Consider the following 71937-nt stretch of genomic DNA (forward strand, 5'->3'; position numbering starts at 1 on the left):
TCTTGAATTTCCAGTGCTCTTTCATATTCTGAGTGCTTCTATCTTTTCTAAAGAAAATGATTAGACAATAAGCTTGAAGAAGATCTTTCAGATAATATTCCTGAATATTTTCAAAATTGCGGAAATCAGTTGTAACTCTTAGAGAATACTGGCAATTACAAACACATTAAACAAGTCATACATTATTTAAAATTCCCAAGTCAGATGTATAACACTGTTTCTTTCCATTTCTCAAAAAAAAAAGGACTGTGCTAAGAGAGAGGTTAGACTATAAATATTCTTGGACAAATTTAGAAGCAATATGGTCACATAGGCTCCTTGGCAGTGTGTGTTTCTGTATAAAATTTAACAAATCTAATATAAAGAGGGCAAAGGGGAAGCTGTTGTGTTCTACCTAGAGGACTCTATTGTATCTGAAATAAGAAACCAGGCTCTAGGTTTCATGTGCATACGTGAAAAGTTGACTCTTTGTGTCTCTGTGGTATTTACTGTTGCTGGCAACCAGGAAGCTCCCTAGCGATTGTTGCTAGGTCCCCCGTGCCTCTGTTTGCCTGAAATCTTAATCAATGCCAGAAATACCAGAGATAGAAATCACTGCACAAAATCCAGCACCTATTATCCCCAGTGGTCCTGCTGCAAACAGTCCATCTTGCGTTCGGCGAAAACAGTGTAAAATGGAGACTTCACACAAAGAGTTCATCTTCAGCTTTCTCCTCATGAATGCCAGTTCTCTCAGTGTGGAGCACTAAGAGGACACTTCGGGATGGCTTAATTAAAATAAGGTTTCTGTTCTGGCATCATCAGCTTTAACCAAGTGGACAATAAAGAGTCTGAGACTAGGAACACAGAAAAGAAATATTTTTTTAGATTTAGATGACTTCCTGTTCTGAGGTAGAACGATCCCCTTGATGTTTGCTGACAGCTTTGTGACCACAGAAGCCATGGTACAAATGATGGCACCATTTCACATGGGGTCCAGAAGATTCTGATAGAGATCTATGTCAGCATTATTTCCCAGAAAAAACTGACATTGTCTCTTGAAATGAAATATCAGCTGTTAGATAAACCTCACAATCAATATAACCCACTTACTCAAACCATCCTATACAAATGCATGCTTTAAATTTTGTTTCCTTAGAGTTCCCATTGTGGCTCAGTGCATTAAGAATCTGACTGGTATCCATGAAGATGTGGGTTTGATTCCTGGCGTTGCTCAGTGGGTTAAAGGATCCTGAGTTGCTGTGAGCTTCGGTGTAGGTCACAGATGCAGCTTGGAACTGGTGTTGCTGAGGCTATGGCACAAGCCAGCAGCTGTAGCTCCGATTCTACCCCTAGCCTGGAAACTTCCATATGTCATGGGTGTGGCCCTAAAAAGACCAACAACAACAAAAAAAAATTGTTTCCTGTGTAACTTCTGCCCAGTCATAGACAGTTTTAGCTCTGAATTTACCTGGAAATAATATAACTCTGGGGTGAGAATTAGAAGAAGAAATTGATGTTAAGATGACATAATATCTACTTAACCTCAGGCATCTAGCCTCCAAAAGTGGGACTGAATATAGCAGAAACTGACAGAACATTGTAAATCAACTATAATAAAAATTTTTTAAGTGGGACTGAAGGGTTATTTATGATTGTCCTTATTACTAATTTTCAAGCACTCAATCAAGGCTAAGTACTTTATATGTATTATTTAACTTAATCCTCAAAATAATTCTGGGAAGTATGTACAATTATTTCGCTTTTTTCTTCAGTTGAGGAAACTGAGGTTCAGAGAAGTTAAATAATGTGCCGAAGGTCTCTCACAGCTAACAAGTGGCAAAATGAAAATTCAAACCTGGGCCTATCCTGCTCCAGAATTTTACTTTGAACTGCTACTCCATGTATTCTATATAATAGAGAATGCTTTTTTTTGTGTGTGTGTGTGTGTGTCTTTTTGTCTTTTCTAGGGCCGCACCCGCGGCATATGGAGGTTCCCAGGCTAGGGGTCGAATCAGAGCTGTAGCTGTCAGCCTACACCACAGCCACAGCAATTCGGGATCCTAGCCTTGTCTGCAACCTACACCACAGCTTCGCGGCAATGCCAGTTCCTTAACCCACTGATCAGGGCCAGGGTTCAAACCCGCAACCTCATGGTTCCTAGTCGGATTTGTTAACCACTGTGCCACGACGGGAACTCCGAGAATGCTTTTCATGTGGGAATAATTTGTGTTGTACATCATTGTGTCAAGGTGAAGAGTCTGGGCTCAGGAGTCCCTCTGTCCCCTTATAGGGTAGTTGAAATTCAAGGTGTTCCTTCTGTGGTTGGCTTTTCCTCCAGAACCCTGCAATTCCTCATCCTTGCAGTTCCCCAAATCTAGGTTTTTCAATGTAGCAACACCTAGTGGAGTCTATAGATGGATGGTTCAGATTAGGCTCTGCAAACCCAATCCATTCAACCTGGCAGTTCTTTTTCAGTGTGAGGCAGGCTTGCTGCTAGTCTTCAGATAAAGCATTCATCTAATCTCCTCTTCTCATTTCCTTATCTGATAAGAAGGAGAGATCATTTTTAGGGGCTGTTTGGTCTGAATTCTAATTTAGAAAAGGATGCCTTTTAAAAGAACTATCCATAGAGTATTGATGTTTTACATTTTCCAAAGGGCAGTTAAGTGCCTTAGAGCTACATTGTCTCAAAATCTTCACTCCAGAATAAAAATATTTCCTTTCCCTTTGCATAACAAGTCCACTGAATTGGTATTTGAAAACGAAGAAACATTTGATGATTAAAAATATTTAATTTAAAATGCTTTCATTCTTCCATATACACTGGGCAAAAAACATGAAATGGTTACATGCAGGTGGTGTGCTCTGGTCTGTTTGTAAGGGCTTCTGAGAAGTGATTTTATGCACCTTTTCCCAGCCCTTTATTCAGTGATAATCACATTGGTAGCTTGAAATTAGTCATGAGAGGAGCATTTTCACCATGGAAATTGGCGAATATTATAAATCAGGGCTTTTTCTCTCTCTCTGAGAGATAACTGTTAAACATTTACTAGGAACCCACTAAGAAAGGCGTTCTCAAATAGCAGTGCATCTGCCATTTAATTTCAGTGAAACATAGGCAATCCTCATGCTACTGACATGCTGCTAGACTTCTCATATATTTGTATAAATGAAAGAAGTTATCTCTTCAGTGATGTGTACTAGTACAGGTGTTATTAAATGAGGGCATATAGGCGTTCCTGATGTGGCACAGCAGTAAGGAACCTGACTAGGACATGGGTTTGATCCCTGGCTTCCTCACTCAGTGGGTTAAGGGTCTGGCATTGCTGTGAGCTGTGGTGTAGGTCGCAGACGCGGCTCGGATCTTGAGTTGCTGTGGCTGTGGCATAGGCCAGCAGATGCAGCGCTAATTCAACCCCTATCATGGGAATTTCCATAAGCTTCAAGTGCAGCCCTAAAAAGCAAAAAATTTAAAAAAAAATTGTTTTAATGTGGGCATACAGCATATACCCTCAAACACAAGACTTGGTAGAAATTATGTTCACCATTTGACATAGGACAGCTATGATACCATCCATATCTTAGAATGTTGGGTATATCTAGCAATGTCTAAGAGTGAAGGTACTAAGCAAATTGTGAGGACAGGATAATTTTCTCATAACAACATCTGTAGGTAGCCTTTGGATTCTGAGATGATTATTCATAAATCTTTATTGAAATCTATAGATGATAGGCCGATGTGTGAGAAGCCTATAATCTGACTTAGAATGGTAATTGCTAGAAAAATGGAATTTTAAAATCCTGATTTCTATTACTAAATGATTCAAGAATATTTATAAGAAGAGTTCCCGTCGTGGTACAGCAGAAATGAATCCGACTAGGAACTAGGTTGCAGATTCGATCCGTGGCCTTGCTCAGTGGGTTAAGGATCTGGCATTGCCATGAGCTGTGACGTAGGTCACACAGGCGGCTTGGATCCAGTGCTGTTATGGCTGTAGCATAGGCCAGCAGCTATAGCTCTGATTTGACCCCTAGCCTGGGAACCTCCATATGCCGAGGGTATGGCCCTAAAAAGCAAAATAAATAAATAAATAAATAACATAAATATATATTCCAGGTGCTTTACTTGTACTAACTCCTTTATTTCTCATTGTAACTCTCAGAGATATGTACTGTAAGTATCTCCATTTTATAGATGAAAAAATGAGGCACAAAATAAGTAAGTTGCTGAAAATCACCATGTGAATATTACAGCCAGAGTTCCAAACCAAGAAGTCTGAGTTCTAATACTTTATAGGCTTTCTGGTATATTTTTTCGTGTTAAATATAGATCAAGATTAACATTTAGGTTTAACAGAATACATAGAATACCACTAGTTCAATGTTTGTTTTCAACATCTGACCACTGTAAAAAATACATCTTGGGGAGTTCCCATTGTGGTGCAGTGGTTAACGAATCCGACTAGGAGCCATGAGGTTGCGGGTTCGGTCCCTGCCCTTGCTCAGTGGGTTAAGGATCCGGCGTTGCCGTGAGCTGTGGTGTAGGTTGCAGACGCGGCTTGGATCCCGCGTTGCTGTGGCTCTGGCGTAGGCCGGTGGCTACAGCTCCGATTTGACCCCTAGCCTGGGAATCTCCATATGCCGCGGGAGAGGCCCAAGATATAGCAAAAAAGACAAAAACAAAACAAAACAAAAAACATTTTGCATTCATATTAAATATCCAAAACAGAATAATACTCTTACTCTGCATAGTATCATCTGGTATTTTCTATCTAAAATTCTATTCTATTTTACTTTTATTTTTATTTTTTCCTGTTTATAGCCACACCTGCAGCATATGCAAGTTCCCAGGCCAGGAGCTGAATCAGAGCTGAAGTTATGGCTGATGCCACAGCCACAGCAACAATGGATCTGAGCCGCATTTGCAACCTACTCCCGCCAGGCCAAGGATCAAACCCACATCCTCACAGAGACAACATTGGGTCCTTAACCCAATGAGCTACAATGGGAACTCCTATTTTACTTTTTAAATGCTGCTCACAATTCACTAAATTAATTTCTTTTATTTCTCTTTTTTATTTTTTATTTTTCCGCTGTACAGGATGGGAACCAAGTTACACATACATGTATACATACTTTTTCCTCCCATTGTTGTGTTGCAGTGTAAGTATCTAGACTCTTAACTTGCTAATTCGTGGCACAATTACTCTTTGAAATTCACTGCATTAAATTTTTTGTATGTGTGACTCCATGCCATGGTTCAGTTTACTGCTGGTATCTTATTGTATTTTTCTTATTTTAAAACAGACTTTACAGTATTCTTACTTCTTTTCTAATTACCCTATGGTCTAGCAGCAAAATCACTTAAAGATGGACATTTTATTTTATTTTATTTTATTTTATTGTCTTTTTGCTATTTCTTGGGCCGCTCCCTCGGCATATGGAGGTTCCCAGGCTAGGGGTCGAATCGGAGCTGTAGCCACCGGCCTACGCCAGAGCCACAGCAACGCAGGATCCGAGCCGCGTCTGCAATCTACACCACAGCTCACGGCAACGCCGGATTGTTAACCCACTGAGCAAGGGCAGGGACCGAACCCGCAATCTCATGGTTCCTAGTCGGATTCGTTAACCACTGCGCCACGACGAGAACTCCATAAAGATGGACATTTGATTTTAAATGATCCAAGAGGCTGATGAAATCTAAGCTAGGCTGATGGCAGTGCAAACAGAGAGGAAGAATCCAATGTGTGAGATTTAAAGGCAGATTTTCAGGATTTGGTAACTGATAGGACTTGAGTGTCAAGTGTCCTTTCCCAGATGATACAACTCATTATGTCTTAAGTGTCGAGGCTGGGCAGAGAGGTGAGATACAGCGTATGGATTCATGGGGCAATAGCCAGACACAGTGACCCATCAAGTTTCTAGGCAAGTAGAACTAAGGTCACCACATTCTAAAGCTGTATTGCTAAATCCAAATGAGCGAAATAAGAAGAAAGGCAAGACCTGAAGCAAACAAGTTGGAGACTCAGAAGAGCCCCTATCTTCAGAAATTCTGATGATCTGATAAGACAACAAAAAAGTGGATCTTAAGGGAAAAGCAAGCAAATGATTCCTATCTATGGGCCTGAATGTTCCCTGAGAGTTTAAGGAGAAAGTGATAGGCATAAGCATGTGCTGGGTACTGTCTGGGACTCAAAGATTAATATATGGTTTCATTCCTTTAGGAGCTCAGAGTCTAGTGCAGCATCATGTGAAGGAGCATCTTTTTGTTTTTCAGGTTTTTTGTTTGTTTGTCTTCTCTAGGGCTGCACTTGCAGCATATGGAGGTTCCCAGGCTAGGGGTCTAATCAGAGCTGTAGCTGCTGGCCTACACCACAGCCACAGCAGCACCAGATCTGAGCTGCGTCTTCGACCTATACCACAGCTCACGGCAACGCCGGATCCTTAACCCACTGAGTACCTTGCTCAGGGATCAAACCTGTAACCTCATGGTTCCCAGTAGAATTTTTTAACCACTGAGCCGCAATGGGAAGTCCCCAGGAGCATCGTTTTTTAAAAAAATGGATGGCAGATGGCGGGAGCCAGATTTCTTTCTTAGTGTTGGAGTTGGAGGGTACAAACAGACAAGCAAGAGAAGGAAGCCAAAATGATCCATATGATAATGGATTAAAGTTGGAGACATCAGTGTGAACCCATTTTTACCTTGATATATATGCAATGGTTACATATAGAAATATTAATAAATATGTGTGTATATATGCTCCAATAGTAACAACCACACCTATATTGTATTTCTAATAACATTGTCCTTGGATGGGGGTGTGGGATGGAAATCCTATAAAATTGGATTGTGATGATCATTGTACAACTATAAATGTAATAAATTCATTGAGTAATAAAAAATTAAAAATAATTAAATTAATAATTTAAAAAAAGAACTCTTTGGAGAAATGACTGATTCTAAGGCAGGAAATATATAAGGTGATCCTGAGGCATCTTGCAGTGCCAGAAAGTAATGCAGTGCTCAGTAAACCCCACAAAAATGGAGTTATGTCAAAAGAACACAGGAGCCAGCTGAAAGATCCCAATGGCCAAAGCTGGAACAAATTTGAGCACAAATAAATAAAGTAATATTGGATTAAATCCCAAGATATAAAATCAGTATCTGTGGGTACATAAGGATATGAATAAATAATTGAATGAATGAATGAATGAATGAATGAATGGAGGAGAATAGACAAAGTCCCCATGCAGAAGAATTCCAAATAATTTATGTAGAAATTCTCCCTTTAAGGAGATGGAACATACCTTACCACTCCTTAAGTGTGGGTTGAGCACAGTATGAAGATGGAGGAGAAGAATAATTTCACAGTGGAAAAACCCGACAAACATTACCTGAGCCTTGCGATCAAGGCTACATCATCAGTGATAAGTCATGTTGGTGGCATGAACCTCTGATAGGATGTGATAAGAACTGCATTTTACCTCCATGGTCTTCCTGCCCGAGCCCCACAGTCCCCAGAGCAATCATGAGAAAGACATCAGATGAGCCCCAACTAATGAATAGTGTACAAAATATCTGACCAGCACTCCTCAAAACTTGTCAAGGTCATCACAAAGTCTGAGAGACTGTCATAGAAAAAAAAAAAAAAAAGCCCAAGGAGACATGTTGACTAAATGTAATGTGGTATTATGGATGGGATCCTGGAACAGAAAAAGATGTTATGTAAAAGCTAAGGAAAGCTGAGCCAAGTGTAGATTTCAGCTGATAATAATGCAGCAGAAGTTCCCACTGTGACACAGCAGGTTAAGGATCTGGCATTGTCTCTGCGGTGGTGTGGGTTGGCCCAGTAGAGTGGGTTAAGGATCTGGCATTGCTGCAGCTGTGGCTCAGATTCAGTCACTGGCCCTGGAACTCCCATATGCAGGGGTGTGGCCAGAAAAGAAAAATAATGTAGCAATTATTTATCATTAATTTTGATGGAGAATTTTACAATGGAGGGTCAAGTGGTCACAACCCGAACCAGCTGATGATTCTTTGCATCACAACAGCTGAATAACCAGAAATTTTGTGCTTTCTACTATGGTATGGTCTGAAGCACACAAGTGCTACCTATGATTCTTGAACCTGGATGTAAGTAAGCATTAGAGCTAACTTATGATTTATAGAAAACATGGAGGGTAGGAGTTCCCATCGTGGCTCAATGGTTAACGAATCCAACTAGGAACCATGAGGTTGCGGGTTGGATCCCTGGCCGTGAGCTGTGGTGTAGGTCAAAGACGCGGCTCAGATCCTGCGTTGCTATGGCTTTGGCTTAGGCCGGCGGCTACAGCTCCGATTGGACCCCTAGTCTGGGAACCTCCATATGCCATGGGTACGGCCCTAAAAAGACCAAAAAAAAAAAAAAAAAAAGGCAGCAAATAAGAATGGCCCACATTCTTTTATTTATTCAGCAGGACAAATGGCGAGGAGATAAAAGAGAAAAGGAATGCCTTTAGATTGAAAGAAATGAGACAACCAAAATAATGTGTTCTTTTTGTCTAGATTCTAATTAAAACAAACTGATTATAAAGATAAAATTGGGAGTTCCCTGGTGGCCTAGCAGAGTAAGGATCCAGTGTTGTTACTGCTGTGGCTTAGGTCATTGCTATGGCATGGCTTTGATCCCTGGCCTGGGAACTTCTCTGTGCCACAGACACAGCCAAAAAAATTTTAGATAATTAGATAAATCTAATTATGGACCAAGAAATTGTTGTTAGTTTATTAGGTATGATCATGGTATTGAGGTTATGTAGAGAATGTTCATACTTGTTAGAGATGGATATTAAAGTATGCAGGGGTGAAATGACATGAAATCTACTTTAAAGTAATCAAAAAGAGACAGGAATAGATTAAGCAAGTGTTGCAAAATGTCAATAATTGAAGTATCTAGGGAGTTCCCGTCGTGGTGCGGTGGTTAACGAATCCGCCTAGGAACCATGAGCTTGAGGGTTCGATCCCTGCCCTTGCTCAGTGGGTTAAGGATCCGGCGTTGCCGTGAGCTGTGGTGTAGATTGCAGATGCGGCTCGGATCCTGCGTTGCTGTGGCTCTGGCTGGCGTAGGCCGGCGGCTACAGCTCCGATTGGACCCCTAGCCTGGGAACCTCCACATGCCGTGGGAGTGGCCCTAGAAAAGACAAAAAAAAAAAATGAAGTATCTAGATGATGGCTGTATAGCAGTTAATTATACTGTTCTCTCTACTTTGGAATATGTTTAAAAATATTCATTAAAGTTTTTGAAAAGCAAGTTGCAGAAGACATGCACCGTATTCCATTTTTGTAGCCAGTGAGGTGGGTTCTATGATGCACTGCCCAAATGTCCCTTTACTGAGGGCTTGTTGCCCTGGCTCCTGGGAGTACTGCTGGCAGATGCTGTCAGCTCTCAGCCCCTCAGACTGCCTCAGCTGTAAAGAGCTGCCTTGCCCACGTCATCCCACTTCCTGAGGTGACTAGGTCCAGTGACTGACTGACGTGGCAGTATAAAGCCCTGGCCATCTCAGCCCAATTTTAGTACAACTCGGAAGGACCACTCTTGCTCTGGAGAGCCCTGTGGGGTCGGCTAAGGCAGTTGTGAGGCCTGCAAGACAATTCGACATCCCTCTGCCTAATCCTGCCTGCTTCCTTTTCCTCACTTCCCCAGGAGTGGATCCCAAGGGCAAGTCTTAATAAACACAGAGCATGCTAAATTCCATTCAGAATATTTCCCTGGGAATCCTATTTGTCACACCCCACCCCCCAAAAATTCGTTTGTTGAAGTCCTACCTTCCAGTATCTTAGGTGGTGGTCTTATTTAGAGATAGGGGCTCTAAGTAGGTAATCAAGCTAAAGTGAGTTCATTAGGCTGAGCTATTGGTATTCTTATAAAAAGGGGAAATTTGTACATATCTGAATTATGGGAACGTGTGCGCAATTCTCTTGCAGAGTTTGGCATTACAAGAGAGGGAAGTATAGACAAACACAGAAGTATGTTTCCCTTCATACCCCTATAGATAGGAGACTTTCTTTGGTAATATTCACTTCTGGTCCTTCTGGGTTTCTTTCGTGGCCAGTGGAACCTGACAGAGAAGGGGGGAAAAATCCCTGTTTCCATTTTTAATGCTTCAGGAAATACCTTTGCTCATATGAACTCAGTGATGAATCAGCTGAAATGACTCATTTATATAGGTTTGAGAAGAGTTTCAGATTTCTTTAATTCCAGCACTGACTGCAGTAGGAAATAATGTGCTTAACCTCATTCTGCTTCTTGCCAGAAAACAGGATTAATGTTTACCTCAGAAGAGTAGTATGAGGCTTGATGTTTCAGAGGAGGTTTTGATGAGTAGTGTTTATGAAATCTAACTTGTTTGGGCTGCAACTGAGATTGACTGTTTTCTTGTTTAGCTAAATAGGAACTCTGTTTTGTTCTTCTTTTAATACTAGCCTGGATGCCTAGTGCTCCCGCAGAGGCCAACAGTCCTGGCCCTCTCACCTTCTGAGGATGATTATTAGGGTTCCTGAAGCTGTAGCCTGGTCCCTGCTCCTTGTGTGGTGTTGCCCTACTGAAGGGTATGCCTTCCCTGCCACTCAGGTAATGAGCTCTTCTTCCACAGCTAACACCTTCCTTACCCAGGAGAATTGCTTAGGACTGAGCAGTTTCAAAAGAGCCATTAACATAAAGTGGGAAAGCAATCCAGTCTCAGAAACTTGGCAACTAGAGGGACTGCAACTCCAATTACACATCTAAATGTTGGGAGTCGGGAACAATGAAAAGGAGCAATTGCTTAACGTGCATTTAAAACCTGTTTTCCTAAAGCAACAATCCTGTCTCTCTTTTTTAACCCGAAGTAAAGAACATGGTTAAAGCTCTTCTCAGAAAACAGGTGGGATTGAGATTTGTTTATGACTTACTGGAAGCACAAAGAGAAGCTTTTATTGTTGATAGGCTGGGTGCATGCCAGGAGACACATCCCAGAGGAGCTGGGCTGCCAAGCACTGACACACAAAGAGAGCTGACCTAGTCCTTTTTTATGCTGACTGTCTACTCAGAAATTATATCAGGGGATGGTATTGAAAGACCCAGTGATTTAAAACAATTATGGAGACTTTAGAGCAATCCTAATTCTAAGGAACCATTTGAAAGGAAATAGAGAAGCAGTTATAATCATTAGTTTTACGTGGAACAGCTGTTCAGCTTGTGTAGGGAAATGGCCTTTAGATAGCTCTGCATGGCCAGACATTCAGTGTCCTCATCCTTCCCGTCTCTTTGAAGCTATAAAATTAAATTTTTATAGTTTCAAATGCCTCCTAGACACCTCCGGGGGAAAACATTGTTATATTCTGCAGTGAAAGTCAGAGAGAAAAGAACAGTGTGTGCATGTTGGGAGGTTTGGGGAGAAAGGGAGAGAGAAAGATCAGGCAAATAGTAATCTACAATGCAGTACAATGTATAGATTTTCTCAGACTCAAGAGAATCATAAAGTGGTGGAGAAGGAAAGAGCTTTAGAGATGATTTTCCTGTCCCTCACTGGTCATCTTACTGATGAGGAAATGTAGAGTGATCAGAAAAGTGGAGTAACCTGTCCAAAGAGGCAGAGCTAGGTGGTAAAAGAACTGGGCTGGAAGCTGGGGATACTCACTCTTCTCCTGACACCTTGGCCTCCCATCAGATCTGCATGTGATTCCTACCTTGCTCTGGCCCCTTATCCATCACTTTAAGAGTTTTTGGACAAAGGGAACAGTTAGCAGATGAGATCGTGATTCAGAACAGTTGCCTTCTAGCGTTTGTCTTATCATCACATCCTAAAATAAATAAATCAATTCTGTTTTTCAACCAGCTCTTATCTTTTAATCTTTCATTTGGAAAATATTTACGTCTAAAAGAAGAGGAATAGCCCTGGAGTTCCCATCCGTGGCGCAGTGGTTAATGAATCTGACTAGGAACCATGAGATTGCGGATTCGATCCCTGGCCCTGCTCAGTGGGTTAAGGATCCAGTGTTGCCGTGAGCTGTAGTGTAGGTCGCAGACACGGCTCGGATCTGGCATTGCTGTGGCTCTGGCGTAGGCTGGCAGCTACAGCTCCGATTAGACCCCTAGCCTGGGAACCTCCATATGCTGAGGCAAAAAAAAAAAAAAGAGGAATAGCCCTAAAGAATTTTTTTTTACACAGAAATTCACATTCTACGATCTTTTACAATGGTATGGATCCCACACACCTCCCACAACTGTCTAGGTAGTATTATCTGCGGCAGTCTCGTCCCTTCTTCCCCACACAATAATTTTTTTCTCTGTAGTAACCTGGATTTTACCAGGATGCTGTCCAGGGACCACATGGGACTTAAGAGGTTGGTTCCTCCAAATAAGCTGATTGAAGCCATTTAGTTTGTAAAGTGTTGTGGGGAGGGGCATGCATGGTAATTGGTATAATATAAAATGTAATAATAGTGTGTGTCTAGAGCACAGCCTTGGGTCTTTAATTACTTTCTTCTCACCTTTATTATTGTCTTTTACTCTGCCAGACATACTGTCGCCTCAACTACCAACAGGCCAATATAGTAATTTATGTTTGCTTCCTTGAGGTACACACATTCCAGAACAAAAAACTACATAAATGGGGACTCTTTTTTTTTTTTTTTGTCTTTTTGCCATTTCTTGGGCTGCTCCTGCGGCATATGAAGGTTCCCAGGCTAGGGGTCCAATTGGAGCTATAGCCACCAGCCTAGGTCACAGCCACAGCAACTCGGGGATCCAAGCCGAGTCTGCAGCCTACACCACAGCTCACGGCAACACTGGATCCTTAACCCACTGAGCAAGGGCAGGGATCGAACCCACAACCTCAAGGTTCCTAGTCGGATTTGTTAACCACTGTGCCACGACGGGTACTCCAAATGAGGACTCTTTAGTATGGGTTCTTAGCAGATGGCTGGTACTTGGCACCCATAATTCTCCAGGTATCTGAGTTTTATCTTGTCATCTAATGCTCATCCCCTGTTTCTTTATGAAGTGAAGGAGATAATTCTCTTGCTTTTCTTACCTGGTCCCCAGGACCCAGGTGGGGGAATATATGCAGGCAATAATGAGATGCTCCTTAAAATTGGGGAAGTTGGAGTCTTTGTCGTGGCCTAGCGGAGATGAATCTGACTAGCATCCATGAGGACTCAGGTTCGATCCCTGGCCTCACTCAGTGGGTTAAGGTTCTGGCATTGCTGTGAGCTGTGGTTAAGTCACAGCTGTGGCTTGGATCCCTCATGGCTGTGGCTGTGGTGTAGGCCAGCAGCTGTAGCTCCAATTTGCCCCCTAGCCTGGAAATTTCCATACACTAAGGGTGCAGCCCTAAAAAGCAAAAAAAAAAAAAAAAAAGGATTACTGTATAATAATAAAAGACAATTCATCAGAAAGATACTATAAAAAATAAAATAAAAATAATTATTGCCTGTATAAATACACCCTTTATGCCTCAACACAAGAGTTTCTGATTCTTTTAGGCATCTGAAATTTATATGCAACCTCCTAAATCAGCAAAAATTATTTTTTAGGCATCTACTCAGTTCGTGATGTGCTAAGCAATGTGGAGGGTAATAGCAGTAGCTAGTGTTTATTAAGTTCTCACAGTGTGCCAAGCATCTGCTGAGGAATATTATGAGTTGCCTCGTTTAGCCTTATGGCCATCCCTATGAGACAGGTACTTTTTTTTTTTTTTTGTCTTTTTGCTATTTCTTTGGGCCGCTCCCACGGCATATGGAGGTTCCCAGGCTAGGGGTCCAATTGGAGCTGTAGCCACCGGCCTACGCCAGAGCCACAGCAACGCAGGATCTGAGCCGCGTCTGCAACCTACACCACAGCTCACGGCAACGCCGGATCATTAACCCACTGAGCAAGGGCAGGGACCGAACCTGCAACCTCATGGTTCCTAGTCGGATTCGTTAACCACTGCGCCATGACGGGAACTCCGAGACAGGTACTTTTTTGAGGTGGGGTGGGTGCTGTGCCTGCAGCATGCAGAAGTTCCTGGGCCAGGGATTAAACCCAAGCCACAGCAGTGACAATGCCAAATTCTTAATCACTAGGCTACCAGGGAACTCTGAGATAGGTACTTTTATTATGTCCTTCTTAAATATTAGGAACTATGGCACAGAGAATTTAGCCATTTGCCCAATGTCACATAGCTGGAAAGTAGGACAGCCAGTGTTTGAGCATAGTTTGATTTCAGAACTTATAATCTTAAGGAACTATAAATCTGATTCCTACCCTCAGTAAATTTATAATCTAGTGGGGAGAAACATGACTAACACACACTAAGACAACAGTAAATTATGGTAGATGCACATATATAATTAAGTGCTAAATTGGATGCTATCAACTATGAAGGCTTCAGGAGTTCAAGGGACACAGGGAGGCAGGGTTTCTTGAAGCTGAGCTTTGAATTGTCCCTGAGATGTGCCTAGGGAAAAAGACTGCCCCAGGCAAGGAAGTGGCAAGAGTGCTAAAAGCAGGAGTGAGCAAGACCTGTGCTGGAGGAGGAAGCAGCCAGCCTGACCATGACTGGGTCTCGTTGATGGGAAGGGCTGGACCAGCTATGAAGGCCTTTAAAGCAAAGCAGAGTTTAAACTTGGTGCATCAGCAAGAAGAGAGTTGTTAAAGTCCCTGGATCAATAAAGCAGTATTAGAAAAGGGATGTCTAAGGAAGATGTTTGGCAGGGTATGGAAGATCCATCTTATTAAAATTGCAGATGAGGAGTTCCTGTTGTGGTGCAGTGGTAACAAATCTGACTAGTATCTATGAGGATGTGGGTTTGATCCCTGGCCTCAGTGGATTAAGGATCCAGCGTTACCATGAGATGTGGTGTAGATTGCAGACGCAGCTCGGATCCCAAGTTGCTGTGGATGTGATATAGGCTGGCAGCTGCAGCTCCAATTTGACTCCATCCTGGGAACTTCCATATGCTGCAGGTGCGGCCCTAAAAAAAACCAAAAAGCAAGTAAATAAATAATAAATAAAATAAAATTGCAGATGACATAAAGCTTGGAAAAATATATGTGAAATTACTCCAAATTGTTACCAATTCTTATTCTTAAATTCAGTATTTATTCTGTATTATCTCTGTGATTTATTTTTACCTTTAATTCATATTAGCAAGTTCTACAGATTCTTTCTCCTTAGCACTTTCAAATTGTCCATTTCTCTATACTTCTTCGCTATTGCTTTTGTTTGGCTACCATCCTAAGGGTGAAAGGATGTGTCAGAAAAGCCTTCCTGGAAGAGATGACATTCTTCCAGAATTCTGAATATTTAGCAAGAGTTAACCAGGTATGAAGGGAGGAGGTGGAAATGGGGATAGGAGTGAGGAGGTGGGAACAAGGAGGGAAAGGATAGCATAATGGGCAGAAGAAAGCAAAAAACGAAGTAACAGATACAGAATTTGATGCTGGACCTGGAGAGATGCTGAACCTGCATCCTCATGAATACTCGTCAGATTCGTTTCCGCTTCGCCACAACAGGAACTCCCCCAAGATGTTTCAGAGTGAGTCTGTGGCTTGACAAAGGTTAGGAATTTCAGGGCTTAGATAATTCTTTGGGCTTCCTTCTAGATCTGACGTCCTTTGAGGTAAATTCATTTACCAGTACATTTTGCCTAGAGCTATACCTCTGGCTTTTGGTCAGATGCCTCTGTCTATGGTAAGTAATTACATCAAATGTGAGGCCCTTCTGATGATGTTCTAGATACCATAGTTGCTGGTGGCAGTGATCCTGGGTGCCTGACTTGAACTCACCGTGAGTCATAGAGCAGTTTGCCTTCTCGAATGCTTCCCACTTTACCAGGACAGAAATAACTGAAAATAAGTAATAAGCTGTGTAAGTAAATAGTATATGTATGGTGTATTGCTAAGCACTGAAATCTGTGAGTGTGTATGTGTGTGAGAGAGAGTGAATGCTTGACATTTCTAAAGCTCACTTCCCCATAGACAGCTGGCCAAATTCCTAACTTGTGAGGCTGCTTTGAACAAGATGGGAAGAGATACAGAACACTCTTTACGGGAAGTCTTCAGTTCCTTATGTTCTGTTTCCACGAAAAATGTAGACATTTGACCTTCTCCTTGAGCACCATCAATCCATTATTTCGACTCCTTTTTCTCTCTCTTCAGCTGCAAACTCCTTCTTAAATCAGGAGAATCAGGAGTTCCCGTCATGGTGCAGTGGTTAACGAATCCGACTAGGAACCATGAGGTTGCAGGTTCTATCCCTGGCCTCGATCAGCGGGTTAAGAATCCGGCGTTGCCGTGAGCTGTGGTGTAAGTTGCAGACGCAGCTGTGGCTCTGGCAAAGGCCGGCAGCTACAGCTCTGATTCTACCCCTAGCCTGGGAACCTCCATATGCCACAGGAGCGGCCTTAGAAAAGGCAAAAAAACAAAAAAATAAAAAATAAATAAAAAATAAAAAATCAGGAGAAGCAGAAGCTAAAATTATAAACCTGGCTCCGCCTAAGGAAAAAGAAATCTCACAAATGTAAATGAATTAAAGCTCATTATTACTAATATGCAGTCTCCAGACTAGCAGGGAGAGTTGCTTGCTTCCTTTACTTACAAAATTGACCTTAAGTGCATGTTTTTGTGGCCATCTTATATCCCTGCTCAAAGCTCCTTTTCACTAGGTATAAAATAATTTTATTCTGTAAACTTTAAAACACTTTTCCTTTTTAGTTTACTTTATCTGATGATTTTCATATTCTATTTCCCTTCATCCCATTTACCTCTATGCACAATTTTCTGCCCCTAAACATAGTATATTTGGTCAGTTCTAAGATATATGTTTTTCACATTTTAATATCTCTGAAATCAGGAAGCATCTTATAACCAATGGTATCTGAAATTCAATGGAATATGGTAAATTCTTTGAGTAACCTTTCTTACCTCCTACCAGCTGCTGAATGATGTTCTTCCTTCCAACCATTTGGTTTTAACTCACAAATTTTGCCTTATCTTTGTTAAATCATTTGATATTAATATAATTCAGTATTTCTAGCACTCTGGCACATATGTTCATAAGAAATGGCACATAAATGTACCTAATTTTAATGACTGTGTAATATTCCATTATTTGAATATATCATAATTTTATTAGCCACTCTATTGATATTATAAATAATGTTCAGATAACCATACTTTTTTTTGGCTCTTTGTTTTGTTTTGTTTTTTAAGGGCTGAACCTGTGGCATATGGGAGTTCTCAGGCTAGGGGTCAAATTGGAGCTGCAGCTGCTGGCCACAGCCACAGCCACAGCCACTTGGGATCCGAGCCATGTCTGTGACCTACACCTTAGCTCACAGCAACACTGGTTCCTTAACCCACTGAGTGAGGCCAGGGATTGAAGCCGAATCCTCAAGGTTACTAGTTGGGTTCATTACTGCCAAGCCGCAATGGAAATTTCCAATCCTATATTCCTTTTTTTTTTTTTTTTTTTTGCTATTTTAGGGCTGCACCTGCGGTATATGGAGGTTCCCAGGCTAGGAGCTGAATCTGAGCTGTAGCCATCGGCTTACACTACAGCCACAGCAACACTGGATCCTTAACCCATTGAGCGAGGCCAGGGATCAAACCTACATCTTCATGGATCCTAGTCTGGTTCATTAACTGCTGAGCCACGACGGGAACTCCCCCAATCCTACATTCTTAATCTCTTTCTCTTTGCAGAATGTACCCTTCTCCTCCTTGCCTTAACTAAAACTTATGGGGTTTTTTTCCCCTCCTCTCAAGAATTCTGGAGTTCCTGTCATGGCTCAGTGGCTAACGAATCCAACTAGGAACCATGAGGTTGCGTGTTCCATCCCTGGCCTTGCTCAGTGGGTTGGGGATCTGGCGTTGCCGTGAGCTGTGGTGTAGGCTGTGATGCAGGCCGGTGGCTACAGCTCCGATTAGACCCCTAGCCTGGGAACCTCCATATGCCACGGGAGCAGCCCTAGAAAAGGCAAAAAGACAAAAAAAAAAAAAGAATTCATTTCTACTGAGCCTTCTTGAGCAGAAGTTATTGATCATCCCATTGGACCAGAGCTTGCCCATTTGCCAACCATTTCTAGTCACTTCCCTTCTCCTGTGAGGACCATCCAGCCCTCCCTCACCTTCCAGGCTTCACTTACTCTCCCCTCTTCACATTATACACTACTGGAAGTTCTTTGGCAGTTATCATTTAGACGCTAAATCCAATGAGTTTACTATTTTAAATTGGGGCATTTGATTAGAGCCACAGCAATGACAATGCTAGATGCTTAATGCCCTGGGCCACCAGGGAACTCCCTGACTCTGTTTCTTGACAGATATTCCAGAAATTAACTTTTTCCTGTTTTTTTCCTCATACCCCTCTGGCCATTCTTTTTTTTTTTTTTTTTGGTCTTTTTAGGGCTGCATCAGCAGCATATGAAAGTTCCCAGGCTAGGGGTCTTATCGGAGCTACAGCCTCCGGCCTACACCACAGCTCACAGCAACACCGGATCCTTAACCCACTGAGTGAGGCCAGGGATTGAACCCGAAACCTCATGGTTTCTAGTCAGATTCATTTCTGTGCCACAATGGGAACGCCTCCTCTGACCATTCTTTTCAATATCTTTTGCAGATTCTTCCTATCCCCACTTTTTTTTTTTTTATCTTTTTGCCATTTCTAGGGCCACTCCCATGGCATATGGAGGTTCCCAGGCTAGGGGTCTAATCGGAGCTGTAGCCGCCAACCTACACCAGAGCCACAGCAACGCGGGATCCTAGCTGTGTATGTGACCTACACTACAGCTCACGGCAATGCCAGATCCTTAACCCACTGAGCAAGGCCAGGGATTGAACCCGCAACCTTATGGTTTCTAGTCAGATTCGTTAACCACTGCGCCACGACGGGAACTCCTCTATCCCCACTTTTTAAATGTTAAGTGAGGCTTACGCTTCTTCCTCAGCCATCTTCCCTTTCCACCTGCCATGCTCTTCCAGTGGTATGAATCACCATCCAAGCTCACAAATCCATACCACCAGCCCCTGGCCCTCTCTTGAGCTTTAAACATCTACGGGTCCAATTGCCTACTATACAGCACTAACTCAGTGTTTCACTAAAAGTCTAATTCCACATGCCTGAAATAGTAAACTCTTTCCCATCTACCCAGGCACCCAAGCAAAAGCCTGAAGTCACTTCGATTCTTCAATTTCAATCACCACTTATAACCAGTCACTGAGTATTGTTGTTGTTTTAAATTTCTACAGCTGCACCTGTGGCATGTGGAAATTCCCAGGCCAGGGGTTGAATCAGTGCAGCAGCTGAGGCCTAAGCCACAGCTTTCGGCAATGCCAGATCCTTAACCCCTGGAGTGAGGCCAGGGATCTAACCCACATCCTCACAGAGATAACGTCGGGTCCTTAACCCACTGAGCCACAACAGGAACTCCTGTTGTTGTTTGTTTGTTTATGACCGCACCTGCAGCATATGGAAGTTCCTGGGCCAGGGACTGAATCTGAGCCACAGCTGCAGTTTACATCACAGCTGTGATCACACTGGATCCTTTAACCTACTGCTATGGGCTGGGAATCAAACCCATGCCTCCACAGTGACCCAAGCTGCTGTGGTTGGAGTCTTAACCCTCTGCACCACAGCAGGAACTCCAGTCACTGAGTGTTGTTAATTCTGCCTTTTTTACTATCTCTCATAGCTCTCTTCTCTCTATTTTCACTATAATTTCTTTAATTTAGGATCTCATTATCCTTTGCCTAAAATGCTAGGTTTTTATTTTGAAGATTTCTAAATATACATAAAGTATAACAGACTCCTACATATCCATCATCTGGATTGAATAACAACTTTTTGCCATAGCTACCTCATCTATTATTTCTACAGTGTTTAAGAGTAAATCCAGACATTGTGACATCTCCCCCATAACACTTCAGTATTCCATTTTATTCTGTTACCATGGTAGCATTTTCACACCTAACAAAATTAACAAGAATGCTGTAATGTCATCTAATATTCTGATTGTCTTCCGAATTTTCTCTTTATAGCGGTCTGTTTGAATCAGGATCCAAACAAGGTCCAAACATTGCATGCAGTTAAAGCCTTTTGGAAAGTAAAATAGTTCTCTCTTTGATCATTCCTGCCAACTTTTTCTTGGCTGTGCCTGCCACACATGTGGAAGTTTCTGGTCCAGGGATCAAACCCATGCCACAGCAGTGACAACACCGAATCTTTAAATGCTAGGCCACCAGGAAATGCCTCCACTGCCTTTTTTTTTTTTTTTTTTGCTTCTTTGCTTTGTAGGGCCACACCCACAGCATATGGAGATTCCCAGGCTATGGGTCGAACCGGAGCTACAGCTGCCAGCCACAGCAACTCAGGATCTGAGCCACGACTGCAACCTATGCCACAGCTCATGGCAATGCCAGATCCTTAACCCAATGAGTGAGGCGAGGGATCGAACCTGAAACCTCTTGGTTCCTCATCAGATTTGTTTCTGCTGTGCCGCAACGGGAATTCCTCCACTGACTTTTTGAAGTGACTGAGTCAGCTGTCTTGCATCACCTCAATTTTTGTAGTTGTCTCCTAGAGCCTCTTTGCCTTGAGTCTTGCTTCTTCTCACCTCTTCCCCATTCTATCTTCCATGCTGCCATTAGAGCCATCTTTTAAAAATGCAGTGTAGGAGTTCCCATCGTGGCGCAGTGGTTAACGAATCCGACTAGGAACCATGAGGTTGTGGGTTCGATCTCTGGCCTTGCTCAGTGGGTTAAGGATCCAGTGTTGCTGTGAGCTGTGGTGTGGGTTGTAGACGCGGCTAGGATCCTGAGTTGCTGTGTCTCTGGCCTAGACCGGTAGCTAAGCTCCAACTAAACCCCTAGCCTGGGAACTCCATATGCTGGAGGAGAGGCTCAAGAAAAGGCAAAAAAGACCCCCCCCCCAAAAAAAATGCAGTTTAAATCACGTTACTTCCCTACTGAAACTCCTCAAAGGTTCCAGTGAGCTGCCAAATAAAATTCAAACTTCTTCCTTTGTCACATAATTTTTTTCAATGATCTCTACCTAAATTTCCAGTCTCATCTTTGGTTGATGCTTCCTCATACAATGCAAACCAAAAATTTCCTTTTTTCCCCCAGACATCACGTTCACTTTTTATCTGAAGGCCAGGTACTTGCCTTACTTCCACCTAGTAAATAACCTTCATCTCCCAAAGTTCAGCTCAAGTATCACCTCCTCTATGACATTTTTCTGATTCTTTAAACCCCAACCGAAGCCACTTGGCCATCTCCTCCTCCATTCTAGTCCCCAAGGTGCTCTTCTGTACATGGGTGTTTACACTGCTGTCTCCTTAAGCCTGGGTCCTGCTCATTGTAGTAGTCTTATCAGCTCCCAGCAGCTTAGCAAAAAAAAAAAAGAAGAAAAAAATGAGCTTTTAATAAATGCTTGTAAGTAGGTGAATGAATGATAAATTAATGTGTTTACATTATAATCTGGGAAACACTAGATTTGTTCTGAGAGGAAATTCCTAACAATCTCTCCTGTTCACAGCTCTTAAGGCTGTGGGCACAGCCAGGCTGAGGTCAAAGACAGGGCTACTTCTACCTCCAGCCTGCTAAGCTTCATCCTGTTCCTTTAAGAGAGGCATGTGGTATTGGGTGACTCAGGCTCTATTACAAGACCATTGAATTCTTAGTAAAGGGAAGTATTTCTGAAAACATAGTTCTTGGGTGAGGGGAATTCCTTCCTTGGAGAAAGAAAGTTGCTTTCCTGGCCAATAGGGTTTATTACCAAGCATAGGCTAAACCAAAAAAAGGCATGCTGGCAAACAACAGCAGGCTATTTTTCAGTGCATATGTTTAAAGTCCAGGAGCTAATTTCATGACATTCTGCATTGTCACCTCCCTCTTTTGGCCTGTGTTTTTCAGTCTTCCAATCAAAGATATTGGACTAGAGAATCTAAGATCATTTTCAGCTCTATAATTTTATTATATAATTTTTATTTATTTTATTTTATTTTTTTGTGGCCCTACTCATGCCATGTGGAAGTTTCTGGGCCAAGGATTAATTCCAAGCTGCAGCTGCAGCCTTCACTGTAGCTGTGGCGATGCTGAATCGTTTAGCCCACTGCACTAGCCTGGAGCTCAAACTCACACTTCCGCAGCAGCCCAAGCCATTGCAGTCAGATTTTTAACCCACTGTGCCACAGCGGGAACTCCAGTAATTTTTATATAATATTTTATATAATATTAAAAGTATAACATGCTTTTGATACAGTAAAGGCTCAAGAATTATTGATGGCATTTTACAGATATGGAAAGTGACGGCAGTGGGGCAAGGGATTTGCTTCAGGTGTGGAGGCAACGCCAGGGCCTGAGTCCCCTCTGAAGCTCTGTTTTATTTATTAAAAAACATTTTTATTATATTTGATTTACGAGGACCTCTGTTTTATTAAGCGGTCAATATTTCCTGCTTCTGGGTGGAACTACAGTATCTTTGGCTTTAGAAAAGCTGGTCTGGGGAGTTCCCATAGTGGTTCAGCAGAAAGGAACTTGTCTCGTATCCATCAGGATGCAGGTTTTATCTCCAGCCTTGCTCAGTGGGTTAAGGATCCGGCGTTGCTGTGAGCTGTGGTGTAGGTCACAGACATGGCTCCGATATCGCATTGCTGTGGCTGTGGTTTAAGTGGGCAGCTACAGCTCTGATTCAGCCCCTAGCCTGGAAACCTACACATGCCTCGGGTGTGGCCTTAAAAAGACAAAAAAAAAAAAAAGAAAGAAAAGGTGGTCTGTTTTCATCCCCAGGCCTGCAAAAAATAAATAATAATAATAACCCACAAGAGTTAGAGTATTAATATGAAAAATATTAGCACACAATTATTCCACTCACAGCCTCTGAGAGTTCGAATCTCACAGTATTGAAAGTAACAAAAGACAGTGGTGGTGAGACTGCCAGGGGTTAGTCACATAAGAGGAGGCTAGAGGAGAAGGGGAACAGATTTGAGCTGCTGGGGATGCTTTTCCATGTCTCTGGACTAGGATGGGGGGTGGGGCACCAATCCCAGGCGCATAAAGACAAGGTCAGCCTCATCTCTTCTCTCTGTTCTTGGCAATAGCCAGTCTAGCTAGAAAGAGCAATCTGTCAAGTCTAATTAGAATAGAGAAAGTGAACAATGGGCACCCAGCTCTGAAATGACAGCCCAGTTTAATGGTGTGGAGGAGCTTGGGAGGGATGAAGCTTTCTGCACTTGGAATGGGTTCCTTTAAATGAATCCTTTCTGAACTCAAACTGCAAAACAACTTAAACTGGATTCTTATTTACTTTACCAGAAATCTTCAGGTCCCTGCGCCTTTTAACACAGGCACATCTAGCAAAAGCAGATGAAAACCTGGCTCTGTTTCAAAGGTGAGGCTGGAATTGAGACTAGTGGTATATCATGTAGCATGGACATGGTGCTGTGTGTAGGCAGCTTATATTTATCAATTTGCTCATGTTTCTCTTTTTTATTTAATCCTATTGGTGATAGCATTTCTCTTACTATGCTTGCAACCCTTTTTATTGTAAGGCTTATAATTGGATTCTCGAATTTCAGAACAACCTGAAATTTTATTAGGACCACAAATAAACACATTTTAAGATGCAAAAAAAAATGTAATGCTTTTTTGGCTTATACTTTAAATGTCCTTTCTGATTTGGATATTTTAGTTCTTGTATCAAAAGGAGATTTTAAAAGAAAAGAGTATATTTTACAAGTGGAATCAAATATATGTATTTCTTAAATTAAATACATGAATACTGTTTATTGAAGCTTAAAGACTATGCATGCTCATAATCTAAACCTTCAAATAATGGAGGCCTATCTGTTATCAGCACATATTATACTGAAGACTAATGGTTTGTTAATTTAACTATACCTCATGGTGAGATATTCAGACATGTTTAAGGTGTGTAAAAAAAATAAGTCTCTGAAGTGGGAGAGAAAATGGGAAGAGAGTAAATATGGACACAATTTATAAATCTCAGTCTGCATGATTTTGCTATTCTTTCCTGAGCATTATTTAATTTGATCCTCAAAGCACCCTGTGAAGTATGTCACTATTATCTTTGCAGATAAAGAATCTAAGGAAGGCCCTGAGAAATTAGCCCAAGGTTACAGAGAAATGCAGAGTCAGGCCTTGAATCCATCATTGGGCTCCAAGCCTAGTGTATGTCTCAGTACTGTATTTCTAGTAGAGTCAGGAGCCATTATATTTTTAAAATCATCTAATTCATAATCATAATGCCCACAGGCGAACTCTGTTCTAATCTGTTGGTCTCTTGTGGACATGAACAAGGCATTGGATTTTAGTTTGTAAATTTGTATCACTTCCTTTGCTGCATGCTGCCAAGCTTTAACTTTCTAACAGCATCATTGCTTTTCTGTCCTTTCTCTTTTTTTCTCTTACATGCCCGTTATTTGAATGAATTGTCTTGTAGAGAGATAAAGAAAAAAATCTGCCAATGCTATGCACCTCACCTCAGACCCAGTCCTCTCCCTTGAGAAACCAGCTATCAATTTGGAATATAACTGTTTTCTGTGTGTGTCTGCATAGACATGTGTGTATTTATATTATACTATTTTTATATCTTTCTAAGACATAAATGATACTATGTGCTGTATAGCATAAGGAACTATATCTGGTCACTTGTGATGGAACAGGATGGAGGATAATGTGAGAAAAAGAATATATATATGTATGACTGGGTCACTTTGCTGTATAGTAGAATTTGACAGAAAACTGTAAATCAACTATAATGGAAAAAATAAAATATTTTAAAAATAAAATAAATGAAAATAAAAATAAAATTAAAACGATACCATCTACTTTTTATTCTGCAGCTTGCTTTTCTTTTTTTTAACTTACTATGCATTGTGGAGATCTTTTCATGGCTGCACATTTAAATCTAATTCATTCTTTTTAATTGTTACATTACTTAGCATTCCATGCACTGTCACTTTGACTGTTTCCTCTGTTCCTTGCCTCTGCTTTTGAAATGATTTAGTGGCATGGCAAGTCAACATTTGTATTCACAGAGCAGGTAGAGACAAGCATCTGCTTTATGGCTCATTGGAATGTTATTAAATAAAGGAAGGAAATGTAGGAAGCACTCGTACCAACACTCTGAGCTGAGCTGAGAGGCCTAAGGCAGCACAGTGTTATCAGATTTGTTGCCTCTCGGCTTCTGAATTTTAGCATTTTCCTTTTTAAAAAACCTACTTTTCCCCCCAGAGATATATTCCGTATATATAAGAAAGAGTGATAATATACTTAAACTTGACAGAGTGCTATGAGGATTAAATGAGATAATGTATAGGAAAGAACATCAAAACCATGCAGACTGAGACATGTACATTATGAATCAGGTTTGCTTACCTTCTTCCCTGTCTCCCTCCCGCTTCAGATACTATGTTGTGAGGCAATCCCTCAAAGAAAGATAGTTAGTAAGTGAAACTATGAATATTGTTATTAGATAATCTACAGCAGGAATGTGCCTAAAAGCATGCACCTTGGAGACTGATCTCTGGTTTCACATCTTGATGTGGCTATTTATTAGTTGTGTGACTAGGGTAATGTTTTGTCGTGTGTAAAATCAGGATAGAAATAATAGTAAACTTAGCCTGTGGGGTTATGGTGAGGTTTAAATGAGATAATGTATGTAAAGTACTTACACACAGTTTCTGATATACAGGAAAGTCAGCTGCTGTCATCATTATCAGTCAGAGAAGTTACAATATATCCCCACTTCCATTTTCTATCTATAAAGTATCACTATCTATCTGCCTCAGATAGGACAATAAAGAGAGGCCTAACCTCAGGAATGAATTGTTCCTTTAGAGCGTGTGTGTGTGTGTGTGTGTGTGTGTGTGTGTGTGTGTGTTTATGGTCACACCTGCAGCAAATGGAAGTTCCCAGGATAGGGGTAGAATTGGAGCTGCAGCTGCCGGCCACAGCCACAGCAACACCAGATCCGAGTGTCTGTGAGCTACACCACAGCTCACGGCAATGCCGCATCCTTAACCCCCTGAGGAAAGCCAGGGACCAAATCCGAATCCTCATGGATACTGGTCGGGTTGGGTTGTTACCACTCAGCCACAGCAGGAATTCCCTGTGTGTGTGTGTTTTAAAGCTAGTATTACCTGAGCACCCACTGCATGTCTAATACCCTGCTGGATACTGTGTGTAACATAAGGGAGTGCAAGAAAGAGTTCTTGCCCTCAAAGTGCTTATTAGTTGTTAAATTGAAGTACCTTAATATATGAGGTTAACACTAGGAAGAACTTTGAGCCCGTCAGATGAAAGGCATTCTGTAATACCCTCTCTGGGTAACAGATAATAACATAAGCACTGGGTTATAGTATGACTATACCTGCCCAGTACTATTTTATAAAAGTTTCCTGTTAATTATAAAGGTATATATATATAATCTTTTAATACCTGCTTATTCACTTCTTGTCTAGCTTCAGAATTATTTTCGAAGCTCAAGCCATCAGATTGTATACTTTTGCTGGGCTGGTTTCCTGGCTGAGGGTTGCTCTCACTTTCCCTTAGAGTGCTGGAAAGAATGAGGTCTCCAGGAGCTGGTAGAGAAGAGCTGCTCTCCACAAGGCCTAAGGCTTAGCTGAGTAGAAAAATGCAGATTGCTCAGGACAAAATAGCTGATATTTAATGAGCAAATAAAATCCCAAGGGAATAAGGATCATCTTAAAGAGCCTGATGATGTCATGTAAAGAGACTGAAGGTACTTTATTTTGGGGAGCAAGTTCCCAGGAAATGAACCTATAGTATTTCTAAAATGTCAGCCTAGTCCTCAGATCAGTAAGCTTTCTCTGACCAACAAAGTCCATTTTCTGTTGTGTATGCAAGCTCATTCCAGCCAAAACTGAAATTCCAACTGGATATAAAAGGCCACCTCAGCTGTCAAGCACAGAAGCCATGTGTGACTTTTGGTTTAAAAATCAGTCCAGGGAACAGATGCTCTGAGTGCTTGGGGAGTGGCAGGCCTATTCCTGATACAAGAACAAACACCCTTTGTCTTAATTCCACAGTTAAGTCAGGAATAGACAATTTTGAATGTTTTTACCTTTAAAGGAACTCTGTTATATAATTCTTATGAGAAAAAAAATCAGCTATAGTATAAAAAGGTGTGATTTCTCAGAGAACCTTTCCACAGCTGAAGAGATTTCTTAATAGACAAAGGAATTTGATCATTAAATCATGTGTCTGTGAGGAAGAGATTCTTAAGAGTAAGGCACAGGACATCTATTATTAGGTTAAGTAGGATTCAAAACACTGTCTCTACTCCCCCTTTCTGAAGGTGACCCTATAGTTTTTATTTGATAGAGGCACCTTTCTGAACTTTTTGCCTAGAAACCCAGGATAAAACCTACAGCCTGTTAGAATTCTAAAAAGAGTTTGACCTTGCATTTTACAGTCAGTGTTCAGGGCTCCAAAAATATGCTGTCCAATATTTATTGGGAATTAACTTATTTTACCCTCCTCCAAGAGGTGAACGCAGCTGGTATATGAGACTTCAGAGAGAGCTCATTTTCCAAGGAGGAACAAAGAGAAAGTAGGCACCCTCCCCCTCAGAGAAGCCACTTGGCTTTGTCTGAGCCTACTCCCTCTGAGCACTGCAGCAGGAGAGGCTCAAAGCTGTGGCCCTGCTGATTAGTTGAATAACACTTGGTTCAGCAGTCCTGGGGATGTGTGGAGATGTGTGCTTGCCTGCACAATATTAATGTTATCAGCTGCCCTGTTCATGTGTCCTCTCCCTGAAGGAGGAGTAACACTTAGAGAGATATTCCCCTCCTTATTTCTGTTTCTCTGCAGATAAATAAATGTCAGGCATGTCTTGGATCCTGTCCCTGTTGACTAAGTTACTATATATCCATTACTCCTCTTTGTCCTCCAAACACTGAGCTCTCAGTGTTCATGTGGTAGGATCCAGATTGTGAAGTCTGCAGTGGTTATGTACAGGACTCAGGCCCAACTTTCCTTCTCCAGGACACTCAGGAAGCTTCTGTTCCAGTTGGGTTCCTAATTTCTGGCACTACTGCTCAAAAAGAGAGGGTCTGCTTTGAACCAGAGCCTGTAATTAATGCCTGCAACTATATACCTTGATGGGAGATGGGGCTTTGCATATCAGAGAACAGGAACCTGATAAACAGCATGACTGGTCTAATGAAACTGTCCACCTATGGGCCTTCACTCCCTTACTAGAAGAAAAAAAAAAAAAAAAGATGTACAATTCTTACACTTAATGCACTGAATATCTGCAAGTGGAAGGGATGAGAAGGTTATTAGTGCATCATTTGGGCATCGTGAAGGACAGGGCTCTGTAGGAGAAAGCATCAGCTTAATGAAGGGCAACATAAAGCTCTATGCAACATAAAAAGGGGGAAGCTGCGCTTTGGCATCATCTTGCAGGTTACGATTCCAGCAATCGCGCTGGCTCAAGAGCTGAAGCGCAACCGTCATCCTCTTTCTGTGGGCTTCAGCCATAGGGGGAGAAAGGTGGTACCACAATTCTCTCCCAGTGGATGACGATGACGTATTCTAGGCAGATGATTGCGGAGGCTCCTGTCAAATGAGTGAAGAGAAAAAGGAAGTGGGGAGAGGAGGAGGGACTCTAGAAATGGAACTGCAACAGCCCTGGAATAAAAATGAGGGGCTGTAATGAGAAATGATAAGCACAACCACCTTGAAATTCAACTCTCTGCCCGTTTTTTCCGGTTTGCTGCTGGTTACCTCTTTTACTCTTTTGTCAGTAACTTAAAGCAGGATGTGCTAATGAAAAAGAGCTCCATCAGGTTATATTTTTCACTCCTTTATGATTGCTTTAAATAATAATTATACCATAAAATTCAAAGCCAATCTTTAGCTTTAGGAAACATTAGCAACAGAAAAGCACTTTGAAACATTGTATCCCAAACCACAAGGGGCCTCTAAAGTTTCTCTTCTCCACAGAAAGACTGGTCTGGTTGTGCCCATTACTTTCAGTTTTGTTGGGGAGGGGGCGTAACATGCATCTTGAGTGCAAACGTGTTCAGAATGTCTGTTGGGACTAAGTGGTGTGGGGAGCGAAGCCGCAGCCTCTGGCGAGGTCCGAGCTTTCCCCCGTTTCACCAGCAGGCGGCCCTGTTTCCAGGGCGCCCGCGACCGCCGCCCCGCCCGCCTCCAAGGTCACTTCCGCTGCGGCCCCGCGAGGCTACCCCCCTGCCACGCCTTGCTTGTTTTGTTTTTTTTTTTTTTGAGGCCACCTTTCTTTACCCAGCACTGTCTACTAACATCTCTGAACCATTGTGCTCTTGTGACAATTTATGCTACTCGAAAGCTTGCTTCTTGAGTCCTTTGAAAGAGCGGAAATTCTTAAAATCAAATAAAATGTATTTGGGATTGCGTAATCACTGATTTTTTTTACAATATCTCAAATGCATTTCAACTTAGTCAAATAAAAAGAGCCCCTGAGCTAACAGAGAAGGCAATATATGTTGAAAAATGGAATGCTTAAAAAACAAAAAAGCAAACTCCTCTTCCTGTTTATTCCAGACTCTTCCGCAGATTTAGAGAACAGGCCGCGAAAATTCAGCTGCGGCGCCATCTGCTGGAAGTGGCGCGACACTGCAAGACCTTGCTGGGGAAGGTTGCAGGTGAAGGTCTGGCCTTCTGCCCAAGGAAGGCCTGCCACCAAGGTAGGTAGCATTCACGTGCAGTTGACTTATCTAAAAAGAGACTAACTTTTGGAGTTCCCTTTGTGGCGCAGCGGAAACGAATCTGACTGGGATCCATGAGGATGCAGGATCGCTCCCTGGCCTTGCTCAGTGGGTTAAGGATCCAGCGTTGCTTTGAGCTGTGGTGTAAGTCGAAGTCGCAGCTTGGATCTGGCATTGCTGTGGCTGTGGAGTAGGCCGGCGGCTACAGTTCCAATTGGTCCCTGGCCTGGGAACCTCCCTGTGCCCCCCCCCCCCAAAAAAAATAGAAGAAACTAATTTGACCCGCTACAAGAAATGGCCTCAGGAGTTCCTGTCATGGCTCAGTGGTTAATGAATTGGACTAGGAACCATGAGATTGAGGGTTCGATCCCTGGCCTTCCTCAGTGGGTTAAGGATATGGCATTGCTGTGAGCTGTGGTGTAGCTTGCAGAGGCGGCTCGGATCCCACATTGCTGTGGCTCTGGCGTAGGCCAGTGGCTATAGCTCTGATTAGACCCCTAGCCTGGGAACCTCCATATGCCGCAGGAGCGGCCCTAGAAAAGGCAAAAAGATCCCCCCCCCAAAAAAATGGCCTCAGTTTTGAGGAGCCCTCCAGCCTAAATGAACTGGCATATGTTATAGGGGTGTTCTCATAGGAAAACCTGGAGCTTTGGAAGAGGAGGTTTAACTCATTTCATTACATCTGTACAGTTTTCAGGTGCAACGCTGAAAACTAAAACTCTATTTTCCATCAAGGCACACAGGGAAGTATCAGGAACAGAAGTCACAATGTATTTGTTGTCTTGAATGGAACTGATTTTGCTGAATGGAAGGAATTTTAAAGGATGAAGAGGGTGACAGAAATAAAATTAACCTGGGAGTAAGGAGGTATTAAAAATGTGGTTTTGGCCATGGTGTGATATAAGGTCAGTAAGCCCTGCTATCATTTTCCAAACTCTTAAGTCAGTTCTGATTTACTTGATGATTTTTCTATTTAGGAGACTTCGGGTCCTTTCCACACAAAAGTCTAAACCCATTTGCAAACACATTTATATACATACTTGAGCACAAATCTCAATTCACCATTACTGGAAACTTTGTTAAATGCCATAGTCAGAAAATGCTTGGGGCACTGGAAGTAAGCAGAATTTTATCTTATTTGAATAAATTTTTTTTATTTTATAATGATTTTTATTTTTTCCATTATAGCTGATTTATTGTGTTCTGTCAATTTTCTACTGGACAGCAAAGTGACTCAGTTACACATACGTGAATACATTCTTTTTTCTTTCATTATCACGCTCCATTGCTAAGTGACTAGATGTAGTTCCCAGTGCTATACAGCAGGATCTCATTGCTTATCCATTCCAAAGGCAACAGTTTGCATCTATTAACCCCAAATTCCCAATCCATCCCACTCCCTCCCCCTCCCCCTTGGCAACCACAAACCTGTTCCCCATGTCTGTGATTTTCTTTTCTGTGGAAAGGTTCATTTGTGCCACATGTTAGGTTGCAGATATAACTGATATCATATAGTATTTGTCTTTCTCTTTCTGACTTATTTCACTCAGGATGAGAGTCTCTAGTTCCATCCATGTTGCTGCAAATGGCATTATTTTGTTCTTTTTTTATGACTGAGTGGTATTCCAATGTGTATATATACCACGTCTTCTTAATTCAATCATCTGTCGATGGACATTTAGGTTGTTTCCATGTCTTGGCTATTGTGAATAGAGCTGCAATGCACCTGCGGGTGCATGTGTCTTTTTTAAGTTTTATCCGGATATATGCCCTAAGAGTGGGACTGCTGGGTCATATGGTAGTTCTACGTATAGTTTTCTTTTTCTAAGATACTTCCATATTGTCTTCCATAGTGGTTGTACCAATTTACATTCCCAGCAACAGTGCAGGAGGGTTCCCTTTTCTCTACACCCTCTCCAGCATTTATTATTTGTGGGCTTTTTAATGATGGCCATTCTGACAGGTGTGAGGTGGTACCTCATAGTAGTTTTGATTGGCATTTCTCTGATAATCAGTGATGTTGAGCATTTTTTCATGTGCTGTTGACCATCTGTATATCTCCTTTGGAGAAATGTCTATTCAGGTATTTTGTCCATTTTTCCATTGGGTTGTTGGCTTTTTAGCTGTTGAGTAGTTGTATAAGTTGTTTGTATATTTTAGAGATCAAGCCCTTGTCAGTTGCATCATTTGAAACCATTTTCTCCCATTCTGTAAGTTGTATTTTGGGTTTTTTTTTTTTTTTATGGTTTCCTTTGACATGTAAAAGCGAAAGCACAATTTTAGAGCAGAATTACAGTTGGCCCACCCATCTGAAAAAATATGGTATCACTGGTAGGAAATGCCAGTAATGGAAAAATGTTATCAGAGTACTGACCCTCCAGAGCTTGATGATAACATTCTAACAAAAATGAGTTTTTGTGTTCTGGGAAGAGCTTATACTGGTTTTCCTGAAAGAGATGAAGTAGTTTAACCAACAGTGTAACTTATGGGAACCTAACTGCTTATGTAGTTCTTGGGGGTCCACATCATGTGACTTCCACATACTGTCAGTGTTTTATCAAAACCTCCTTTGGAGTTTCAATAACCAAGCCCCTCATGGATGAGACCTACCTAATTCTACTGCCGTAGTGAATAGTTTCCTAGAGAAAATGTTAACCTTCCATATGGCTGCTTTTTAATTTTTTTTTATTTTTTTGTCTTTTTGCCATTTCTAGGGCTGCTCCCATGGCATATGGAGGTTCCCAGGCTAGGGGTCTAATCAGAGCTGTAGCTGCTGACCTACGCCAGAACCATAGCAACGTGGGATCTGAGCCGCATCTGCGACCTACACCACAGCTCACAGCAATGCCAGAACCCTAACCCACTGAGCAAGGCCAGGGATCGAACCTGCAACCTCGTGGTTCCTAGTCAGATTCATTAACCACTGAGCCACAACGGGAACTTCTCCATATGGCTGCTTTTGAAGAAAATAAACAAGTAAAACAGGAGAAGAAATAAAAGAAAAAGACATCTTGATGCATGAATAGACTTTATAAGAACACTCAAAGATTGAGTATATTTTCTATTTTGAAGGAACAGAAAGTTATTGGGTATCAAATTATGACCAGTATAGGAAATATTTGATGGCTAATGTCACATCTATCATACCTCTCTTCTACAAATGTATTTGTGGAGGGGAATCTTTCATAGAAATAAATAGCTTGAGGAGTTCCCGTCGTGGCACAGTAGTTAACGAATCCGACTAGAAACCATGAGGTTGAGGGTTCAATCCCTGCCCTTGCTCAGTGCGTTAAGGACCTGGCGTTGCCATGAGCTGTGGTGTAGGTCACAGACACGGCTCGGATCCCACGTTGCTGTGGCTCTGGTGTAGGCCAGCGACTACAGCTCTGATTAGACCCCTAGCCTGGGAACCTCCGTATGCCACCGGAGCGACCCTAGAAAAGGCAAAAAAAAAAAAAAGCTTGAAGAGTTCCCTTGTGGTGCAGCAAGTTAAAGATCCGGCATTTTCAATGCGCTGGATCGGATCACTGCAGTGGCATGGGTTTGATCCCTGGCCCAGGAACTTCCACATGCCATGAGTGCAGCCAAAAAGACAGAGAGAGAAATAAATAGATAGATAACAAATCAGCAGTGTGAGTGGTGGCATGCAGTGGAATTGAACATCTCTCGGAAGGTACTTTCAGGGCCTCTGGCTTGGGCCAGTGCAGGAGGGGAGCAGAGGTGGCACAACAAGAGCCAGATACCTTAACCTCTTGTAGTCTCTTCCTTTCACAGGGCATAAGGGAGTCCCCGGAAGCTGAATTTTCCTCTTCTATGGTTCTTATTATTTCATTAACTTATTTGATTAGAGGGTGGCTTCCCCCTCAAAACAGAGCTACATGTCCAAACTACCTGTGACTTTCTTCACAGACAGCTCAAGAGCAATAGCACTCATTGAGCACTATTTCTGGTAAATCTCATGTAAAAAGTCTACCCAGGAGTTCCCAGTGCGGCACAAAAGCAGCAGGATCAGCAGCATCTTGGGAGCTCTGGGACTCAAGTTCAACCCCCAGCCCGGCACAGTGGGTTAAAGATCCGGCCTTGCCACAGCTGCAGCTTAGGTTGCATCTGCAGCTCAGATCTGATCCCTAGCCTGGAAAGTCCATGTGCCGCAGGGCGGCCAAAAAAAAGTATAATCATTGCTTAATAAGCTGGTAAAATGTGGCCCCACAGAGGGCTGAGAGAATGTTAATCTGGAGCTCTGAAAAGTACAAAAAAAAAAAAAAAAAAGTCTACCCATTCCCCCAGCAACTGAATTCAGGGTTCAGATATTGTGTTTGGCAAAAAGCAAGGGAAAATTTTTCTAGAGATGACCTTTCCCTTGACTTTTAGCCTGTTCTAAATTGGGCTTTTGAGAGAAATGTGACCATTCTTTCAAAAACATGGAACAGATTGAACTTGGTAGACATTTCTATCTGGACCTTAGACATAGGTGTGTATCTCGTGGTCAAAGTCCTAACTTCACAGAGGTCTTGCCTTAGCAATGTCAATTCAATTCACTTTTGTTCTCTCAGCACTGATCAGTCCTCTTCTCCTCCCTGCCTGCAGAATGCCAGGCTAACTCCTGTTCATTGGAGGGTCTTGGCTTTCTGGCCATTTCCTCCAGGATTTCCTTGACCTCCCCAGGTAAAGGGAGGGTACCCCTGCTTGAGTACTCTTGTTCTCCATCACAGCTCTGTAATCCTGTTTTGTCACTGCTTCTCTGTGTCTCCCATACTAGACTCTTAAATCCTCTGAAAACGGGGCCTAGGCTGTGGGACTTCAGGCTTCTCTGAGGAAATAAAACTCAAAAAGCTTCCGTCTAAGATAAGAATTTCAAGACCCTTATCAGCCCACCTGTCTCACTGTAATTGTTACAATGTTTCTAAGGATCCCCCACCCCAGCAACTTGGCCTGCTCCTCCCTGCCCCCTACTAGGAAAGATATGTGGCCCACTCCTTACCCCACCCTGATAGGGGCAACATATGGCCCCCAACCAACCAGCAAGTGTATCCAAAGACTCCATCCTTCCCCAACCAACCAGTAAGTGCATCAGAAGTCCCCATTCTTCCCCAAACAAGCAACAGGTCAACAGGTGTATGGTAAGACCACTCCTTGCATTCCTTTGTCATTGGGCTATAAAAGCAGACACTGACTATGCACCCAGAGTCAGCTCTCCCTGATCATCAGGAAATCGGCCCACTGTGTTAACAATGTCTCTTGCCTCAATAAACTTGTCTTTTCCACACCTTGGTTTAAATCCGGAAAATTCGGAGCTCCTGTCGTGGCGCAGGGGAAATGAATCCGACTAGGAATCATGAGTTTGAGGGTTCAATCCCTGGCCTCACTCAGTGGGTTAAGGATCTGGTGTTGCTGTGAGCTGTGGTGTAGTGTAGGTTGCAGATGCGGCTCAGATCTGGTGTTGCTGTGGCTGGCCGATTCAACCCCTAGTCTAGGAACCTGCATATGCCACGGGGAAGCCCCAAAAAGCAAAAAAAAAAAAAAGAATAAATAAATCTGGAAAATTCTTTTTCCACCCGCATGCATGCATGCAGAGACCACAACAGAGGCTATTATACTCATTTTGAATCCTCAGTGCCTAACTAGTGCTTCGGACCAAGTAGATGCTAGTCAGGAATTCAGGACACAGAGATGGGAGGAACACACACACACAGGTGTAGATTTGAAAGAGTGCCTGGAAGCATGAGTGTGTTTTGGCTAAAGCTTGAATGGGACCAACAGGAGTAGGATGGGATGGTTATGTAAGTTAAGTAAGTATGTACATATGTATGAGGTGGTTATGAGTATTGCAGATGTTAGTTTAAGGTAGTGGTCATCAGAAGTTGAAATAATTACAAATGATGACATTTCTGGTGCAGTGTATATCAGATAAGTGCTTTGTGTATGTTTTTACCAACAATGTGGAGTCACAGATCTAGCCTATTTTACTTTTGGAAAATACCATTTAATTGGCAGAACCAGTTTACATGGCCAAATCAGGTAGTTAAATAGACACTTTCTATCAGAGGATGTTTAGCTTTATTTCATTTATTTATTTATTTATTTATTTATTTTTTTAAATGGACGTACCCCCAGCATATAGAAGTTCCTGGGCCAGGGATTGAATCTGAGCCATGGCCTCAACCTATGCCTCAGCTGTGGCAATACCAGATTCTTAACCCACTGCACCACAGCAGGAACTCCTTTAACTCCATTTTAAAATTAACACCACAGAATTTCCATTGTGACTCAGTGGGTTATGAACCCAACTACTATTCATGAGGATGCAGGTTCGACCCCTGGTCTCACTCAGTGGGTTAAGGATCCAGTGATGCCGTGAGCTGTGGTGTAGGTCACAGACATGGCTTGGATCCAGAGTTGCTGTGGCTGTGGTGTAGGCCAGCAGCTGCAGCTCTGATTGACCCCTAGCCTGGGGACTTCCATATGCTGCACCTTCGGCCCTAAAAAAGCAAATAAAAATTAAATTAAATTAAAACCACTATATTACTTCAAGTTCTCCTGCCACCTCACTAGTAACTTCTCTTTTTTTGTTTGTTTCTTTGTTTTTTGGGTTAGGGCCGCTTCCCACAGCATATGGAGGTTCCCAGGCTAGGGGTCTAATCAGAGCTGTAGGCACCGGCCTACACCACAGCCACAGCAACACAGGATCCAGGCCGAATCTGCGACCTCCACCACAGCTCACGGCAATGCTGGATCCTTAACCCACTGAGGAAGGCCAGGGATCGAACCCACAACCTCATGGTTCCTAGTCAGATTCGTTACCACTGCACCATGACAGGAACTCCTCACTAGTGACTTCTAATTCTAAGACAGCCACTGTCCAAGGCACAGACGTTTACCAGGAATTTGTTCAGGGGATGAAATAAGGTGCTGCCCCATCAGTGTTTCTTCCCTGGCTCTCAAGATATTCTCCTTAGGCATAAAGCATTCTCAGATCATCCCTTTGTTGGGAAATAGTGCAGTTCAGGATGGCCGAGGAGTGCTTTTGTATTATGAAGGGTCAGAGCAATTGGGAAGGGAGGCTGAAAAGAGATACCGCCTCAATTTCAGCCATTCTCAAGGCAGATCACTTTCAAGAGAGGGCATATTTGGTAGTTTGGAATCTAGAAACTGAGCCCCTTGATACTGTTTGTGCTATGTACACTCAAGGTATGCAGATCTCAGTTTGAAGACTATTGCTTTAAAAAAAACCCTGAATTTTCTGATGAAGAAACATGAGGTTGCAGTTTCAATCCCTGGCCTCGATCACTGGGTTAGGGATCTGGTGTTGCCATGAGCTGTGGTATAGGTTGTAGATGCAGCTTAAATCTGGCCTTGCTGTGGCTGTGGTGTAGGCTGGCAGCTGTAGCTCTGATTCAACCCCTAACCTGGGAACTTCCATATGCCACTAGATGCCGCCCTAAAAAGCCACCACAACAATGAAAAACATGGATTTTATCCTATAGAACGATGGTCTTCTGAGTGAAGTATGTAAGAGGTACAGAAAGGAAATATTACAAATTCTATTTATATGTTTTAAATGTCATCCTCTTAAACTTTCTGTATTAGGAATTTTTTTAATTTATATGAAAATGTAAGTACAGGAGTTCCCTGGTGGCTCAGGTGGGTTAAGGATCTAGTGTTATCACTATTCTGACTTTGGATACAGCTGTGCCACAGATTCAATCCCTGGCCCAGGAAGAGCAAAAAAAAAAAGTATATGAGTAATTAAAAAATAAATTATGTATGTATGTCTGTGTATGTATTAGAGGTTATGCAAACAGTAAGCATTAGTTTACTGATAATGCAATTTTAAAAATCTGAGGGAAATTCCCTTCATGGCTCAGTGGTTAACGAACTAAACTAGTATCTCTGAGGATGAGGGTTCGATCCCTGGCTTTGCTTGGTGGGTCAGGGATCTGGCATCGCCGTGAGCTGTGGTGTAGTTCGCAGATGCAGTTCAGATTGCCCATTGCTGTGGCTGTGGCTGTGGCTCACAGCCATAGCTCTGATTCAACCCCTATCCCAGGAACTTCCACATACCATGGGTATGGCCCTAAAAAGAAAAAGAAAAGAAAAGAAAGAGAAATTAAAACATTCCCAGATAAACAAATTTGAGTTTGTTGTTAGTAGACCTGCTCTACAAGATAATGCAAAGGGAGTCCTTCAGGTTGAAGGGAAAAGACATCAGATGGCAATTCAAATTCACAGGAGGAAGTGAAGAGCCCTGGAAATCTGGTGTTCCCTTGTGGTGCAGCAGATTAAGGATCCACTGTTGTCACTATGGCAGCTTGGGTCACTATGTAGTGTGGGTTCAATCCCTGGCCCAGGAATTTATATATATATATATATAATTTATTTTTATATATAAATATATACACATATAGAGAGTTATGTAGTGTTTACTCACATAACTTCTGTAAATAAGATATGAATTATAGAAAACAATAATTATAACACTATATTAATGGGGTATAACATATACATATGAGATACATATATAACAATAATTGACAATATATTATTATGTAATATATAATTATATAACAAATAATATTCTTTTTTTTTTGCTTTTTTTTTAGGGCCATACCCACAGCATATGGAAATTCCCAGGCTAGGGTCAAATCAGAGCTACAGCTGCCGGCCTACACTACAGCCACAGCAACAGAGGATCCAAGCAGCATCTTTTTTTTTTTTTTTTTGTCTTTTTGCTATTTCTTTGGGCCGCTCCTGCGGCATATGGAGGTTCCCAGGCTAGGGGTCGAATCGGAGCTGTAGCCACTGGCCTACTACACCAGAGCCACAGCAACGTGGGATCCGAGCCGCGTCTGCAACCTACACCACAGCTCACGGCAACACCGGATCCTTAACCCACTGAGCAAGGGCAGGGACCGAACCCGCAACCTCATGGTTCCTAGTCGGATTCATTAACCACTGCGCCATGCTGGGAACTCCCCAAGCCGCATCTTTGAACACCACAGCACGTAACAATGCTGGATCCCCAACCAGAGAGCGAGGCCAGGGATTGAACTCAAATCCTGATGGATACTAGTCAGATTCATTTCTGCTGTGCCACAACAAGAATGCCCTATAACAAAAAATATTAATTATAAGTGTGAGGATATATTTGGGCTATATATTATAGCACAAAGGAAGGGGTGAAAGAGTTATATTGGAGCAAATTTTTTTATATTTTACTGAAATTTAGTAGTTATTTTCAATAGGTAGTAATGAATTAAGACGTATATTATAATCCCTAGAGCAACCATTAAGAAAATAATTTTAGGAGTTCCCATTGTGTCTCAGCAGGTTAAGAATCCAAATAGTATCCATGAGGATGCAGGTTCAATCCCTGGCCTCCCTCAGTGGATTAAAGGATCCAGCATTGCTGTGAGCTGTGGTGTAGCTCACAAATATGGCTTGAATCTGGTGCTGCAGCTGTGGTATAGGCCAGCTCTGATTCAACCCCTAGCACAGGAACTTCCACATGCTGCAGATGAGGGCATAAAATAATAATAATTATTAGGAGTTCCTGCTGTGGTGTACCCTTGCTACAGCAGTAACCAGAGCAGTTACAGCAGTGACAACACCAGATCCTTACCCCACTGAGCCACCAAAGAACTTCTCAATATTTTTAAAAGAATTCAATTTGTATGAACTATGTTCTCTGACTACAGTGTAGTTAAAATAGGAACCAACCACAGGGAGTTCCCATTGTGACTCAATTTGAGACCTTTCTTCTTTTGTGACATAGAAGTCTCCCTCAAAGTACTTCTTAGCTGCCAACTATAAATTTTGATATGTTGTATTTTCATTTTCATTTAGTTCAAAATATTTTAAAATTTCCCTGGTGATATCTTCTTTGACCCATAGATTGTTTAGAGGTCTGTTTCATTTCCAAATACTTTGGGATTTTCCAGATTTCTTTCTGTTGTAGGTCTCTTTTCTTTTTTATTTTTTTAGGGCCATATCTGTGACATATGGAAGTTCCCAGGCTAGGGGTTGAATCAGAGCTATAGCTGATGGTCTACTTCCATAGCCACAGCAACCCCAGATCCAAGCCACATTTGTGACCTACACTGAGGCTCGTGCCTTTGCCTGATCCTTAACCCTCTGTGTGAGGCCAGGGATTGAACCTATATCCTTATAGATACTAGTCAGGTTCTTAACCCACTGAGCCAAAACGGAAACTCGAAAACTTATATAGAAAACTTGTAGCAATGCAAAAAGTTCTTGTCTGAGAGAAATACAAATGATTTCTTTTCTATGGAAAAGATAACCTCACAGGTTATGACTTTTATTTTTTTCCTCATAGGACATTAACCAGTTTTGTTTCTACCTAGCAATATTATTTTGGGGTTTGTTTGTTGGTTGGTTTTTTGTTGTTGTTTTTTTTTTTTTTTTTTGGCTGCACTTGCAGCACCTGGAAGTTCCTGGTCCAGGGGTTGAACCTGACTCTAACCACTGCAGTGACAACACCGGATCCTTAACCTGCTGTGCCAAAAGGGAACTCCATTGTCCTAATGTTCTAGTATATGTTTATTTTTTTGTCTTTTTGCTTTTTCTAGAGCTACACCCACAGCATATGGAGGTTCCCAGGCTAGGGGTCTAATTGGAGCTATAGCCGCCGGCCTACACCAGAGCCACAGCAACATGGGATCCGAGCCACGTCTGTGACCCAAACCACAGCTCACCACAACGCTGGATCCTTAACCCTTTGAGCAAGGCCAGGGATTGAACCCACAACCTCATGGTTCCTAGTCGAATTTGTTAACCACTGAGCCACGACGGGAACTCCTGTTCTAATATTTTTAAAGGACCTTTCCTGAGGAAATATATCAACTCCTGTTCCTCAAATGTTCTTTATACCAGCTTTATCATTTTACTGGTTCCTTAGTCAATAAATCTTGAACATGTATTTATTCTATATTTATATGTCATGGTTTTAACTTTTTTTTTTTTTTGCCTTTTTAGGGCCACACCTGCAGCATATGGAGGTTCCCAGGCTAGGGGTGGAATCAGAACTACAGCTGCCGGCCTATGCCACAGCCACAGCAATGTCAGATCCGAACTGCATCTGTGACCTACACCACAGCTCATGGCAATGCTGGATCCTTAACCTACTGAGCAAGGCCAGAGATCGAACCTGCATCCTCATGGATACTAGTTGGGTTTGTTAACCTGTGAGCCATGATGGGAACTTCAATTTTGACTGTGTCTGTGGCATGCAGAAGTTCCAGAAACAGGGATTGAACCTGTGCCACAGCCATAACAACACCACGTCCTTAACCCACTCAGCCACCAGGGAACTCCAATTTTAACTTTTTGAAAATTATTTTTTAGCAAGGAAGGCATAGTAGTGGGAGCTTTTGAATAATCTCTTCTGATTGCTTCTGTTTTCTCAGTGAATAAAGATGCAAAATATGAACTCAGAGTGAGAATGGGAGGAAATTTGGAAGATTTGAGGGTTATGAAGAGGATATTAAAAAGCATTTAGGGAGTTCCCGTCGTGGTGCAGTGGTTAACGAATCCGACTGGGAACCATGAGGTTGCGGGTTCAATCCCTGCCCTTGCTCAGTGGGTTAACGATCCGGCGTTGCCGTGAGCTATGGTGTAGGTCGCAGACGCGGCTCGGATCCTGCGTTGCTGTGGCTCTGGTGTAGGCCGGTGGCTACAGCTCCGATTAGACCCCTAGCCTGGGAACCTCCACATGCCGCGGGAGCGGCCCAAGAAATGGCAAAAAAAGACAAAAAAAAAGCATTTAGGAGAGTGGGAAAGTGAAAAGATTAAGGAAACTCTGTAATTAATTCTGGGCAATGGAAGGCCACTGAAGATTAGTGATCGTAAACTTTAAATAGATCTGTCAGCATGTCACAGCCATGCCTGCAGGCAAGGGGTATGTAGGGTTAGATTTAATCAAGTTTGAGGTTTTGCTAAGTGAGCACAACCAAAAAATGGAACTAGGGAGTTGCAGATATAAGCAAAAGCATAATTAAAGTGATGGACTGTGGAAGGAGAGACATAAGGACATAAGGAAGTAAGGACAGTAAAAGGGTAGAATCCACCACTTGTCAGTGTCATTAAGCAGAAGAGTTGTTGGGATCGGTTTTCTCTTGCTGGAAAGGTGGAGATGGTGATGGGATAATGGGATGCATAAAATTGAAAAATTGAAGCTTTGATGGGGCCAGTGGGTGAGAATACTTAGAGCTATGAAGTAAATGGGAGGATGGAAAGGAAAACCACAAGTGTGAATAAAAGGGAAGAGATGTAGGATAGTAACTCAAGTGGGAAATGACACTATGGTGGTTTAGGCATAATTCGTGTAAACAAAGAGAATTAAGGGTCAAGAGAAGGGGTTAATTAATAAAGCAAATTCTCAGAGGCTGTGAGCAGGAATAAAGAGAGTTAAGGGTGAACAAAAGGGGTTAATTAATAAAGTTCTCAGAGAGCTCCCTGGTGGCTCAGTGGGTCCCTTATCCAGTTGTCATTGTTCTGGCTCCCTGCTGTGGCTTGGTTTCAATCCCTGGCCCAGGAACTTTTGCTGTGCAGGTGCAGCCCTGCCAAAAAGAAAAGAAAGAAAGAAAAGAAAGAGAGAGAGAAAGAAAGAAAAAGAGCTCTCAGAGGCTGTGAGCAGGAATAAAAACTAGGGCACAAGTGGATAGGATTAGTATTAATAAAATTGGAGGGGACTCTAAAGAGATAAGAGGGAGGATAATATCAGAAACAAGAAAGAGACAGAGACATTTTGTTGAGGATAGGAGGAAGTTCAAGGTTAAATCCTTTAATCCTATCACTAAATTAGGAATCTAGGTTATCTTCTAGGAGTGAACAGCTAAATGTAGATTAGGAGCTTGAAGAATATAGAAGCGATTGGGAGCAGCTGTTATTCTTTGAGAAAGGAGTAAGAGAAGATGGGTCAAAGAATCATACAGCAGGAGTTCCCATTGTGGCACAGCGGAAACAAATCTGACCAGGAACCATGAGGTTGCAGGTTCCATCCCTGGCCTCTCTCAGTGGGTTAAGGATCTGCCGTTGCCATGCGCTGTGGTGTAGGTTGCAGACATGGCTCGGATCCTGTGTTGCTATGGCTGCGGTGCAGGCCGGCAGCTGTAGCTTCGATTTTACCCCTGGCCTGGGAACCTCCATATGCCATGGGTGCGGCCCTAAAAAAATTCGGATTGTGAGAAACTCAAGTCTTTGAGGAAGATGGTAGATTAGCTTAATCTCCTCTGTCTCTCTATAAATGTGGAAAGCACAATGAGCTACTTTTTTAGGGGTTAATTTATGTAATTTACATAGGCTCCAAGATTGATCACATAGGAATTCTGCTCATGTTTGCTGTGAAAAGCACCACAACAATGGTGCTTTAAATCCTTTTTGAGCCCCAGATCCTCTTACTAGATCTACTTGTGTTTGTTTGTTTGTTTTTCTTAAGGACTGCACCCGTGGCATATAGTTCCAGGCTAGGAGCCTAATCAGAGCTACAACTGCTGGCCTATGCCACACCCACAGCAATGCCAGATCCCAGCCACATCTGCGGCCCACACTGCACCTTGCGGCAATGCTGGATCCTTAACCCACTGAGTGAGGCCAGGGATCAAACCCACATCCTCATGGATACTAGTTGGGTTCTTAACGCACTGAGCCACAATGGGAACTCCAACAAGTCTAATTATGTTACGACTTTTCTTAGAACCATTTCAATCTCTTTCGGAGAAAAAGCAAGTTCCCTATGGTGCCCTCTTAGGACCCTCACAGTCTGGACCCCTCTCTCTCTCTGACTTTATCTTCTATCGCTTTCTCCTTCATTCACACTCCAGCCATTCCCTCTGCTTGGAATGTTCTGCCCGCAGACACCCACAAGGCTCAGTTTTTACTTCAAATCAGAGACCTTCTTAGCCATGTTAGGTAAAACTACTCTCATTACTCTCTAGCCTTCTCACTTGGCTTTATTTTTCTTCCTACATCGTGTTTCTTCCCCAAATGCAGTATGAATTCCTCAAGAGGCTTTATCTTGTCCTTAGTTCCTAAGCCAGTGCCTAGTACACGCTAGGGACCAGATAAATATTTTGTTGAATAAAACCAAGATTAGTATAATTTTGCATTTCTAGAAAATCTGTACAAATTCAGGGCACTATATAAAATGACTAAGTTATATAAGGAACTTTAGAGGCCATACTCTGTTTTACAAGTGATGAAACTAAGATCCACTCAGTCAGTTGTGCCTGAACTAGAATCCAGATCTCCCAAACACCAATTCAGGGATCTATTTACAAAGCTGTTTTAGAGCAGGCATTATCCTCACACTGCAGATGGGGAAACTCAGAAGCAATGCAGTGAGAAACTTGTCAAAAGTCCTGTTATCTAATCACACTAGAAACCAGAGTTGCCTGTTCCTGGTGGTTCTGTGGCTGTGAGAGTTGTGTGGCTCTTGTTACTAAGGAGTCAATAAAGTGGTTACTTCGATATTTTGTTACTCTAATCATTGCTTCCCCTACCCACCAGCGTCTTTTCCTTTCTGTTTTATTCTGTCCTTGTCTCTAGAGGTCAGAATGATTCTGTTGCTTGCTAAGTAAGTAACCACTACTTTCTCTAATACCTGGGCTTTGTCCTCTTCGACTTCCATAGCAATGTGCTTAGAGTTAGGCCATTTCTTCGTTCAGGCTGCTATAACAAAATCCCATGAACAAGAGTGGCTTATTTGCAACAGAAATTTCTCACAGCTCTGGAGGCTGGAAGTCCAAGTTCGGGGTGCCAGTATGGTCAAGTTCCAGTGAGGACCCTCTTCTGGGTTGCAGGCTGCCATTTGACTGCTGTATCCTCAAATGGCAGGAGAACTCTGGGGTCCCTTTTATGAGGGCACTAATTCCATTTATGGGAGCTCTGTCTCACGACCTAATATATCCCCCCAAAGCTCCACTTCCAGATACCATCACAGTGAACTTTAGGATTTCAACGTATGAATTTGGGAGGATACGTTCAGTCCATTGCAGGCTCCCTGGGCATGAAACTCCTCAATTCCTTCAAGCATACCAGCATCAGGGAAACAGGTTTTATATCTTGTTCGGTGGTCTACATTCCAGGGTTTTTACTTTTGTTTTTTTCCCCTTCGAAACAACTTTGGTTTGCTATCAGTCTTTCTAGGCACAATAAAGGGGAAGAGCAGTCTGGATGTAAAATTTGTTTCTTTGTTTTGGACGCAAACAATTTCCTCCTTCTCTTTTTCCCACAGTATGTGAACCAGGCTCTGTCCCTTGGGTTCCATACAAATAAACGGAGCTGCTGAGGGAAAAGGTTAAGCAAGCTGATTTTTGTAGTTACAGACTGTTCCACGTAATCTATTTACAAGGTCAGCAGGGACCACAGCTTACCAAAACAAAGAAGTATGTAATTTTAAATGAGGAACTCTTGATCGATCACAAACAAGCAAAGACCTCCCAAGGTTTCTAAATGGTTTATATTCCTGGCTGTATTGGATCAAAATATGCTGGAGGGTAAGAAAAGAACACAGACTAGAGGATCAAAATATTAAAGCGCTATGAAAACAGACTTCTCTGAGTACAGCCCCTATATTCAGAGCTTATTCCTTCACTGTGTCTTATAACTGAAGGGGATCAGTCCAGGTTTGGATGATTTGGGTAAATAAACATGTAATTAAAGTTGTAGTTGTGAGTATGTTTTCATATTTATAAAAGTGGTTTTCATGTTTTTGGAGAGAAGATAGTGGTTCAAAAATAAAAGCCAGATTATGAACCTGACTAGTGTCCATGAGGATTGAAGTTTGATCCCTGGCCTTGCTCAGTGGGTTAAGGATCTGGTGTTGCCGTGAGCTGTGGTACAGATCAAAAACATAGCTCAGATCCTGTGTTGCTGTGGCTGTGGCATAGGCCAGTGGCTACAGCTCTGATTCGACCCCTATCTTGAGAACTTCTGTATGCTTCAGGTGTGGCCCAAAAGAGACAAAAATAAAATAGGAGTTCCCACCATGATTTGGTGGAAACAAATCTGACTAGCATCCATGAGGATGCAGGTTGGATCCCTGGCCTTGCTCAGTGAGTTAAGGATCCAGTGTTGCCATGAGATATGGTGTAGCTGCAGATGTGGCTCAGATCTGACATTGCTGTGACTGTAGCATAGGCCAATGGCTATAGCTCTGATTTGACCCCTAGCCTGGGAACCTCCATACGCCACAGGTGCAGCCCTGAAAAGACTAAATAAATAAATAAACTAAAAAAGACTAAATAAATAAATAAACTAAATAGACTAAATAAATAAATAAACTAAAAAAATAAAGGAGTTCCCGTCATGGTGCAGTAGTTAGCGAACTTGACTGGGAACCATGAGGTTGCAGGTTCCTTGGCCTCGCTCAGTAGGTTAAGGATCCAGCATTGCTGTGAGCTGTGGTGTAGGTCACAGACAGGCTTGGATCCTGCGTTGCTGTGGCTCTGGTGTAGGCCGGCCACTACAGCTCTGATTAGACCCCTAGCCTGGGAACCTCCATATGACTCGGGTGTCATCCTAGAAAAGACAATAAATAAATAATTAATTAAATTTCCTAATTGTGTATAATTCATGCAGTCATATTCCCTTGTATTGAGCTATTATTGGGCTAAGTAGGTAGGACAAAACAAATACTTAGTGTAGTTGAAAATGGTTGGTTCTGTGTCCTGGGGAAAGAAGGAGGGGCAGGTAAAGAGATACCAAGAAAAGTGGAGTTCCTGTCATGGCGCAGCAGAAATGAATCCGACTAAGAACCATGAGGTTTTGGGTTCCATCCCTGGCCTTGCTTAGTGGGTTAAGGATCCAGCATTGCTGTGGCTGTGGTGTAGGTTGGCAGCAACAGCACCAATTAGACCCCTATCCTGGGAACCTCCGTGTGCCACAGATGTGGCCCTCAAAAGACAAAAAAAAAAAAAAAAAGAGAGAGAGAGAGATACCAAGAACAGTGAAATGCAAAGATTATCTTGAGATTCACGGTCTCTAACTATACCTCCCTCCCCCCAATCTCAGCTGCTGGCAAGAAACTATAGTCACAGGGAAAGAAGAATCTCAGGGACCCTTCCACTTTGGGCTGGATGAGTGCTTTTTGGGTACATGAGTAAATAAAATTATTAAATAAACATTGCTATAAATAGAAAAGATTTCTGGACTCCAGGATATGGCCACCTTACTAGAATAATAATGTGGATGATGAATGTGAGTGGTTCTTTTTTAACTTTCTTCAAGAGACATTTACATGTTTATCCTAGGGGAGGGTAATCAAAGGAATGGTTATTCATTACAGGAAAGATTAGAAAGTAGGATAAGAAAGATTGGCTGTGGAACACTGGTAATTCAGGGGAAACACAACCTACTTCATTGCTTCATTTGGCCACTGTGAGGAAATGATTCCAAAATATTGTATTTTTGGAGTTCCTATCATGGCTCAGTGGTTAATGAATCCAACTAGGAACCATGAGTTTGTGGGTTCGATCCCTGGCCTTGCTCAGTGGGTTAAAGATCCGGCATTGCAGTGAGCTGTGGTGCAGATTGCAGACACAGCTCGGATCCTGCGTTGCTGTGGCTCTGGCATAGGCTGGCGGCTACAGCTCTGATTCGACCCCTAGCCTGGGAACTTCCGTATGCCATGAGAGCAGCCCAAGAAATGGCAAAAAGTCCAAAAAAAAAATTGTATTTTTAGGGACTATAAGGCAGATTAGAACAAGCCAAGTGACATCTCAGTGGAAATAAAATGTGAAACTTCAGAGATGAAAGCCGATCTTCCCTGGTAATCTCCCAGAATGGAGCTCACGTTTCACATAAAGTCCTCACGACAGAGAAGTTGTTCAAACCACTGCTCTGGGGAGTTCCCATTGTAGTTCAGTGGGTTAAGAACCTGACTAGTATCCCTGAGGATGCAGGTTCAGTCCCTTTTCTCGATCAGTGAGTTAAGGATCCAGCATTGCTGCAAGTTTCAGCATAGGTTGCAGTTTCGGCTCAGACCTAGCATTGCTGTGGCTGTGATGTAGGCCACAGCTGCAGCTTGCATCCAACCCCTAGCCTGGGAACTTCCATATGCCACAGGTGCAACCCTAAAAAAAAAAAAAAAAGACAAAACTGCTCTAATCATGGTGGAGAGAAGAGAACATTTTCAAAGAGTGTATAAGTTGGAGTTCCTGTTGTGGTACAGTGGAAATGAATCTATTATCTATGAGGATGCAGGTTCGATCCCTGGCCTCGCTCAGTGGGTTGGGGATCTGGCATTACTGTGGGCTGTGGTGTAGGTCGAAGAAGCTCAGATCCCACATTGCCATTGCTGTGGCGAAGGCTGGTGGCTGTAGCCCTGATTCAACCCCTAACCTGGGAACTTCCATATGCCATAGATATAGCCCTAAAAAAAAAAAAAAAAAAAGAGTTGGTGTTTAGTGGCCCCAGGACTGGTTCTGGTGATCCTCCTCTCCTGTTTTAATTTGTTGAGTGTTCTGCAGAACTCAAAGATATTATGTACATTCCTTGAGAAGGAACCAGTACCCTGCCCAAAGGCTGCACTGTGGTTTCTTATCGGTTCCTCCCTTGTCTCTGCATCCCATTCCTTCCCTGATTAGCAACTGTTTGACCCTGCACTTTGGAACTCAGGGAAGGTCATGGAGGCTGAAGCTTATTCTCTAAAATCAAGAAACGAGGGACACAGAAGGGCTTGTGCCCTGGAGACCCACAGGGCCCTGCTCAATTTCAAACACAGCATATGTCCTGGGACACATGGAGTTCCCTGGCCAGGGATCAGATATGAGCTGCAGAGAGCTGCAGACCTCTGTGGCAATACTGGATTCTTTAACCCACTGTGCCAGGCAGGCATCTAAACAGCACTGCAGAGAAGCCATAGCGGAAACTCCAGGATCTTAAAAAAAAAAAAGGGTAGTCAGGTTATGTCGGTCGATACTTTGTTTTGAAACCAACATTGGCTCCCCTTGTCAGGGTAAAAGCAATAGGACTTTGCAATGATTTACATGAAGCTGTAAGATCTAACTCCTATTTTCTTTCTAACCCTCACCTCCTACTTTTCATCTTTTCCAGCCAAGCTGGCCTCCCTGCTCTTCCTCCCAGAAACACTGAAGTCTCACTGTTGTCTAAGGGCCTTTGCTCCAGCTGCTTGGTGTTCTGGGACCACTCTTCACTCAGGTAGCCGCTTTAGCCCTTGGGACCTTCAGCTCTGTTCATATCTCACTTATCACACTTATCATTAAGCTAACCTTGACCATCTGGCTTATATTGCAGCCTCCCCCCCACTCCCCCCCACTCCCCCCACCCCCTGCCATTTCTCCCCTCCCAGCACTCTCATTCCACTTTATTTTGCTGTTTTCCTATAGCACTCCTCCCCTTTGTTTTTTGTTTTTGTTTTTTGTTTTTACTTTTTGCCATTTCTTGGGCCGCTCGCACTGCACACGCAGGTTCCCAGGCTTGGGGTCCAATCGGAGCTGTAACTGCCGGCCTACACCAGAGCCACAGCAATGCATGATCCAAGCTGCATCTGCCACCTACACCACAGGTCATGGCAACGCCAGATCCTTAACCCACTGAACAAGACCAGGGATCGAACTCGCAACCTCATGGTTCTAGTCGGATTCGTTAACCACTGAGCCACAACAGGAACTCCCCCCTTCTAGCTAATTGTATGATTTACTTATTATGTTCATTATTTGTCTTTCTTCCCTATCCCTCTCTAGAACATCCATTCCATGAGGCAGAGATCTGTCAGGTTTGTTCACATACTTATTTCCAAGCACCTAGAAACTGTGCTAAATATGTACGTGTGTAATGAGTAAAAAAGACTAAGTAATTGAGGCTATTTAGTAATTAAAACTAAAATATTTAGCAACAGACTAAGATGCTAGTTATTCCAAATTTCAAAATATCCTGCCACCCAATCAATGCACAATAAGCATTTGACAAATGAAGGAACTATATACCATAATTTGAAAAGGATCTCTGCACATATTTCCACAGCATCCACTTTGTGTGTATGAGTTGAAGAGTATCTTGTATTCTGCCCATTTTGGCTTTTTCTGCTTCAGGAAAAAGCCCTGTCTGTAACTTATATTCTTCTTCTATTCAGTCACTTTTGTCCTCAGTATTCCCATAAACTCTTATCACCCAGAGATGGCTGAGGAAGTTAAAAGCTAGGATTGCATGACCAAGCTGCAGAGAAAGAAAAACAAATGAAATAAAGAATGCTTCTGGGAGTTCCCGTCATGGCTCAGTGATTAATGAATCCGACTAGGAACTATGAGGTTGCGGGTTCGATCCCTGGTCTCACTCAGTGGGTTAAGGATCCAGCATTGCTGTGGTGTAGGCTGGAGGCTACAGCTCAAATTCGACCCATAGCCTGGGACCCTCCACATGCTGAAAATGTGGCCCTAAAAGCTAAACAACAAAAAAAAAAATGCTTCTGAGGAATAAACTAGTGCAGGGATGGCCAGAGTGAAACTGAGCGGGAAACTGCAGGGCCCTCCACCTTCACAGACCCCTCCTCAGCCTCTGTTTCTTGTTTGTAGGGGGGAAAAAAGCCTCCCAGGCCTTCCCTGAGTTCCAAAGAGCAGGTTCAAGCAGTTAAAGATCAGGACAAGAGTCACAGGACACCTAGTTACTCCTGAAGGGATAAAGATAACACTCTGATGCATATCTTTGAGTTGCTCTACAGAAACTGAGACCCAAGCCCCAGGTGGAGGATGGTGATTCCAAGCCCACCACAAGCACAAAGACCCCAGAATGGCTGGAACTGGAAGGCTGAGATTCTGGCCTTAAATTAACTGGGGAGTTCTGGTCTTTTGAGAACCAGCCACCTATTCTTTTTTTTTTTTTTCTTGTCTTTTTTTTTTTTTTTTTGCTATTTCTTGGGCCGCTCCCGTGGCATATGGAGGTTCCCAGGTTAGGGGTCGAATCGGAGCTGTAGCCACCGGCCTACGCCAGAGCCACAGCAACGCGGGATCCGAGCCGCGTCTGCAACCTACACCACAGCTCTCGGCAACGCCGGATCCTTAACCCACTGAGCAAGGCCAGGGATCGAACCCGCAACCTCATGGTTCCTAGTCGGATTCGTTAACCACTGCGCCACGACGGGAACTCCCCAGCCACCTATTCTTGCTTGACTCTTGGAATAAAACTTTTTCTGCTCCAAACCCCCATGTTCTGATTTGATTTGGCCTCAATGTGCCTCAGACACAGGAACTTGGGTTCCATAGCAAGAGTGCTATATTTAGGATGAGGCAATACAAGGTAGTGAGGAATTAAAGACAGCTTCACCACCCCCGCCGTGTGACCTTCAACTAGCCCTTCTGAGCCCAAGTTTCTTCATCTGTAAAATAGGGATAACTATGTTTGTCAAAGGGGTGAAATTGATTAATATAATCTTAAAAACAAACAACTCTGCATAGCAAGCAAGCAAAAAATGAAAGATACTATTATAATGAACTGAAAAACCCGCTTTTGCACCAACTGGAAGGAGATTGTGCCAGGAACCAAAAGGTTCATTTAGAACGAGGTAGGAAAAAAATTAAACGCAACAAAAAAAAAGGTGAGACTAAGACTTCAGGACGGTTCGTGATAATTAAGACGTGGGATGGGGAATCAGTTCTTCTCTCTTGGAAGACCTTCAAGCTGCGAGTGTAGTTTAGGGTCCAAGTACGCGGGACACCAGAGGGAGCTGTGCTGGGGCCCGGGGGCGAAGCAGGCAGCCAGAGGGACTACGCTCCTGGGGCTCCGGCGAGGTTCCCTTTACCTGGCTCCTTTCCTCCCTTAGGCCTTGCCCACCTGACGCCCCCGCACCCACTCGAGACTGTGCAGCCGCTTCGCCTCCGTTCTTCCCGTCGCCACGTCCATCCTCCTCCCCACCCCACCGGCCCATTCGCCGGCCCCAGAATGTCCTCTTCTCTTCCTGGTTCTTCGAGCTTCTTCCGAAAAGTTTGGTTTGAACTTTTGAACCCACCAATCAGCGTCGGGCGCCCCTCCTCGCTCCGCCCGCAGGGTAAAACCTGGCGTCGGGCCAGGGCCCTAGGGGCTCGGAGGCGGGGCAGCAGAGAAGGGGGCGGGGTCCTGTGCCCGCCCTCCCGACACGTGGCCTGGGTTGGGGTATATAGGATCTCTCGACTCCGCTGCTGCTCTCAATACTTCTCCCCCAGACTCCTTGGTAGTCTGTCAGTGGGAGGTCTTCGTAGCAGTCCCTTCGCTTCCTCCAGCCTCGCGGAACCCTACAGGTTTCAGTCATGGTGAGTAAGGGGTTCCCTGGCAGTGGCGTGGGGGTGGAGTGCGGAGTCCGAAGGGGCGTCAGGAACCCAGTGCATGTCGGCCCAAGTCCCGGACGCCTCCAGGCACACTGGCTTCTGGTGGCCAGGCTGGGAGAGCCGACTTCACCCGGCAGGCCTTTCTGGCTCGAAGCCGCAGCCTGGGCACTGCTCTCGGTGGAAGTGAAAAGTCCATTTGGAGCTAGAAAGAGGGCATCCACCGCCCTACTCCCCCAGGGCGCGTTGCCGTGCCGTACTGGCCCTCAAGGACTTGTGGAAACTAAAAATCCCTCCCATTTCCCCAAATGACCTCACCTTTCCCATTGCCTTACCCACCAGACTCCTGAAACATCTCTTGTGCTTCCGCAGGGCAGGTGCAAACATTTCCAGGACCCCACCCCACCCCCCCAGCGCCCTGCGACTCGCTGCTGAGTCATCTGTGGCCAAACTCTGAGGCGAGATTCCAATTGCACCATCCTCACCTGTGGCCGGGCTCTGGGGAGAGTTTCCTTTCACACCAACCTTCACCTGTGGCCGGGGGGGTGGGGGGGGTGGCGAGTGCTTCCCAGTTGCACCAGTCCACCTGAAGGGTGTAAGGCAGGCTCCTCCTTTGAAGGGAATTTCTGTCAGGTTGTTTAATCGTGCATTTCTAGTAGAGTGTTTGTAGTGAAGCTTTCTACTTACAGGTTTTAGAAAACAAGCTCATAAAAGGATGTTTTTCTTATAAAGTCAGAGTAAACTAGTACTGACAATGTATTTTTGGTTTTAAAGAAACATGAAATTATGTACAACTTGAGTATCTTATATAGCATCCAGAGGTATTGAAAACAAGTATCTTAGGGAACATATGTTGGAGGTCTACCTAAAGTAGGGCATATTTAAATAAGTATTTGTGTATCAAATGTTTCAAAATAATATCTTTTTTGCAAAAAGGACTATCAAAATTATCAAAAGTATTGTCAGACTGTAACAATTTCTTTGCCTGTGTTTCACGGAGCAAGATCAAAAAGATACTGGTAAAAGTTTGATTCACAAAGTAGTGGGGCTGTTTCAAGGGCAGGACAGCAGCAGTAGGTAGCATCAGACCTATTTAGGCAAACTGATTAGATTAACAGAGTTTTACAAGAGGCAGGGGCTGCTTTCCCAGTTAAGACTAGACTCGTGCTTCCCCCACCAGTGTCACTTCATCTTCCAAGGGGCCAGGAGAGAATGGAAGGCAAGCAGTGGCCACAGTCAAAATTAGAGGGCAATGAAAGAAAGTTTTCGAATTCAAAAGGCTTCAGTAGAAGTGCTTCATTAGAATGAGAGGATCTTCTTAGACACTTTTATCTCCTTGAGGCCCGATGCTGTCACAGACAGCTTTCTGGTTCTCTCCTGCTTTCTAGGGCTGTGGGATGTCCAAAGTCCAGATAAAGTTAAACATGATGTAGTGGTGAGTAGTCATGGGTTCATTGTAACAACTCCCCTTTCTCCCACAGCCCTAGAGCTGGGCAAGTAGATGCAGGTCAGAGTGAGCTGGCTGATGAGGTCAGTCACCCATGATTGTTTTATGGGGAGTATAGGTGAGAAGGGACCATGAGTCAAAGGTTGTGAGTGATTAGAGGTTTTATCTTGGGTTATGAAACTAGGCCTTTAAACTAGTTTAAGCAGCTTTTAAAAACTTGAAACCCTCTTATTCAGGGAAAATGTAATGGAAGATGGTTGGCATCCATATTTGAAAGTTCTTTGTCTTCAAAGTAGCTAATCTAACTTATGGTGAAAAAAAATCTGTAGCTGAAAATTCTGCCTCTGTACACCTGTACCAATTCTCAGAGACGGGTTTTTTTGGGGGTTTTTTGGTCTTTTCTAGAGCTGAACCTGCGGCAATATGGAGGCTCCCAGGCTAGGAGTCTAATCAGAGCTATAGCCCAGGCCTATGCCAGAGCCACAGCAACCTGGGATCCGAGCCTCGTCTTCAACCTACACCACAGTTCATGGCAATGCCGGATCCTTAACCTACTGAGCGAGGCCAGGGATCGAATCCAAAATCTCATCTCCAAAATCTCATCGTTCCTAGTCGGGTTCATTAACACTGCGCCACAACGGGAACTCCCAAGGATTTTGAGGAAAAGAAAGAATAGCTTTATTGCTTTGCCAGGCAGAGGAGGACCCAGCAGGCTAATGCCTCAAAACTATGTCCTGTCCTGAGAGGGGATAGTAAGGGGTTTTATAGGTTTAGTTCAGAAGACAGGGTTATAGATTGAGGTATCTGTATTATTATTATTATTGTTATTATTATATTTTTGTCTTTTTGCCTTTTCTAGGGCCGCTCCCGTGGCATATGGAGGTTCCCAGGCTAGGGGTCGAATCAGAGCTGTAGCCGCCAGCCTACACCAGAGCCACGCCAACGCGGGATCCGAGCCATGCTTGCGACCTACTCCACAGCTCACAGAACACCAGATCCTTAACCCGCTGAGCAAGGCCAGGGATCGAACCCGCAAATTCATGGTTCCTAGTCGGATTCGTTAACCACTAAGCTACAACAGGAACTCCTCTGTATTATTTTTTTTATCCATAGATCATTTCAGAGTTGTCAAGGCTGGTGTCAGTGGGTCTGGTGATGGTTTCTGGTTGTCTTCAGTGTTATTATTCCTTGAACTTCCCCTGAATGAAGATTGTTTATGGGGAAGGAGTGTTAGGGAGTGTTTCAATTACGAAAGAAAACACTAGACAGAACACTGTAAACCAACTATAATGGAAAAAAATAAAAGTCATTTAAAATAAAAAAGAAACAATAAAAAACACAGGAGTTCCTTTGTGGCTTAGCGGTTGACGAACCCAACTAGGATCCATAAGGATGCAGGTTCGATCTCTGGCCTTGCTCAGTGGGTTAAGGATCCGGCATTGCTGTAAACTATGGTGTAGGCCAGCAGCTGCATCTCCAATTAGACCCCTAGCCTGGGAACCTCCATATGCCTTGGGTGCTGCCCTAAAAAGCAGAAGAAACAAGCAAACAAACAAAAAGAACAAAACCCACAAAAGAAAGCACTAGGGACAATATAACTTTAACTAGAAAGTAACCTTTAGTAAAAGAAAGTGATTAAGTAAGGAAGATATGATTTGTGAAAAGCCAGACCCTAGGTGTAATATACCTCTAACTAGAAAGTAAATATTAGTAATAATTTCGTGGGCCAAGGCAAGTCATAGCATAATGGAAACTGTCTTAACTAGTTTTTAGCTATAACTCTTTCCTAATCATTAACACTTGAATCAGCCTTTTGAAACTGAAGGAGGCCTGGGAGGCTAAAGGAAAGGCATTTTACTTCACAAAGATTTAGGGTCTGGTACATGGTTTCAAATTCTTTTTTTTTGTCTTTTAAGTCTGTGAGTCTAAGAGTTCCCTTGTGGTCAGTGGGTTAAAGATTCGATGTTGTCACTGCAGTGGCTCTGGTTATTGCAGTGGTGCAGGTTTGATCCCTGTTGGTGCAGCAAAAAAAAAAAAAAAAAATTCTTTGGGTATAGATTTTGTGTTCTGCCTTATTTTACTCAACAGGAATGAGTTTATTAACTTTTTTTTTTTTCTTTTTAAGGGCCATTCCTGGGGCATATGGAGGTTCCCAGGCTAGGGCTCAAATTGGAGCTACAGCTGCTGGCTTACCCCACAGCCATAGCAATGCGGGATCGAAGCTGCATCTGCGGTCTACACCACAGCTCACAGCAATGCTGGATCCTTAACCAGCTGCGCAAGACCATGAATCTGCAACCTCATGGTTCCTAGTTGGATTTGTTTCCACTGGACCACTACGGGAACTCCAAGCTTAAATCAGACCTTTTTCCCCACATTGCCAGAGATATATGTACGTTTCACTAGGAAACAGCTAATTTCTGAAACTATTAGTAAAGTCTTCTAGCTTTTATTACCTTGTTTCCCTGTCCCACTCACCCCACCCTTTACCCCAAAGATGTGTGGATAGTGCAAGAAAATGTTTTTCCTTAAGATTAAATTCTGGGAGTTCCCATCATGCCTCTAGATGGAAATGAACCTGATGAGTATCTGTGAGGATACAGGTTTGATCCCTGGCCTTGCTCAGTGGGTTCAGGATCCAGCATTGCTATGAGCTGTGGTGTAGGCCAGCAGTTGTAGCTCCAATTCCACCCCTAGCCTGGGAACTTCCATTCGCTGTGGGTGTGGCCCTTTAAAAAAAAAGACAAACCAAGCCAACAACAAAAAAACAGCTAAGTGCTGTTTATTTGGTGTTTTCTCCATGAGTCAAATGGCTGTAGCTTGCTGGTTTAAGCTGGTTTTAAAGGGAGAGGTAGATGCTCTTATCTTTAAAGAGTAGGATTAAAGAGGAACCAGAAGAATTCTAGTTAAACAATACCACTGAGTGAATCAGAGCTGGAAGGAGGAATTTTGCATTCCTATAAAGACTCAGCAGGCTTATTTTCCAGGAGTTGGGGAAAATCTATTGCCATTGAACCCCTTCTGTCATTTCTGAAGGTGACCGAATTTGGAAGCTGGTAAACATAATATTTTATTTAAAGTGGGATGAGCGTTTTCTCTTAAACAATGTGAAGGCACCTACCAGCTCTTCTTACCTGAACAAGAGCTCATGTGAGTATATCTAATGTGGATACAAAGGAGCTCTCTGGTCTTGCCTAGCAGTTCATTAATATATCAATGTTTTTCCCAAGCATTTCTCTGAATTAGACTATTGCTTGTGAAATAGACCCTGGGGCGGGAGTGGCCTCCAGAAAGGTGCTGATCTGTCCAGAAGGTTAATAGTCATTTACATATGAATCATTCCTAAGTGCCCCATCTGGTGTTTTCGTATTCTGGTATTTCCTTTCTTCTTTCTCCCACAGCGTGAGTGCATCTCCATCCACGTTGGCCAAGCTGGTGTCCAGATCGGCAATGCCTGCTGGGAGCTCTACTGCCTGGAACACGGCATCCAGCCCGATGGCCAGATGCCGAGTGACAAGACCATTGGGGGAGGAGATGACTCCTTCAACACCTTCTTCAGTGAGACAGGCGCTGGCAAGCATGTGCCCAGGGCAGTGTTTGTAGACCTGGAACCCACAGTCATTGGTGAGTTGACCTCAGTCACCCAAGTGAGATCCCGGAGCGGGGGAGTCTAGGTCAGGAGGTGTGTCTTGGGGGCTCCACGGCAGCCCTGGGGTGGAGCAGGCTTGTGCAGGTTGTAAGTGAGGGGTGGCTGCTTTGTTTTCCTTTTCCAGATGAAGTTCGCACTGGCACCTACCGCCAGCTCTTCCACCCTGAGCAGCTCATCACAGGCAAGGAAGATGCTGCCAATAACTATGCCCGAGGTCACTACACCATTGGCAAGGAGATCATTGACCTCGTCTTGGACCGAATTCGGAAACTGGTAAACATACTTTATTTATTTAAAGTGGGATGAGAGTTTTCTTTTATAGTTTTGAGACACCAAATTACAAGTATTATTCTTTGCACACTAAAATGAGCTTTCTACTGCCCTCTAAATAACTGGACTCCTAAACCAGATAGTTCTGGGTTACAGGACAACTATTTGGGGCAGGGGAAAATGCTTTTGCCTCCTTCTATGTCTTACAAGGCAGATTTGGGCAATTGCTCATTCTGAGGGCAGTTTACCTGAAGGCAAGGTGAGTACCAGGAAGCCTTCACAGTTTTACCGACATTTAAGATCTTTAAACATCCTCCTTCATATTAATCAGGCAGCTTCCCAGCTTCAAGCTCAGACATTCCTTTTTAGGTCATCTTAGTCACAGTGAGTAGGTGGCTGACATAACTAATTGATCAAACTCAAGAACTGGACTGGTGCCTTAGGTTATTACAAAACATTCATAGCAAAAGAAGCCATTGTAATACTGACTAGAAATAGTTGACATTGGAAATTTCCAGCAACACTGAAGGTGGAGTCAAGGAACCTCCCTTATTACAGAAGCAAGTAGAAATCTTTGGAACTTTGAAAGTATTAAGATATAATCACAAAGGGCCGTACTCTCGCCTTTTTCTCGGCACTCAAGGCAGAGTGGACTGGCCCTGTGGAAGAAAAATCTTAGGCAACTGTATTCACATCAGTAAAGCTGAAAAGTGTTCTGTTGGGATCATTTTAATTAAGAGTCTAGCAATCAGATGACTCTGCTCCTTGTGGGCATGTGGGCAGCTTGTAAGTAATTAACCAAAAATCAAGAATGAAGGCCTGGGTTAAATAGCTTGTCCAGAAAATCACATTATGCTAAGCCCAGCAACAACTGGTCTGTTCTAAAAAGCATAGCCTTACATCATTCATGGCTTCATACTTCTGCAGATGTTTATCGTAGTCTTCCCAGCAAAATCGGGCTAATGGGTTCCTATGTTTGCAAATCAAGGTTCAGCAACTTAGAAATCAGTACCTGCCTTTAGGGACAAATAAACCTATTAAAAACCACTGAGGATTCTGGAGTGATATTCATTAACTATCAGAACGATTACATTTGTCCTTGGTGGTAACTGTGTCCACAGGAGGCTTAATGGATGAAATTGGTAGACGAGGGTCTGCCCCTTGCATTGATCTTATTCAGAGTGCGGCCCCACAGGAGAAGAACTAAGGGCACAGGGGAGGATGTGCACAAATCTCTGAGCACCTTGAGAAGTGAAGATTGTCAACAGAATATTTTGTTTAGGTCAAAGTCATCCTTTCATGGAATAGCAGTTTGCTAGCCAGAAGAGCTCAGTTCAGAGTGGAAAGCCTGCTGACGTAGGACAGGGAATTCTGACAGTAAATCACCTTTCCTGGAATAGATAGGCTTTCTGGTAACTAGTGCTTAATTGTGCCAAGCACTGTTGCAAATTCTCGTTATAATTCTCATTGAATAAATGAGAAAACCAAGGCTGAGAAATAATTGTGATCAAAGTCACACAGCAAGGAACTGGCAGAGCTGGATCCAGACCCAACCTTTCTCCAGCACCAGGGCCTTAGAACTTGGCTGTTCTGTTCCAGCTCAGAAGGCAGCTGCCAAAATCTTTGTAAGACATCTATTGTACAAGGCAGGTGGTCCCAAGCCTGCCATTGGTAGCTCTCCAACTGAGAAGAGTTGCCTTTGTTCTGTGGTTACGGCAGGGGCACCAGAGGTTGCCCTCCCGGTCACCAAAACTTGGGCCCTGCCTCCATTCCAGAACTCATATGATTCCTGTGCCTGGAGAAATGAAAATAGTTCATTTTTAAAAGCCTTTTAACAGATTTCCTACTTCTATCCCTCAAGAGGTGATTGTGAATATTTTCTCTGAATCTCTTAGTGCTTAGAAGCCCTTTATGCTTTCCTAGCAAATACTGTTCAGAAGATTTTTTTTTTAAGATCTCAATCAGTGTAGTTATGAATTCAAAGGTCATTGCAGCTTTCACCAAGGCTAAAATTAAAACTTTTCTCTTGCAGGCTGACCAGTGCACAGGTCTTCAGGGCTTCTTGGTTTTCCACAGCTTTGGCGGGGGAACGGGTTCTGGGTTCACCTCCCTGCTGATGGAACGTCTCTCTGTCGATTATGGCAAGAAGTCCAAGCTGGAGTTCTCCATTTACCCAGCCCCCCAGGTTTCCACAGCTGTAGTTGAGCCCTACAACTCCATCCTCACCACCCACACCACCCTGGAGCACTCTGATTGTGCCTTCATGGTAGACAATGAGGCCATCTATGACATCTGTCGTAGAAACCTCGATATTGAACGCCCAACATACACTAATCTGAACCGCCTCATGAGCCAAATTGTGTCCTCCATCACTGCTTCCCTGAGGTTTGATGGGGCCCTGAACGTTGATCTGACAGAATTCCAGACCAACCTGGTGCCCTACCCCCGCATCCATTTCCCTCTGGCCACATACGCCCCTGTCATCTCTGCTGAGAAAGCCTACCATGAACAGCTTACCGTAGCAGAGATCACTAATGCTTGCTTTGAGCCAGCCAACCAGATGGTGAAATGTGACCCTCGCCATGGTAAATACATGGCCTGTTGCCTGCTGTACCGTGGTGACGTGGTTCCCAAAGACGTCAATGCTGCCATCGCCACCATCAAGACCAAGCGCAGCATCCAGTTTGTGGACTGGTGCCCCACTGGCTTCAAGGTTGGCATTAATTACCAGCCCCCCACTGTGGTCCCTGGTGGAGACCTGGCCAAAGTACAGCGGGCAGTGTGCATGCTGAGCAACACCACAGCCATCGCTGAGGCCTGGGCTCGCCTGGACCACAAGTTTGACCTGATGTATGCCAAGCGTGCCTTTGTTCATTGGTACGTAGGTGAGGGCATGGAGGAAGGAGAGTTTTCTGAGGCCCGTGAGGACATGGCTGCCCTTGAGAAGGATTACGAGGAGGTTGGGGCAGACAGTGCTGAGGGGGAAGATGAGGGTGAAGAGTATTAACCTGTCTGCTGCAGTTTTGCACTCTTGTGACTGTCGTATTTGTGTTCTGTGGAGCTACGCATTGTGTCCCTATCTTGTCAATAAAACTGTTATCACAGTAAACACTTGGCCCACTTAGTCAAGGCCAGTTTGGGATGGTGGAGGATGGCAGTCTCCACCCAATCATTTGATAAGTGTTTAAGTGGCTTGTGTGCTGTGCTAAGTGGTTTGTCTATTTCACTTAGACCTCAGATCATAAGAGAGGCAACAGGCTCAGGCTGGCCAGTGCTTTTCACATTTCACTGTGGATATGAATCTCCTGTAGATATTAAAATGCAGGTCTGGATCTGTAGGTAACAACAGCTAGTAAACAGTGCAGCTGAAATTCAAGTCACTAGCCAGACTAGCAGAACATTTGTAGTCATTTAATAAAATACTAAGTTTTATGGGAAGGGCTTGGAATTGAGCTGATAAACCTGCAATGGCAAATAAGTTTGTGCTCTTAAGTTACTGCTTGGAGAAAGTGGAGCAGGCTGAGACACGATTACAGTAGTGTCAGTTATGGTATTAGTCCTTGACCCATGTAAGTCATGAGGAATATCTGAAGTAGGAAAATGAGGAAAATTGAAGGAATGTGTGTATAAGAAAGATTGAGAGAATTCCCTAATTTGGACCATCTTCCAGTCATCTGTTGAAAGCAGTATGGTTCTTGAGGGCCAAAGGCAACTGAGAAAAAGTGGAGGAAGAATGCCCACAACTGCATGCACAGCTAGAGAGCTTGTGATCGCTGTCAGGTATCAGTGGTGTGACTTAGAAGGTCAAACTGAGCATTGGAAAAGATGATCGGAGGGCCAGACCATGCGGAAGGGAGGGGCCAGTTGTGCTTAGGTGCCGCCTTTGAGGGAAGGCGAAACAAGTGGCAGGAGATGGGCAAGGGTGCAGAGCTGCAGACCTATTCACCTTTTGCTCCATGGCTGAGCTTATTCTGATGGTGCTCAGTTACCATTTCTTTTCCCCACTGGTGTTTTCACCCCTCACCCATGGCTCACCTCCACTTCCTTACTCTCATAGGAGAGTATATTAAAAGCATGCAGTCCTGGGGGAGTTCTCATTGTGGCTCAGCAGGTTAAGAACCCAACTAGTATTCATGAGGATGCAGGTTCCATCCCTGGCCTTGCTCAGTGGGTTAAGGATCTGGCATTGCTGTGGCTGCGGTGTAGGCCAGCAGTGGCACCTCCAATTTGACCCCATAACTTGGGATCTTCCATATGCCGTAGGTGCAGCCCTTAAAAAAAGCACATTCTATTTGTGCTTGGATGGGTCTTGAGCAGCATTCATCATGAGAGCAACCATGTTCTTAAGCCCTTCAGGGCAAGGCCCAGCCCAGCCCCATCCTTGACTACAGACAGCTGTTGGTACTCAAAATGATGGGCCACATTCCTTCTGCAGCCTGAGCATGGGAGTTCTGGGGTGAAAATGTACCTTGGAGAGGCTGGCCACCCCAGCTGTACTCAAAAGACCTTCCCGGAGTTCCCGCTGTGGCTCAGTGGTTAATGAATCCGACTAGGAACCATGAGGTTGTGGGTTCGATCCTTGGCATTGCTCAGTGGATTAAGGATTTGGTGTTGCCATGAGCTGTGGTATAGGTTGCAGACACGGCTCGGATCCCACATTGCTGGTGTAGGCTGGCGGCTACAGCTCCGACTGGACCCCTAGCCTGGGAACCTCCATATGTTGTGGGAGCGGCCCTTGAAAAGGCAAAAAGACAAAAAGAGACCTTCCCATCTTGGAGTGTCTGCTGATTGCCACAGTGCAAGTACCGGAGGGAGTAGGACATTTGGGTGTGAAAAAGAGCAGGTCTAGCTTCATCTGAGCATGGTACCCCGAGATACCTGAAATGCCCATTCTCTGAGCCACGGTAGTCCTAGCCAGGTGCCTTGAAAATAGGATCAGGGCTTGATTATAACTCCTCAGCCTTCAGAACAGCCTGGTGGAACTTGGAAAGCCTGAAGCCTCTGGGCCAGTCACCCCTAGCCAGGAGCAGGTCCCTCCAATTAACTCAGTAAGCCTTACAGGTGCATTATCCTCTATGTGTGCCAAGATACAAAGAGGGTTGGAAACCTTTAAGCAGCCGGTGTGGGAGTGAAAGAAAGTGAGAGAAGAGTTTAGCTGAGAAAAAATGTTCCAGTACAAGAGAGCCTGGGGAATTGAAAGAGCAAAGTGCCAGAGGCTGGGGAGGGATCTGTCCTGGCAGGGATGATCTCCCCCTCCTGTGCTGTCCAGAGAGTGAATAGAAGTTAGCCTGCAGCAAGAACAAATATACCCCAAGGTCTAGGTCACTGCTTTGTGGCTGACAATCATCTGATCTGCCCTTGAGCGCAAATGGAAAGTCTGGACTCAGAACTGCAGCCATTGCTGATGCTGCTGAGGCTTGATGGGGATAAATGGAGAAAGCCTAACAGGGTGCAGCTGCAAGGTCGGCTGGGGCCCCAGATTCTGGCCGTGCAGCTTATAGGCTGCCCTCACCTGACCTGACTGGTGGAGCAATCTGTTTCCAGCCCATGGAGGCTGCCGGCCTGGGGAGAGTCCAATGGGCATCCAGCAGAGGAGCAGCTCCAGCTGGGGTGAGGAGGAGAGAATGGCTACCCCATCTACCTGTCATTCTAAGTGTTTGGAAAACAGCTGACCGATGCCTCTGCTCCAATGAGAAACAGCCCACTGTCACACCAGAGGTGGCCAGGGTTGAGCTTAGAAAGAACCTGTCTTCAGGCCTCTGATTTCTGGAAGGTGAGTGGCAGCCCTGCCTGGGGTGGTGGGAGGGACACTTTCATGTCTCAGGTGTTTCATGATCTTCACAACACCTGTGAGGTGACATCATCACAACCATTTCCACAGCCAAGGAAATCGAAGCTTGGAGAGATTAAGCCTCCAGCTTAAGACCACAGCACAGTGGCTGAACTGAAATTTGACCCCAGAACTCTGACTCCACTGTGCTGTGCCTGGTGGAGCAGCCCCAGGGGATGTGCTTGGTGGCCTTTCTAGTTCTCAGAATGACCACAGAGGCCAGCCCTTGTGTGGAGCACTGGGTGGAGCCACCATCGGAGAAAGAGCTATTGTCAGATGGCCTCCCAGGACCAGGGAGCAGCACGTGGATCCAGAGGGGAGAAGTCCCCCCCACCTCCTCCAGGTGGGAGCTTCCCTACTGAGAGGACTTTTGTGTTCAGGCCTCCTTCTGAACTCAGTGAATCAGTTCTGTCTGTGGTGTCTGTCCTTGGAATGTAGCTGCCACCATCTGCCCGGGCTCCTGCTGATAGGACACCTGCCACCAGGCAGACAGGACAGCTCTCACCAGGAGCACTGCCCCCCTAAGCACTGGGGCCAGGATGGTCAGCTCCTGTCAGCCAAGGCCACAAGGTGGCTGGAGCCCACTGCCAGAGTTATCTGTCCAGGAGGCACAGAGCAGCAGGAGGTAAAGGGAAAATATACCCAGTGTGTAGGGTGGGGAAGGTTCCCTCCCATCTTCAGCCCTGTGGAGAAAGTCCCCTTTGCTGACATCTCATTAGTCTGTCACTGCCCCATTCATTCCAAGAGCCTGGTGTCCCTGAGTTTGTCAGCCTTGAGCAGGTTCTGGGAAAACAGTTGTTTCCTCCTCTAACGTTTCCCCTGATTCTGCAGCAGGAGACAGCTATACAGTGATGAGCCTTAGGAAACTAGAGACATGTCTTCTTTAGTCATAATTCAGAAAGTGCTTTTAAACACTGGTCTCACCACCAGAAGACTACTTTTTCACTTTCTTTTAAAAATAAGAGTAAGGAGTTCCCATCATGGCTCAGTGGTTAGCAAACCCAACTAGTAACCATGAGGACTTGGGTTTGATCCCTGGCCTTGCTCAGTGGGTTAAGGCTCCACCTTGCTGTGGGCTATGGTATAGGTCACAGATGAGGCTTGGATCACACATTGCTGTGACTGTGGCATGGGCTGACAGCTGCAGCTCTGATTCCACCCCTAGCCCAGGCACTTCCATATGCCTCAGGTGCAGCCCTAAAAAGACAGACAGACAGACAGACAGACAGACAAAGAAAGAAAGAAAGAAAAGAAAGAAAGAAAGAAGAAAGAAAGAAAGAAGAAAGAAAGAAAGAAAGAAAGAAAGAAAGAAAGGAAAGAAAGAACAGGACTTAGGGAGGGAGTTCCCGTCATGGCTCAGTGGTTCACAAATCCAACTAGGAACCATGAGGACTTGAGTTCAACCCCTGGCCTTGCTCAGTGGGTTAAGGATCTGGCGTTGCCGTAAGCTGTGGTGTAGGTTGCAGACGCGGCTCGGATCCCACGTTGCTGTGGCTGTGGCATGGGCTGACAGCTGCAGCTCTGATTCCACCCCTAGCCCAGGCACTTCCATATGCCTCAGGTGCAGCCCTAAAAAGACAGACAGACAGACAGACAGACAGACAAAGAAAGAAAGAAAGAAAGAAAAGAAAGAAAGAAAGAAAGAAAGAAAGAAAGAAAGAAAGAAAGAAAGAAAGAAAGAAAAGAAAGGAAAGAAAGGAAAGAAAGGAAAGAAAGGAAAGAAAGAACAGGACTTAGGGAGGGAGTTCCCGTCATGGCTCAGTGGTTCACAAATCCAACTAGGAACCATGAGGACTTGAGTTCAACCCCTGGCCTTGCTCAGTGGGTTAAGGATCTGGCGTTGCCGTAAGCTGTGGTGTAGGTTGCAGACGCGGCTCGGATCCCACGTTGCTGTGGCTGTGGCATCGGCCGGCGGCTACAGCTCCAATTTGACCCCTAGCCTGGGAATCCCCATATGCCGCAGGAAGCGGCCCAAGAAATGGCAAAAAGAAAACAAAACAAAATGAAAAAACAGAGAAAGGATTATTTCCTTTGTTTCTTTCCCCTTTTTTGGCCACTCCCATGGTAGTTCCCAGGCCAGGAATTGAACCCATGCCACTACTGCAGTGACAACCCAGATCCTTAACCAGCTGAGCCACAAGGGAACTCCAAGATTTTCTCTTTCTAACTTTTTTTTTTTTGTCTTTTTAGGGCTACACCTACAGCACATGTAGGTTCCCAGCCTAGGGGTTGAATCAGAGCTGTAGCCGCCAGCCTACACCAGAGCCACAGCAATCTGGGATCCAAGCCGCATCTGCAACCTACACCACAGCTCACAGCAACGCTGGATCCTAACCCACTGAGTGAGGCCAGGGATTGAATCAGCGTCCTCATGGATACTAGTCGGATTCATTAACCACTGAGCCACAACGGGAACTCTTCTCTTTTGAACATTTGACATTATTTTATGAGCACGTGATACTTGAAGTTGCTGCAGTAGTCATATGACCAGAAGGGGACAGGTATGAGGACAAAAGCTAACACTCCGAGAACAGAACACTCCAACTTACAGAACAGAAAGATGCAAAGAACCTGGGACCTTGATAGGATGTTGAGCCCTTCTGTTTATTAGACCTGAAACTTCTCAGCCTATGCATTTTTCATCATGTGAGATCATAATTCTTTTCTTGTTTTTGAGTTAGGTCTTCCATGGTTTCCTGCCAGAAGTGTTCTAATACAAAAGCTTTATGCAATGATTCATAGAAACTTTTAGTGAAATAATAATGAAAATATTAACACCTTTTTAAAATTGCATAATCCCCTTCCCAGTGCAGACACTGCCCTAGGAGAGTAAAGATTCTGTGTTTCCCTTTCTCTGGTTCTTGGCCTTCCTCTGCCTGTGGTGCCTGGTCAACCAAACTCATCTGCTGCTTCCTTTCAGTCTCTTTCAGAAGCTTTGGCTGAATTTAAACCATAAATTGAAAACACAGAACATCCGCAGACCCGAAAAATATACCTTCTTCCCTTTTACATGTAACCGTGAGTGGGGACATAGTCTGACCTATGAGTCAAAAGATACAGCTACCTTCAGATAGAGAACAGCAAAGAGGCCCACTCGGCAAGAACTCCTGCCAGAGAGCTCAGCCAGAAGGAGCCTGACCCCAGGGCAGTCTCAAGGCTTCCAGAGCCTAAGGAGCTTTGCATGGCCCTGTAGACAAGAGGGGGGTGACAGAGGACTCACTCTTGGGATAAGAACCAGACCAGGTTCTGGGCTCCAGGGTGTGAATAGGGGGTCACTTGACTAGTTGTGCCCTCATGTAGGGGTCCTTGCAGGAGAAAAGTGCTTTCTCTCTCTCTTTTTTGCTTTTTAAGGCCGCACCACAGCAGCAACTTGGGATCTGAGCCGAATCTTCCGACCTACACCACAGCTCACGGCCTTGCCAGATCCTTAACCCACTGAGTGAGGCCAGGGATTGACTGGCATCCTCATGGTTCCTAGTCATATTTGTTTCACGTATCACAATGGGAACTCCAAAAAAAAAAAAAAAAAAGCTCTTTTTCTCCTTCTCTGGTCCATTTCATTTCTTCTGCTCTTCCCGCCCCTGCCTCCTCTCTCTACCCAGCCTCCTATTCTCCCTCCACCTCCATTTCTCCCTTTCCCCCCTCAGTGTCTCCCCCTTCCCCATCTTCATTTCCTCCATCACCTCCTGTCCTTCCGGCCAGGTGCCAGCACAGCAGTGTGCTGCAGAGGATGAGACAACGTCTAACAGATGCTGGCAGTTGGCCCTGGAGGACTGGGAGATCCACAGACTCTGAAACCTCAAGCCCAGCCAGAAACCAGCCGTCAGAGGAGCGCCTGTGTGGGCTGCAGGCAGAGGGCAGGCAGGTCAGTTTGTAGGGCATCAGACTCTTTGAACTTGTCTGTTCAGCTGCCACCTGGTCTTTCCCTGCAGGAGGTCGGGAAACATGGATGGCAGAGTGTCATGATTGCAGAGAAGAGTCTCCTGGTAGCTGGCCTGAGGGGCAGGAGCCTTGTCCTGTCTCGTCTCGGGCATGTGCATGGATAGGGAGGGGTTGACCAGGGCTGCTCCTGCAGGTACCATGAGCAGGGCCCTATGTCTTCACAGCCCACAGGCTTGCAAGTACTGCCTCCTATCTCAGCATTTTCATCAGGAAAATTTGAGGTCAGCCAGAGGAGGTGCGGGAGGGTGGGGGGTGGTGCCTGGTTGATCCCAGAGTTTCTTACGTGGTCCAACCTTCTGGGGTTCCATGCTGAGGGGCTCACAGAAATTGTGTGGATGGAGGGAGTCTACCAGGTGGGTGAGCATAAAGTCTGCACCTTTTCTTGGACAAATTCAGTAAAAAGAAATGTGGAGGTGGGGTAAGAATCACAGCCCTCCTTGGACTCTGACCATTGTTCTACCTGAAAAAGGCCCTTTCAGCTGGGGATGAGATCAGAGGTATGTTCCTTCTCCGGCACCATCCCCAGATAGGTGGGCCCTGCTTCCCCCACCCCTCCCCCTCTCCAAACAGGGACTGCTGCTCAGCCCCACCCAGAGGATCATGGGGCATCACCCTGTGAAGGGAGAGCTTAAAGCTCCTGGGGGCAGTGTCCTGAGACCCACTATGATCTTTATTTTTTATTTTTTTTCTTTTCTTTTTTTTTCTTTTTAGGGCCATACCGCAGTGTGTGGAAGTTCCTGGGCTTAGGGGTCGAATCAGAGCTGCAGCTGCTGGCCTATACCACAGCCACAGCAGTGCCAGATCTGAGCCACATCTGCAACCTATGCCCAAGCTTGCGGCAACACTGGATCCTTAACCCACTGAGTAAGGCCAGGGATGGAACCTGCATCCTCAGGCAGGTTCTTAACCCACTGAGCCACAGTGGGAACTCCCTATGATCTCTAATAGATACTTCCTTTTTATTACCTGAGTCCCCTCCTCAACAGCCGATATGCCTGGAAAGAACATCAGAGGAGTTCCCGTCGTGGCTCTGTGGTTAACGAATCCGACTAGGAACCATGAGGTTGTGGGTTTGCTCCCTGCCCTTGCTCAGTGGGTTAACGATCCGGTGTTGCCGTGAGCTGTGGTGTAGGTTGCAGACGCGGCTCGGAACCAGCATTGCTGTGGCTCTGGCATAGGCCAGTGGCTGCAGCTCCAATTCAACCCCTAGCCTGGGACTCTCCATATGCCTCGGGAGCGGCCCAAGAAATAACAAAAAAAAAAAAAGAACATCAGAGATCATTTCACCCACCCCTTTGCTTTACCAGTGAGGAAAGCAAGGCCCCGTGACTGGCCCAAACCTCAGACCAAACTCTTGGTTTATAGTTAGGTGCTCTTTCCTTACCACATCTCATGTGTAACCCCCCTCTCCTGGCTTGCCCACCCTCCTCCATACACCAGCCCCACCTACTTGATATTCCCATAGCTCCCTGCAAGGCTCTTTGGCCCTACTCAAGCTGTTCTCACTAAGGCTCCATTGCACCCCCTGGAGTTCAGCCATCCAAACTCCAGCCATCCCTCAAGGCCTTAGAACCAACCCAGTACAGAATGCTCCTAGGAACTGCAGCCTTGGACCAGAGGCGGGACTTGATCAAGACTATAGGGCTCTGGAGTTCCCGTCGTGGCTCAGTGGTTAATGAATCCAACAAGGAACCATGAGGTTGTGGGTTCGGTCCCTGACCTTGCTCAGTGGGTTAAGGATCCAGCGTTGCTGTGAGCTGCGGTGTAGGTCGCAGATAGGCTCGGATCCCGAGTTGCTGTGGCTGTGGTGTAGGCTGGCGGCTACAGCTCCAATTAGACCCCTAGCCTGGGAACCTCCATATGCTGTGGGAGCAGCCCCAGAAAAGGCAAAAATAAAAATAAAATAAAATAAAGAATAAAAGAGGAGTTCCTGTCATGCTTAGGGGTAACGAACCTGACTAGTATCCATGAGGATGCAGGTTCTACCCCTGGCCCCACTTAGTGGGTCGGGGATCCAGCGTTGCTGAGAGCTGTGGTATAAGTTGTAGCCACAGCTCGGATCCTGAATTGCTGTGGCTGTGGTGTAGGCTGGCAGCTGCAGCTCCAACTTGAGCCCTAACCTGGGAACTTTCATATGCCCTGGGTACAGGCTTAAAAAGCAAACAAAACAACTAACTAAATAAAATAACATAAAAACAAAGAAGGTTGTAGACACTTCACCCCTAAATGCTGCTTCAGGCACCTCCTAAGAATAAGAACATTCTCTTACACAACCACCTTCCTGTCTTTACAACTGAAAACAAGAATAATCATTTCATAGCATGTAATATACAGATTTCTCCAGTAGCCTTTTTCTTCTTCAAATCCAATTTAAGTTTGAACATTGACTTTAGTTATTATAGCACTTAGTCTCATGTCTAGAACAATCTCCCACTGTAGTGGGTTGAATGGTAGCCCACAAAGGATATGTCCACATCCTGGAACCAGTGAATGTGACCTTATTTGGTAAAAGGGTCTTTGCCAGATGTAGTTAAGGACCTTGAGATTGTCTTGGGTTACCTGGATCCCCAAGTCCAAGGACAAGTCTTTATAGGAAGGAAAGATAAGACATGGACAAAGACGGGAGTTCCCATCGTGGCTCAGCGGAAACGAGTCCGGCTAGTATCCATGAGGATGCGGTTTGGCCCCTGGCCCTGATCAGTGGGTTAAGGATCCGGTATTGAGTTGCCTGACCTATGGTGTAGGTCATAGATGGGGCTCAAATGGTAGCTTGGAACCCATGTTTCTTTGGCTCTGGTGTAGGCGGGCAACTGAGTTCCAGTTCAACCCATAGCCTGGAACTTCCATGTGCTGAAGTTGTGGTCCTAAAAATAAAAAAATAAAAAGGGTGTCATAATAAATAGTTTTGGAGCATTCCCCAAATTCTAATGTTCCTGAGCCTGGAGCCTCAATAAATGTGGATGGATTCAAACTGCAGACATGTCATTCTAGAATCTGGACAGAAGGTGGCAGCAACACACCTCTTTATTTTTCCAGATTCCACAATCCTGGGAAAGATTTTCTTCAGGTGCTTCTGGGTTCCCTTCAGTTTAACCAACAGTTATTTGACTTAGGATCTGTGCTAGACACCACAGACACAAAGGTGACTAAGAAATGGTCTCAAAACGAACAAACAAACAAAAAAAGGAGTTCCCGTCGTGGCGCAGTGGTTAACGAATCTGACTAGGAACCATGAGGTTTCGGGTTTGGTCCCTGCCCTTGCACAGTGGGTTAACGATCCGGCGTTGCCGTGAGCTGTGGTGTAGGTTGCAGACTCGGCTCGGATCCTGCGTTGCTGTGGCTCTGGCGTAGGCCGGTGGCTACAGCTCCGATTCGACCCCTAGCCTGGGAATCTCCATATGCCGCGGGAGCGGCCCAAAGAAATAGCAGAAAGCCAAAAACAAACGAACAAACAAACAAACAAACAGAAATGGTCTCAGCCCTCAAATATATTGTCACAGAGCAGGAGAGCCAGACATAAACAGATGGCAGTTTGCTAGAGGTGTGACCTTGGGCAAGTTGCTTAACCCCTCCATGCCTCAGTTTCTTCAACTGTAAAATGGGAATAATACTTCAGGCATATGGTTATTGTGAGGATTCGAAGTGATAACACATGTAAAATGCTTCGCATAGCACTTGACACATAGGAAATGTTAGCTATTATTATAATACGATGCGGTGAGAGAAACGATGAAACGGAAAAGATACGCAGGGTGCTCACTAACTGGGAGGAGCGGTGCCCCAAAACAGAGATAGGGGAAAGGATTCCGCTCTGCTGGGCCCACCTGTCACTGGGGATCTCGCAGGCAGACCAGCCCACCTTGAGGGAGCTGGACTCCTTCTGGCTGGGACTCATCTTGGCTCCTGAAGGCCCAGAACACAGAGCACCAGCAGGGCCTGATCAACCAGGATGTGTCTTCCAGGAGAGGGAACTGTCACTCACTCACGGTGCAGCCTCAGACACGCAACGTTGTCCCTCTGAGCCTCAGTTCTTACCTAAGTAATGGGAAAGGGGATCACGGGAACCAGGAGACGGTGGGGAGTTCCCATCCAGGACACTGGAGAGTCAGCTGTAAAGCCAGTCAATTCAGGGACAGCAGGGACATGGAGCTAGGGATATCAGGAAGAAGGAGGAAGCGGCAGGAAGGCAAAGATTTTTTGTGTCTTTGTTTTGTTTGTTTGTTTGTTGGCTTTTAGAGCCAAGCCCATGGCATATGGAAATTCTCAGGCTAGGGGTCAAATCCAATCTACAGCCATTGGCCTACACCACAGCCACAGCAACCTCAGATTTGAGCCACGTCTGTGACCTACACCACAGCTCACAGCAGTGCCAGATCCTTTAACCCACTGAGTGAGGCCAGGGATTAAACCCACATCCTCATGGATACTAGTCTGGTTTGTTTCCACTGAGCCACAACGGGAACTCCCAAAGTTATTATTTTTTTGGCTGCACCTCTGGCACGTGGAAGTTCCCAGGCGAGGGGATGAACTTGCACCATAGCAGCAACCTGAGCTGCTGCAGTGACAAGATCAGATCCTTAACCCACTGTGCCACAAGGGAACTCCAGGCAAAGAGATCTTGGGGAGGACATTGGACTTTCCCCAGTATTTGGAATCCTAGACCTCAAAGGGCAGGGAGATCCCAGCTGATGCTTAGGTACAAGTAATTACGGTTATGTCATTGCTTCCTGTGTGTCTGCTTCCTCTGTCACACGGGAGGGGAAGAAGGCAATCAACAGTGTTGTGCACCTACTTTGAGCCTCAAAA

General features: G+C 44.2%; 1 protein-coding gene across 2 annotated transcripts; it reads left to right on the forward strand.

Annotated features, from left to right (window-relative positions):
• Window positions 1-23302: 23302 nt before the first annotated feature.
• LOC125130771 (tubulin alpha-1C chain) lies at window positions 23303-60468 on the forward strand. 2 transcript variants are annotated; one of them, XM_047786526.1, is made up of 5 exons: window positions 23303-23373; window positions 29559-29701; window positions 56842-57064; window positions 57214-57362; window positions 59392-60468. In XM_047786526.1, exons 1-5 carry the CDS (start codon window positions 23349-23351, stop codon window positions 60364-60366), a joined length of 1515 nt encoding a protein of 504 aa, XP_047642482.1. In that variant the 5' UTR covers window positions 23303-23348; the 3' UTR covers window positions 60367-60468. The 2 variants fall into 2 exon arrangements, with proteins under 2 accessions (XP_047642482.1, XP_047642483.1); XM_047786527.1 differs by lacking the exons at window positions 23303-23373; window positions 29559-29701 and adding an exon at window positions 51820-51981.
• The last annotated feature ends 11469 nt before the right edge of the window (window positions 60469-71937 follow it).

Source organism: Phacochoerus africanus, chromosome 7, assembly GCF_016906955.1.
Source record: "Phacochoerus africanus isolate WHEZ1 chromosome 7, ROS_Pafr_v1, whole genome shotgun sequence".
Taxonomy (NCBI): domain Eukaryota; kingdom Metazoa; phylum Chordata; class Mammalia; order Artiodactyla; family Suidae; genus Phacochoerus; species Phacochoerus africanus.

Bases quoted from the DNA above. Each gene is read 5' to 3' on its own strand.
- LOC125130771 (XM_047786526.1), top strand. From the start codon at position 23,349: ATGAAAACCTGGCTCTGTTTCAAAG. The intron at 29,702-56,841 runs GTAGGTAGCATT...TTTCTCCCACAG, and splicing joins AAGGAAGGCCTGCCACCAAG to CGTGAGTGCATCTCCATCCA. The intron at 57,065-57,213 runs GTGAGTTGACCT...TTCCTTTTCCAG, and splicing joins CCTGGAACCCACAGTCATTG to ATGAAGTTCGCACTGGCACC.